Source organism: Cupressus sempervirens, chromosome 7 (assembly GCF_028749045.1).
Source record: "Cupressus sempervirens isolate cs-2001-9-10 chromosome 7, ASM2874904v1, whole genome shotgun sequence".
Lineage (NCBI taxonomy): Eukaryota > Viridiplantae > Streptophyta > Pinopsida > Cupressales > Cupressaceae > Cupressus > Cupressus sempervirens.
This window is the reverse complement of record NC_143124.1, coordinates 775,445,529-775,517,617: the sequence shown is the minus strand read 5'-3', so window position 1 is coordinate 775,517,617 and position 72,089 is coordinate 775,445,529. Positions and strand designations below refer to the sequence as shown.

At 32.4% G+C, this 72,089-nt stretch overlaps 1 protein-coding gene and 1 long non-coding RNA gene across 4 annotated transcripts; both read left to right on the top strand.

Annotated features, from left to right (window-relative positions):
* Nucleotides 1–3,169: 3,169 nt before the first annotated feature.
* On the top strand, nt 3,170–4,308 carry LOC149549618 (uncharacterized). 2 transcript variants are annotated; one of them, XM_089794937.1, is made up of 3 exons: nt 3,170–3,445; nt 3,577–3,723; nt 4,035–4,308. In XM_089794937.1, exons 1-3 carry the CDS (start codon nt 3,350–3,352, stop codon nt 4,122–4,124), a joined length of 333 nt encoding a protein of 110 aa, XP_089651063.1. In that variant the 5' UTR covers nt 3,170–3,349; the 3' UTR covers nt 4,125–4,308. The 2 variants fall into 2 exon arrangements, with proteins under 2 accessions (XP_089651063.1, XP_089651064.1); XM_089794938.1 differs by having other exon boundaries at nt 3,188–3,445; nt 3,580–3,723.
* Nucleotides 4,309–19,629: 15,321 nt separating this feature from the next.
* On the top strand, nt 19,630–58,456 carry LOC149549617 (uncharacterized). Of its 2 annotated transcripts, none has more exons than XR_016354477.1 (4): nt 19,630–19,788; nt 30,367–30,480; nt 57,847–57,891; nt 58,053–58,456. It is a non-coding gene; the product is annotated as an uncharacterized LOC149549617 (long non-coding RNA). The 2 variants fall into 2 exon arrangements; XR_016354478.1 differs by having other exon boundaries at nt 19,636–19,788; nt 30,353–30,480.
* Nucleotides 58,457–72,089: the final 13,633 nt, after the last annotated feature.

Genomic DNA, 72,089 nt, shown 5'->3' with positions numbered 1-72,089 from the left:
CACATTATACTATCTTGACCAAGTCTTAAATGCCTTCTAGTATGAATTCCAAAATAGTCCTAATTTTCTTTTATATCCTTGTTTAAAGAGGCACTGCCTATGGTGTTCTTGCATCCAATACTAGGTGGAGATGAGTTTAATATTGAATTGATTTGATATTCTTCCAATCCTCCCACACCATCTCATAATGGTGAGAGAAGCTTTATTATGGACTTTCCTCCATCTTGTTTGTAAGATGTAGCTCCACTACATTTAGGTCACAAATAAACTTGCCCAAAAATCACAAATTTGTACTCCTTATATGTCTTTGATTGTTCCTCATGAATATTGGAGTTGATGCCATGTCTGATAGTAACATGATTGTGTATATTCTTAATCTTTCACAAGAACACAAAATTTATTTTCCTTTATCATATATATGACCTACTTTTCAAAGTATTATATTGTCACATTAGCTTCTATATGTGTGATGATTACTGATGGAATTGATATTTGTCCAAGACTGAAATTGAATATTATTAATTTTTCAAATTGATTATTATTTTTAAAAAAAAAATTGAGTTGGTCATAATTGTTGAATCATCCTTAATTTAAATATTCTTTAATACGGATTGGAAGAATGTTTGAAGATTTGACACCAATGCCTATGTCTCTTCATTGTTTGCCCCTTGTCTAATTTTATTTTATATAATAATGATTCATTTTAATTTTAATTTTCTAATTATGGTTCCAAGTCTAAGGAGATCTAAGTTTCCTCTAGATGTCTTGTTGAAGAAACCTAAAGTCTAAAAGAGTATGGGACAAAAGAAATGACACATGTTATTCAAGTGTAATATCAATATCTAATCTATTTGTTTAACAATCCTATGTATCACACTATATCAAAATATATTCTCTCAACAATATGGATGGTGTATTTACTAAGCCTCTAAGAAAGATAAACTTGTACAATGTAGGAATATGTAAAGAGGATCAAGAACATTCAATTATGCATTACATGGGTGTTAGAATTAACTGATTATTATCAACATGTTATATATATGCCAATCAAATGTTGTAGAGGTATGATCATTAATGAATTTTTGTTAAAATAATTCTAATTATCTTTTGATTTAGTAGGTTCATAGGAAGTTGGTGAGATTTAACCATGAATTACAAGTAAGTCTGATCTTTGATGTCTTCTTGACACATGAGTCAATCAATAGTCCCAACCTTTGATCTTCAATGTCGCCTTAAGAAAGAAATATTTCCTTTTTTTTGAAAGGGGACATAACACAAAATCCTGCCTGACAATTTCATATAGCTCCCAGTCCTACTTGACAATTTCAAATAGCTCCCACCTTTAATAGAAACTTTTTTGGCAAGTCTCCTACTTATAGCTAAAGTCTCACTTCAACATCATCAAATACGATGCCACAATAGTATGCTTTTTACATTCCATAAAATGTTATGCTAAGAAGTGTGCATTTACTCATGTTTCATGAGTGAGCTAATATAACCCACTACATTATTTGTTTGCTTCCAAGATTTAAGAAATGCATTTTATTGAATCATGCTACTCATGATCAACACTAACAACTTAGAAGTCACATCTAGAAGTTCTATATTATTAAACATGTTAAATTTTAAATCAAGAAATGCTATAACAACTACTATAGCATACTTAATGGATAAACTAATTATATTTGTATTGTTTGTGTATTGTATTCTTTGTGTAGTTCTTGTAACCAATTGATTGATCTATTAGATTTTGTATGTTCTACTCTAATAAATTTTGTACACTCTTGTGTTATTATAATATAATGTTTCTATTTTAGTCTTCAATAAGAAACAACCTAAGTTGGCCTAGTGGTGGAGAACTCAAGTACTCTTGAAAGAGAAGTCACAAGTTTGAATTCCACAAGAGGGTAGGGTATCTACACCTTGTGTGTAGCACAATCACGTGCCCCTTGCAAGGAGTACACGGTAGTCCCATGTCACTATCACCATCTGTAGACCCATAAATAAATGACTAATATTGTGGACTATAAAACAACCTTTCCTAACAACACCTTTTCAAATTCAGTTCTTTGTGATCTTTGAGGCTATCTTCTTTCTTCTTTGTTGTTGTAGGGTTTTATGTATCAAATCTACACAATCATAAATAACTATTTGGTAAGGAGCCCAAGCCTCAAGCTGAAATTTATATCCATTTTACTAAATTTGACCAAGACACAATCTTTCATAATCTTTGATATTGTCTTCTTTCTCATTTGTTGTAGTAGGGTTCTGTTGAAGTTAATGAAAGATCAACCCCACAGCTCCCAAGAATCTCCTGCATGCAAACACTTGACATAGAAAGAGAGAAGCAAAAGCTATGGAAGTTAGAATTCCTAGATCCGTAGATGAGACATTCTTGATGAGCAAAAATAGAGATTGTTATTATCAAAAGTGAATGAATAAATTGCAAAGAGATCAATTCTTATAAAAGGAGATCAAAACCCTAACAGGTAACCAACTTAGATTGCACAATAATAATTAATTATTATATGCCCAAAGTTTATTAAAATAAGAAAATACTTTATTACTCTAACATGTTCTAGATCAAATCTGCATACTCATTTAGTCGTCTAATAGGGGATGTAAGCATTAAGCTGAAATCCATATCCATTTTGCCAAAGTCACTCAAGACATAATATTTCACAATCTTTGAGATTGCCTTGTAAGTTGTCGTAGGGTTTTATATCAAATTTATACAATTATTTAGCCATTTGATAGGGAGTACAAGCCTTCAGATAAATCTATACCCATTGTACTAAAGCCACCCAAGACATATCTCTTTGTCCCTACATTGTTTGTTTGTACATCGGTTTTCCAATCTTTTCCCTTCGTGATGTAAGATCCTTCCACTTAACAAAAATTGCCCATCCAAGAACTTCATATAGAACCATTCAACTTTACCATAGACCAACCATTGACATCACTTACATTTTTACAAATAATCTTCTCATTCCTGAAAACAACAACAATAATAATAATCTTCTTATTCCTGAAAACAACAACAATAATAATAATAAGAAGAAGACAGACAAACATTTGAAGAATAATCACCGCCTTACAAGCCGGCATGATTCCCAATCCACTTTATTATGAGGCAATCATCAACCGTGTGGGGGGCCGTCCTTCCACTCCTCTCGCCATTATTGCAAGAGTCGGCGTGTCCGTTTGAACACCACGTCACCCAGTAACCCCATTTGCGTCGTTTGTCCGCACGAGTTTTCCATTATACAAAACAATATAAAACAGTTCATCAGGTCATTGTTTTTTCTCCCATCCTCCTCTCTGCAAAGTCCTCATATAATATTTTTGTATGGAGGCAAATCTGGCAGACTACAGGAAAATCGTGGTGACAGGAAGGACTGCATTGGAACAAGCCGGTCACTTCACAATCCGTGTCTTTGCTCAGGTAAGTGTTATCACCTTTCTCAGCTTATATATAACCTTGGAATGTCAAGGGTTGCTATGAAGGGTAGTGGCTATTCAGTCACAAAAACCATTTTGTTCATATAATATTTTGTAAATTTGTGTTTGTTTTAGCAGATTCAGGGTGTGGGTGGGGATAGCATGGCAAGCCAAGGAGATGCGGGCTGCTGTTATGTTAATGTGGAGGATGCCTGTGAAACAGGGTGTGTTGCAGCTTGTGAAAGAGCTAGTTTCAATGCTTACTCTGCCTCTGCCAAACAGGTATTGGGTGTCTCAAATTCTCATGTTTTATGATTCATTTCAATCTTATTGAATCAATGTATTATATATATTGTATTGTGGAAAATTCAAACTTAATGCTATTGTAGAAGAATTCCATTCAATGTACTTTGCCATTAAACAATTGATCTTTACTATGTCTGGTATATTTTTCAATGGCAATTGAAGATCAGTTTCAGTCAACAAAACACATGATATAATTTGATGAGATACCAGATTACTATTGAACATTTATGGGTTTAAAAAGTGATGGAAAGGCTTCTTTAGTAAGAGAAAATTTATGGGTTTTGCAGGATTGCACCAACGCATGCATCCGGGCCTGTGTGAGACCAGATATTCCTCCGGGCAGGTTCACCACAACTGTTCCAACTGTTAAAAAATAGATGTGCATATCCTCCTTGGCCTTGTAAATTGGTGTATTATTTCCAAACTTTGGTTGGTTTTTTTCACCTTAGCCAACACACATCATCATTTACTTAGGATTGGAGGCTTACAAATGAAGAAGAGATGGAAATATTCAGCTGAAAATATTTAGTAACATTAGTAAAGAAAATTGTCCATTTCAAAGTGGTTCTTTCTTATGCAACTCCATGGATGTAGATAAGAAATGCATCCTTAAAGAACATTTTTTTAAAAGCATTCATATGGGAAGGTTCCTTTTTAAAATTAAAAGAAAAAAAAGGAATTCCAAAAAGTTAAGAGATTATTTATTAGGTTTATAGTTTGTGAGATTCCAAATTGGGAGTGCTAAGTGATACACCATTGCACTTGTTTTTATGCCAAGAGGTCCCCACTAGGGGATGCTATAATATTGAATGAATTATAGTTGTATGAAGTTTATTAAGGCATCTCTTAATCCACTTTTGATTGATTGGGAAAATAAAATCTCTTTAATATTCAAGATAAATCAATCAAATAATTATTTAAAAACTAATTAGTTTATTTAAAATATATTATTAAAATAAATGTAGTTATTAAACAAAGTAAACAATAGTATTTATTAAATGTTTGGTGTAGATATATTATTATAGATGGTTAGAATTAATTTGTCAATGTGTGAATTTTAGTGATATTTGGATATCAAGCCTTTGTACAAGACATTTATTTTCAGACTTTAGAGACCCTTCTCACTAATATAATTGATCTTGGTGCCATAATATTGTCTTCTTCATAAGATGTTTCATCTTCAAAGCATTGACACCTTTCAATGCTAAGAAAAACCCATTGCATGTGGAAGAAACAAACCTCTTCATAGCTCAATCTAATGGCGAGGATGATGAATGTGGACCCCTCTTCCTCAACTCCAAAAAAGTACTATTGTATTGTATAATGTGCACATTTAGCTCATACAAGGTGTCAATTTGAACACATTAAGAAAGAACCATAGCCCCTTTGTTCTTCTTGCATCCACCTTGCCCACATCATTTCATTTCCTTATAGTTGTTAGGTTTCACACCAAATCTAGGACATGCAAGAGACCATGAATCCCCTTCACTTTTCCATCATGGAATCTAACCTTAATTCTTCCATGACGAATAATATTTAGATGAGTCATTAATGAGATGCACCTAGGACCACCATCATATTCTTCATATATTATAAATCAATATCAATTCGAGTCTGTATAGAAAGATGCATATGAATATGTCATCCATGCATCTTTTGATACATGCATTGTCAAGGCCATAATAAAGGCTTTACCATCATGATTACAAGAGGATTTGTTTAAATATAAAGTAGAGGGGTTTCTTTCTTCATTTATCCTTTCTACAATTCCAACACATTGTCCTCTTCAATGAGCCTTAGATCTCCCACAAGATTTGGACTTACCTCTTTCATATTTCTTGTCCTTCTTTTTGGCTCTATCTTTTGATCTTTGATGAGCTACAAGAGACTCCTTACACAAAATTGAAGTCTTTCTCCATATTTCTTCAAAAATGATTGATGCTACCAACTCATCCATTTTGAAATTGGTGGTTTTACTTCGAATAGGCATAACAAGATGGTCCCATGATTCCACTAAAGAGAAAAATCATACATTTATCCTCCTCAATCTTGTCACTATTAGAAACTAATTAAGAGATTTCCACATATTGAATCCTCTAAGATGATTGACAACCGATGCTTGTCTTTAGAGAATAATTTTTCTTTCCCAAGGAACTCTTGCTTACTAGGGGACTTAGCCTTATAAACATCCTCAAGATTCTTCCAAATCTCTTTTTCACCCTTCTCTTCATGGATATTTAATAGGTTAAGAGTCTTCCAAAAAAAATCCTCAAGATGCCCATAACTTTTTGATTAACTACACCCAAAACATCTTGGGCCATGGTGAAGTTTTCTTTTAGATACAATGAACCCTAGATCAATATCTATAAGAATATCATCCATTTTAAACTTTCACCATTATAATTTAGTATCATTAAAATTTTAAATATGGACTTTTCAGATGTTCTAATCACATTCTTTGCACAATAAGATTTTTCAAAATACTCTACAAAATTTCTTGCTCAAACTAAGATTAGTATATAAAATTTGCTACCCAACAACGAAACCAAAACTAGCTAGCCTCTATATCAAACTAAAAGAAGAGAAGGCATAAAAAATCTTCCTAAAGCTAATCTAGTGGACGAGGTAACACAAATTTTATTTATGAATCTTAACTAATAAATAGTAAGAAACACATTCAAATGAAGATGATAAAAAATGCAAATGGCATACCGCAATAAACACATGATATATGTGGGGGAACTCTTTCAAGAAAAAATCTTACCCTAAAAGCATTGTACTTCGTGTTTCTAGTGAATTTATCAATTACAATTCAACATCAACGTTTAGCTTCCTCAACATAAGTATTCAATCAAAAACCTACAATATGAATTAACTCTAGCAATTCATGTAATAAAATAACATACATAATGCTTTGAAAAATAATCTTATATAGATAAATATAACAAGAGAGGAAGGTTCTAGACCAAGCTAAAAGGGACGAGCATCCAAAGCCATTCATATTTTTTAACCATCTATAAGCATGCAAATGAAACATGTACATCATTACTTGACTACTAATTTAAACATCCAAATTTGGATATTCAAAATTTCTATATTTAAGTATGAAAATTTCACTTCCACATCTCAAAGTTGTCATAAAAAGAGTATTGACATGTATATTACTAGTCATAGCACCTCACTAGTGAAAAGAAGGCAAGTGTAGAGTAAACACATATAAATGCTAAATATAACATAAGAGATGATTTGTAGAATATTCTTAGAAAGAATCAACTACTAAAAATTAGATAAAGATGTATAATATAAAATTTAAGCAAATAAAATAACAACACTAGATATACATGGGAAAACCCTTTTGAGAGAAAATCCAAATCTATGAAGTCTAGACTCAGTTTTATTATAAAAAAAAATTAAAAGTTAAAATACAATGACTAGAACCAATGCTCTCCATGATTAAATAAAATATTAAAGAATTCTCAAAAAAATCTAGCGCATAAAATATTTTTAGAAGATATCTAACTTATCATCATTCAAATTACAACAAGAAGCCACATATTTAAAGAGTTCAACACAAGTAGAAAGTGTCATAGTTTCCAAAACTAATTCCAATTTTGAAGAGGTATGTGATGACATAAACAACAACTTGCTAATATCATGATACATTTTCACATAGAAAATTTCCAAAGTAACAACTCATTTAACTCACTTATAATGGCCTCACCATTTGCAACACTTCTGTTGGTATCTCTAATTTCTGTTGTCTATTAGTGTCAATCATTTAGTCATTTACAATGCAGAGTCAGATGATCATCATTGCAACCAAGCTACTCTACATAGGTCAAGTCATGTACATAAGCTAGTATGTACTAAGTGATTGTATATAAGCCGAGTAAAGAATGGTATATGGATCAAGCTTATTCAGTGATCGAGCAAGTTATTAGCAATCGAGTATAATTCCAAGTATGTAAGTACTGAGTGATATAGTATGTGGTGAGAACAATATATGCCGAGCATCAAGAAGTTAATAAAGGTCGAGCAACAATAATGTCGAGCACTAGTAATAGTAGAGGCTGAACAATACATAGTTTATATAAAAGTTAGGAATGGAATAGAGTTTTAGGCAAAACGATTATCAGGCTGACTTGGAAGGTATAGTTAAGTTTTGAAGAGGTTATTATAGAACATTTAGTACTTATTGAGGTTGTTACAAAATATTTACATGACGTGGATCACATATCCCCATGTGTATGTTTAACAATTAGGATGAAGAGGCAAAACATGGAAACATCTAGAAGACTATGATTTACATAACTATGATGGATTGTGGAAATCTGATCGCATTAATCTAGAAGACTCTTTATAAAGAGATGATCTTAACCTAGATGGAGAGGATGTAGGAGCTAAGAAAGTGGTCATATGCATGCATGTGAAGAGCAGAGAAGGAGATTTGAAGTCATTCAAGGGTTATGTTATCATCTAACAAAACAAGTGACTTATTCATAAGCAATGAAAGTGGAAGGGAAAGACAAGAGTATTATATCAGAGGAGATGATCATTTAGTAAGGAGAAGACAACTCAAAATCAGCTTGCAGAGCAAACTAAGAGTCAGGTACTAAGTCAATTTTAACATACTTGAATCAAGGTAAATCTCTTAATAGAGTGGTCTTAACAGATCTTTGTAAATCTCTTAACAAAGTACTTACTTAGTTGTAAATATCAAATCCTCTAACCACGTGAAACCTAACAATTTATTAAGTCTTTAACAGGATAGAATCCTCACATAGTAGATCATATATTATGATCAAACATTGTAACCTTAACTGGTTAACTTTATTACTGGAGTAGTGAAGATTTGTGGGTGTCATCCCCACTCCAATTTTACCTTCACTTTGGAGGGTTTTTGGGTAACAAATATTGTGTTATGTGTTATGCATGTGATTGAATTGATTTACATGTGACAACAAGTTTACATTTATTATATTACATGCATAAGTTATTATTGGATATGGATGAATTTATGAAAAGGTATAAATTGTTATAGATCCTGATTCACTCCCCCCCCCCCGTCAATATCTAGTTTACTCCTCCATAAATCAACAACTTCATAGATGTCAAAATTGAGCTCTACCATGAATTCCAATTTCCAAATAATAACTCTCCATGTCTCTTTCACAAAACTAGTAACCATCATAGTTATAATAGAATTTTTTCATAGTCCCAACATAGTAAACTATGACATTAGTCCCCTAATTTTACAACTTAAAAATTGGGTGCAATAATTAAATAAAGATATAGTTACAAAAATATTTTGACTCTATGGTTGAGATACCTTAATTCTAACATTCTCTCAATTGTCAAAGATCTGTCAAGCTAAAAAATCTATCAAATTCTTAGGGCCCTAAGGCCTGTAGAACTGATACACCATTTGAATTTAATGCTCACGAGTTCTATTAGTACACCTGTAAAATTCATTCAACTTATTTATGTAAGAGAGTATTTTACTAAAATTAATTCACTCCACCTAATAATACCCCTTCACAACTAATTGCTCCTTGTGCTTATCAACACTACCATCTAGACATAGTCTCTTCTTGAACATGCATTTACATCTAATACATATTGATCCTTTAGGAAAAGGTTCCAAATCCCATGTCACATTCTTCTTTAATATAGCCATCTCTTCATTCATGGCTTATGTCCATGTTGGTGAACATATTTGTCTCCTTCACCAATGCTTACAAGCTTAAGCCCATAACCCTTCTTTAGAGACAAATAAGACACACCAATTGGGTGAGTGTTTGACAATCACTTCCATTTGAATTTTATAGAGGTACAACTTCCTCAAAAGATATTCAATGAATAAAATACTAGATATGTATTTAAATAGAAGACACCAAGGCATATGACCATCATCCATAGAGATGGGATAGATGAAAGAATTTACAAATGAGTATTTATGTAGACTAAAAACTCAAAGATTCCCTATTAAACACTCATAGTTAAAAGACAAAGGGAGAGAGATCAAAATAATTCATTTCAGATTGTGTGATGCATGAAACTCAAAGTTCTCCTTGCACACATAAACACAATTTAGTGGATTAGAGTCTACCAAAGATAACTGGATTGGCACAAAGATCAACAACAATTCAAATGAATATATTCAAAGAAAAAGATCTAAAATATATTGCATTTATCTTCTGATAAAATGATAATAGTCAAAAGGCTATCATTTACATTCATACATAGAATCAAATCTGAAAGTGAAAAGAAATCTTATATATTTCCCCTGTACTATCACTACAAAGATCCTATGAGAAGCCCAACTTCTTCCATGATTTTACAATAAATAGTTACATGAAATGATATTCAATTTTATAGTTTAATCTTGAAATGCAAATACTTTTAACTATTTTATAACCTCTCTTTTGATACCATAAGTTGTAACATTATAAGCATAATGTTTTCATAACATATTTCCTTTCATGTTCAAAGTTGGAAACCTCTTATAGGTCAGTTATATTGAGTTGTCATTTTAATATATATATTTTTGAATATTATCAATAATGAGATTTGATACTTGAATTTTCATAATTTTCATTATGACTATCATTAATAATTTTGATAGTGCTATACTCAGCAATTGATATATTTTGATCCATGAAGAATTGTGCAAAACCATTTGGTGAGAATATGGAGAATTAGGTTTTCCCATATATATCCAAAACTTAGCATGATCTAATGTTGGATTTAAATGTTATTCCCTCTACAACAAGACTTATTTTCTATCATCTTAAAACACATAATTACATGTTGCATTAAAAATTATGAACATTATTCATATAAACTCTTACACAGGAATCACCAATTTGAGATTATCTTCATTGTTTCGTCATGTTATTCTATAGAATCCTTTATATGTATATTTTTCATTATTTTTATCCAATATTATGATACCAAACTTAGGTGTAATATTGCCTAAGTTTACTATCAACATTTCACCAAATAACCAGTCTGAATTGTTGAACCAACTTGAACCGTTGAACTAGTTTGAACTTCTTTGAGCCATTCTAAACTAATTTGAACTAGGTTGAACAATCTTGAACCTATCATACCATTTGAACTTGTCTAAACTAGTCTACATGTATTGGCCTAAGCTAGTTTGAAATAATCTAAATCAGATTGGCCTTGATAGAATCACTCTGAATTGTATCATACTCGCACTGAACCTTTTGAACTTGTCTGAATCTGTTGAATCATATGAAATGCTATGAACCAATTGAACCATTTTGAACTTAGTTCAAAGGGGTTCAAGGCTCATGCAAAACGAAGATAAAATTTTCATCCAAGCAAGGACTGATATATGGAAGATCCAATTTTTTTTTTGAAGGGGGACCATATCTGGGTCAACATAGGCTCTACTAGGGGAATTCTTTTGATGCAAAAGTAGAGAATTCCAATATTTCTAGTAAAAAAGGTAAGTGCCTAGAACCATTGAGAAATAAAGTAATAAAAAAATGGAGTACAAGGAGCTACTTGTAGATGGGTGGAGGGGAGCAGGGCAAATAAAATGCCAAAATGAAAGCAACAAAAAGTTACGTCTACATCACAACAAAAAATCTATTTACAAAAGATAGGGAAAGAATACCATACCTCCAAGAATACACATGACCACTCATGCAAAACCATTGACTGGTTGAGAAAAATATACATTAGTGTGGAAAATTTGCTAACCTACAAGATGTACCTTTCCCAACATACAACTTGCAACTATCATGAGCAAATACTCAACCATAATGTATTTCACAAACTTTTGAAACAACTTATTGGGTCTAGAAAGCCATTTTATATCATAGACTTCCAACTCCAAAGTTCTAACATCATCTTGAATGAGCTAGTTCATATCATACACACTTGTATCCTTCATCTCAAAAGAATGAGTTATGGCTCCGATTAAGCAATTTTACAAAACTAAAGTAATTAGTGGAGCAACTATAAATGGAAATTTAGATGAATCTCAACTGAGAGATCAATCATATTGTTTTGCAAACATAATGAGGAAACAATATGATCTTATGGAGAATCCAAATGAAGTGGGAGGGGTAACAAAGCTTTAGAAAAACCTTGGTAAGAGAAATTAGTTGACAGAGTCAATACCAAAATATTTCAAGCTTATTAGTTTATGTTTGGCAATGATATTGGGTTAAATGGAGGATGAGAGGGTTTTTAGTACTTTGGGCTTCCTAAAGTCAAAGGTTAGAAATAAATTAGACAAATTTGGATAATTTTTTGAGGCTCTATAATTCTAGGTATGAGGTAGATAGTTTCCCTTATGAAAAGGCTCTCAACATTTGGAGAAACAAATTTCAAAGATGAGGGATGACCAACATTTCAATCCCAAGAGGCAGTGATAGTGGTTCATGTCCTGATATTGGAAACAATGATGATGAAGTTGAATTTTTCATGCATACTGACAATGTATCTGAAGAAAACACAATGAACAATAAAATGTTACATGAAATCAATGAGGATTTTGATGATAGTGATGTTGAACCGGTCCAGCTGGAGTGACAACTATAGTAGCTTCTCTATGACTCAAATAGTAGGCTAGTAGCTCTGGTCTTACCAATTTCAATTCAAATTAATTTATGTTCTTTATTCTTACCAATGTCTAAGATTCTATCTACTAATTAATTATATTTGTAGAAGTTAATTTATACCCTTAATTGTCCTATTATAGATGCTTAATTTTTTTAAAACATGTTACATGTTGAGATTTTCATTGCAACTAGTTTTTAGAGTCTAGACATATTGAGATTTTCATTGATTCTAGTTTTTATACATGTTGAGATTTTCATTGGTTGTATTTTTAAACAAGTTGAGATTTTCATTGACTCTAGTTTTTATACATGTTGAACTTGAGATTTTCATTCATTCTAGTTTTTAGACATTTTTAAGATTTTCATTGATTCCAGTTTCTTTAAAAAATTGTAAAATAATACATTTTACATAATAAACTTTCTTTAAAAAAATTGTATTATAATTTATAAATTTATAAATCAACATGTAACATAATATATAACATAATAAATTTAATAATTACAAACAATTATACAAATATAGAGCCTAAAAAGTAGAATATTAAAACCTTTGCAAATGAGTCAATGACCATGAATTCCCTTTTACAGATACAAGGGAGAAATAATAGTTGCAGTTTGGTTCATAATTGTATATATATTCAGATATGGTGTCAACTACATTCCACTTAATGGTTGCCATGCAAAACTTGCCATGTGTCTCCATTTTAGATAATTCCATGCGGCTCTAGGTCTTTTCAAGCAATTGGCCCTGAAATGCTTCTTCTGTCATTGATCTCTAATTAATCAATGGTCAATAAAACTAACGTATTAACAATACCAAAGTGATGGTAGACAAGTTGGTAATGGTGACACTGACATTATTAATAATAGATAGTACATTGGTCAGTACACTTGGCAACCATAAAGCCTTAAAGGTTGCTAGCCAATACACTTGGCAAATTCACTTTCAAATTAATCACTTTTTTAGTTTACCACTAAAGATTAGCCAATACCATTATTATTCATTTTCCTACAAAACAAGTAATTTGCCTTTGACACTACAAATTAATTTTTGTTAAGAAAAAAAATAGCCAACATTTATTTATGTGTTAGCAAGAATTTTTTTAATTCACCACATGTAAAATAATTTTTGTTAAGACAAGAAACAAAATCACCAACATATAATAATTTATTTCCCTACATGGAACAAAAAAATTGCCCTCAACATGAAAATTTTTCTGCCCATAAAATGTTGGATTCGTTAACATTTTAGGTATTTTTTTTGGGAAGGGTTTTTTAAAGTTATCCCAACTTATATTTTAACAACTACAAATTATTTTACTAAATGAGTTGATCGAAGCTATTCCTCTTTGATCTACTACAACAAAGGTTATTTGTGATTTCATTCTTCAAAATATCATCTCTCAATTTGTTATTCCCTCTACCATTATTTTTGATAATAGAACATCTTTTAGAAATAAGGAAGTTAGGAAATCCATGGAGAAATATCATATTCATCAGTGATTTTTTACTCCTCATTATCCTCAATCTAATGGTCAAGCTAAAGAATGTAACAAAGTCATTGAACAAATAAAATAGAAAACAATGAATAAGCATGGAAAATATTGGCATACTTAGCTTACATATGATTTATGGGCTTATAGGACTAGAGTTCCTACCACTACCAACACATCTCCCTATAACATGGTATATGGTGCAGATGTTATTAAGTCGTTGGAGATAGAAATTCCTTCTCTTTGAGTCTCTTTCCATGGACTCATTGATAAGACACATTTAAAGAACTATGTTTACAAGAATTAGAAATGTTGGATGAAAAATGAATCAATGCTTTGGAATATTTAAGAGCTTATCATAAATCTCTTCAAAAGCGTTATAATAATAAATTACTTGAACACTCCTTTTCTATGAGTGATCTTATTCGTAATGAAAATCAATAGAATATTAATACTCTACCAGATAGAAAGGGAAAATTTAGTCCTAATTGGTTAGGTCCTAATGTGGTTACTAAAGTGTATGGCTCTGGTGCATACATGGTTTTTGATATGAATGGTGTTCCTCTCAAGGAACCCATTAATATTATGCATCTTCATCATTATTATGTTTAACTTATCTTTCTTGTTATACTAATGTTTCTCCTAATAGAATGTTCATTATGTTTCATTAGTGTGTGATATTTAGAATCCCAAAATATTACTTCACAAACATTTGTATTGTCTCTATCCTTATTATTTTTATGCAATTAATTAAAACATTGATCATAAAAATAGAAAATCTCTCTCTCATATATATATATATATATATATATATATATATATATCATCAAAAGTTGGTATACATGGAATACATTATACATAAAGGCATATTTTGTATAATTTATTCCATGTTTACCAACTTTTGATGATATATATATATATATATATATATCATCAAAAGTTGGTATACATGGAATACATTATACATAAAGGCATATTTTGTATAATTTATTTCATGTATACCAACTTTTGATTATATATATATATATATATATATATATATATATATATATATATATATATATATATATATATATATATATATATATATATATCATTTCTCTATCTATCAATCTCAATGCCCCATTAGATGATGGCTCCCTGATCTCTCTCATCTACAATTTGAGGAGGATGGTCTTTGAGATGTAGTGTTGTGGGTATGGCTCCTAGATGAGCTACACTCCATCATGCACTCTTGTATCATTCATAGCTCGGTCTCTAACTCTACTAATTCAATGTTGAAGTTTCTCCTCATTCTCCTATCTCAGTCTCATCTCTAGAGTGATGGATGAAAAGATATCAACATGTCTTCTTGGATCTCTATATCCTTTGACCTCATGGTGATGGGTGGATAGTATCCTCAAAGCTATATATTTAAGGTCCTTTAGGACCTCACTCACAAAACTCTTCCACTCTCTCTCTATCCCTACAATCATACATAATCTTACTGTACTACCTTTTATTTCTCAAAATCAAAATTTGATTTTTAATTAATTTTGAAATCCTACTTGGCATCCCCTTAGAGTGCTCTAACTCTCTCTCTAATACTAAGGGTGGGGGCATGGATTGACTTATCTCTCCATGCTCTCACTGTCTAGGTAGTGGGAGTGGAGTGTTGTTATGGGACTGTAGGTACCATGATTGCACATTCGGTATAGAGTGAATAAACTAGGGTCTCCTGTGGGGTAGTCCAGTAGGAAGATGGGCCTTACTATATGTTTGATCCAGTAGTGGATGTAATCCCCTGTACATCCTCCATATAAGTTTGTTTTCACTAGAACATCCTCTCCCTCCTGTAAGTCACTAGAGATGATATCAACTACTATAGGTCATCATGTGGCTTCATCTCTCTGAATATATCTTTGCAGGTGGGAATATCATGACATTGCTCTAAATACACCTTGCTGTAAACCAAACTATCTTAATACTTAGTCGTAGTCATATGACATGATCACATGACTTTTATACCTTTAGGAATCTCCTCCTCTATGAGTATCTCATTTGGTGTGTAGTATAAGGCCACTCCACCATCTGGAGGTATGATCTTCACATTATTTCATCCGCGATCAAATATTATTCTCCAATATAGTAAGTCTCTATACTACCATAACTCAACAAGGGGATATGTATACACTTTTAAAAGGCTCTCATCTAGTGCTACATGAACTCCTATTTTCCTGGTGCATGCAAAATTCCTAAATGACCACACCTATAAGAGTGTACATTCTATCAAACTATAACTCTAGTATATGGTGAGTTTTCTCAACTCTGAATATAGAGTAGCAAAAATACTACTACCTCATGCAAACACTGATCGATCTCTCTCCATTGCTCATGCCAAATTAATGAACAGTGACAAGAATAGTTTCCCCTTAACATTTGGGGTCACAATACGACTCAATGTTCAATATATCCATCACTTTAAAAAAGGAGTACCACCTAGAATGATATCATGTAGATCCATCTTATCTTCTCTAGATCTCATTGGTGATATTCCTCCTATACAATACTCCTCATCCTTAAATATCTTCTATGCACGCCTCCTTGCACAAGGCCTCAATGGAAGCCCTCTGATCAAAAGGTGGAGTATCTGGTATACATCCTCTAGTGTCACAATGATCTCCTTGATCCAAAGATGGAATGAAAAAGTATCCTCAAACCATTGTTCTATCAATGCTAAGATCATGCTTTAGTGGGATCTCAAATATGGAATCTATCCTATCTAATATAAGCCCACATATTTTAGTAGCTGAATGTCATCCATGCTCATGTTCTGCATGCTATCTTGTGATATATTTCTTGATTATTTTTGCCTTGTAAATATTTGACTAGTTTATTTTTTGCACATGCATCCTTTAGTATATTAATAGAGGACATATATTATAGATCTTCACATCCTATCAAAAAGAATCTAGTACATGATCTTAAAGGCCAAGATTTGTACATATGATACTTTCAAAAAATCAAGAAAGAAAACTTTAGAAAATATTATAATTAATGACTTTAATTGCACATGAGTTACTTGTTCGTAATGCTAGTTGTAATCAAATTAACTTAATTTTTATACTATTTAAATATTGAATAAAAGTGAATATGAAAATAACAATCATATTGCATACATCATTCTATTGATAATAAAGCATTTTGAAGATCTATTCAATCCATTGCGTAGAGGGAAGGATGAGAAGCTAAGCCCAACAAAACACCAAATAATAACATTAAAAAAAAGGTACAATAGCTATAAAGCAAAAACCCCTGCCTACAATTAGGATGGTTTAAAAAAATGACCCAAAGCACTTTTCTTGACCACAAAGTGGGATCTTCCTCCCTAAATTTAAGCTTCTTTGAAGAACAAAGAGATTTAAAGTTAATGAAACTTCCTTCTAGTGAACCCAAAGCATTATCCATCCTTGAGCTCTCAAGTTCTTGAGCCTCAAAAAAGGTGGGAATGGGATTCTCCTCAATTGGCATTTGATCCTTAGTTTTCTGAACAATGTTTTAGCTTTTATTTTCTAAGAAGAATTTATGTGCATAATCTACTCTATTATGATTTGAAAAATAATGAAGTCTTAAAATTAAAATTGTTGCACTCATTTCATAAATTTAGAGGAGATGGTGAGAACCACAAGAGCACAAAATCTATAAAAAAATACTTCATAAATAAAGCTATCTTATCAATAGTACTATATTGCCCAATAGAATTGAGAAAGCTCCTAAATAATATTTCATTCCAAAATTGAAGGGAAATTTAGGAAAATAAACCTAAACTAGAAACTATAATATTTCTTCCCACAAGTAAAAACCATGAGATCAATTTTGAAGTAAGACCATTCAAACCCATAGTATGGGCCATCGAGAAGATTCTACGAAAACCCTTCTCATTAGAAAAATAAAAAAGATTTAAAGACCATTTAACATACAAATTTTTTTTGAACCTTTCCTTTATGTTTCCAAACTCAAAAGTACCATTTTCTAACATCATCAATATCGGGACGACTTCTATAGGATCTCCTAAAAATTGAACACCTCAACCAAGCACTATATTTGCCCAAAAGATAATCATTAAAATCTATTCAAATATATACTTCCTCAAATCCCTAACCACCCATGACAGAACTCACAACAACAAAAGGAACAAAAATAGGCATAACAAGATGCCCATCCTTCTCAATGTGCTCCAAAGAAGAACAATATCCACATCACAATCTTCCAGCTTACACACAACCTTTGAATTCCTAAGGACAACATAATTAAAATAAAAAAATCATAGACAAATGCAAAATCTTTATATCCACCTCTAAAACCATCAAAATGCTCTAGGACAAATTGGCAATTACTTTCAAAACCTTATGATCCATTATAAAAGGAGATAAATCAACATCCTTAAAACTAGTAATGCACCATAGAATTATGTTTAAATATGGAGGGAAAAAACATTTTTGTTAGACTTAGAAAAGGAATACCAACACCCTTGGCCCCATCCTCTCTAGTAAACTTGTTTTCCTTAGCCCCTATCAAGTTTTATTTCCTCAATGTCCTAAAAAATGTCTTGTGATTTAAACCACTTCCAAAAGAATGTTAAGGAGGAGTTCATCATGATGATCATCATATAGATAATCCACTAGATCCACAAATTCATTTTTATTTAAAGGGGATAAAACACTAATAGAAGGAGACAAAGGATAATCTCCTTCCATTTTTCATCAATAGTAAGAATTAGCATCAATAAGGGATTCATTAGCCTCTGTAATAGCCATAAAAATAGGAAAAAGTGTCAAAAGAATGAGATTGAGCATATCATCTCCCACTTCATTTACCCCAACTCTTGCATCTTCATCTTCTTTGGCTTCACTATCTTCTTCAACAACTAAATTTGACCCTATTGTCTTATACAAACTAGTTATATTGATATAGCAAGACGTTATATTGGGATAAAATCATACTCATTCATCTACAATTGTTGCTACCACCTTCTCTTCTTTCCCTTTATGCTTCCTCATTGTGTGTACATATCATATTGTTCTTAGGACCATATTCAGTGATATTTATGTGATACTAAAAGTGATAAGATGACTTGCATCATCTTCACTATATTTTTGTTTAGTTCAACATATAATAATTAGATAGTAGATGTCATATATGATGCTTGTGCACATCTTGATGATGAGAACTGTCTTTCTACAACTGAATTGAATCAAAATGATATTGATAGAAAAGTTGTGTTTTCTCAAATTAGTGATAAATTAAATCAAATTAGAAGTGATGAGGATTACTATCTTCTATAGAAAGTTTTATATGTATACTATGTAAGATATGCACAATTTTTTTAATTTTTGATAATTGACCATTTAACATACAAATTGATATTTATTTAAAATATATTTATTGCATCAATTGTACAATTATATTATTTGATTTTAATTTGTCAATTCAATTATAGTTATTATTTAAATTTAGAATTAATTTTTCACCTAAATTCAAAATTTGTGAAAATTAATATTTAACTTCAATTTTTTTCCCTCAGAATTCTTCTATATCTAAATTATCTTATAATTAATTTAATTATTTTTGTATTGGGTTTTAAAAAAAAAGAGTTAAACCTATTTTCCAATATTTGTTTCTCACATTTAAATTGATGAATGAACAATTTAAAAATAATCTTTTAAGTTTGTTATTATAATTTTTATATTTGATGTTGAGTAAAAACGCATCCGATAACGAAGAAACAAATATTGTACCTTTGATACCGTTGGACGCGTTCCATTTTAATCAGTTTATGAGCACTCGCTTACTATAATCGCTGTGTTTCAATGGGTTTGCTGTTTTCGGTTGAGTAATGGAGAAGTGCTCTGTTTCATGGTGAACGGAAAAGGAAGAATCAGATGCACAGGGAGTTTCGATCTTACTGGCAGGTATTTATCATAAGTATTTAGTTCTGCATCCACCATAAAATCCAAATTTACTTGATTAGGAAAATGCGTTTAAAAACATAAATTCACTACATAAACGATTTATTCTTGAAATCGATACCCTGTTTGTCTCTTGAATTTCTTTTAAGATTCTTGATATGACTGTCAATATCATCACTGGAACATATTGGATTGCCCTGGTACTAATTACGAAGGTCGGGAACCATTAGAGCTATTAGAATTAGGGTAAATGTAGATTTAGTAATTTTCTTGAGGTCGATCATGCGCTTTTAAGAGGTAGATTCCAGTTTTAAGAGGAATTTCTCTTAATCATGCATTTTTGGGTCCATGGATTTGTTCTTGAAATCAATGCCCTGTTTGTCTCTTGAATTTTCTTTAAGATTCTTCATTGGGAAAATTTTTAGTACTGGTAAATTCAAATAATTCCTTCTTATCTAACTGTCTGTAAAATTTCAGCCTAAACTTATATCCGAATCAAATTTCAGCCTAAACTTATATCCGAATCAAAAGTTATGACTGCCCGAAATTAATGAATCAACAAATCAAGTTGATATTTGATTCAGGGTTTTATTGAGCTCCAGCGCTACAGAATGCCTGAATATCCTAAGAAAGATCGAATCGTGCACACAGATTAATTAGAACACAATAACCTTTCTGTAAAGATAGATCTATTCAAGAAACTGCTACCGTCACCAATTCCGAAAGAATATGTTGAACACTTCCCAACAAATTTACCTCTCAAGAGCGAAATAAAAATTTGCCAGCACATTCACAGGCCTTGAAATTGAAAATTACTCATTTTCAAGATGTTTTAAAATATCTTACTACTATACTCTGTACTTGGAAAGCAAGCATGCATCTGTTGGTTCCAATGTAGTTACAAAATTATTTCTCTTTTATGTATAGCAATATGATATGCTTGGCACTAGAGATCATCATTACCTATTGGAAACAGGGGTTTGTTTCTATTGTCTCTCTTAAATTTAACATCAGTTTGAAAATGACTTTGAAATATCATAAAAATTTGGTTTCCAAAGTCTCATAATGATGAGTTGTGAATCAAGCTCATCTCTGATATTTTATCCTAAAAGGATTGTAGATCCATATTTTCTTAAAACTCCAATTTTTATGACTATCAATAATTCAATACTACCCCCTCTTCATTGTGTAAATATGCATTTCACAAATGAAATTAAATCCAAAGGATAAGGGACCATTTTCACTACCTGGATGGAAGTTGAGACAATCATTTTTAATTATCTTATACTCTTGAGAGAACTTGTGTATTTTTATGTAGCCTTATCTGATGCACTCAACAGTTTGCCTTGTACTCATTATGGCTGCATGTGGCTCTCCTAGAGATCCTACCATGATAGTTGTTGCATGTTTGATCTCATCTAGTATTTTATGCAAGTCTATTCCCTCGACAATAGTGGTGAAGTTTTTTTCAATGTGTTTCTAGCTTGTTAAACAACCAAATTTTATTGGCTTTTAACAATTCAAAATATTGAAGCTTCAAATATTTTTGTGCAAGATCTTCTTCTAAGAAGCTTCACTCTCTTAATAGACATTTCATCACAACTCCCTAATGTTATATCTGAAAATTGTTGTCTTCTCCCTGATTTTATCCTGAAAATGCCATTCCAATTGCAACTCGAGAATAGTTTTTCCTTGCCTCACCTTAAAGAGTCCAACCATTTTTCAACAATTGAGAGTTAGAACATGTCTCTAACAACCTCAAGAGCTTATTGTTTTACCTTTTTTTTGGCAATGTATCTTGAGATTAGTCTTGAGGTTTACTATCTAAAGTGCCCAAATTAATTGATGAATTCCTATCAGTGAACAAAAAACAATGACTTTGAACTATTTCAATGAAATATGTTGGAGAAAAAAAGCCTTCTGAACCTCTTCCAACTCCATTTGCTTTCTATGATCTTTGGATGTGGTATTACTTTTTTTTTTTGGAGCTCGAGGATCTATTTGAAAGAAAAAAATTATTTTCTTTTGTTCACCTTGTCAATAAATTTATATATCTGACTCTTTATTAGACTAAGAAGGCATAACCATAGACATGATACAAATTGGAAATCATCTATAGTAATAGAAATTGGTCATTGAAATAATAGTAGTCATATTAGTCTCAAATTTCATACAAAATACATAGGAACAACCCTACAAATGAAATTATATAAAATAATACTTTTATGATCTTTAATATTAGTGGCGTGTCATGTCATCTCTAATTTATTGAATGGAGAAAATAAAGCATGATTCTATACATTTGAGAATGAGTATTAAATTTGGATTGCCTTTCTTCACTGGTTTTTGTAAAACTACATTAAAACTCTATGTTTATATCTGGAAAATTGAATTTATTTACATTTATGGGTAATTTGATTGAATTACAATTTCATCTTGGTATTATGACATCGAAGATATATTCTATAGTCATGATACATGTTGATAATAGTGTACTTCTACGTAGGCATGTTTATATAATGGCGAGATTATGATAAAGTCATAGGTGAACGTACACGATATCTATATTCTTGTTGTGGGATTGCACTAAACTATCAAATAGTTTCAAGAAGTATTTGTGGGGTGCATATGGTAGAACCAACACTATAGATGTATTTTCTCTTTCTATTATGGAGTTATGCAAATGAACATTAGGCACAACTTGTATATAAAAGGGATTTTATTTTATGGGTTGTTTTACCTTTTATCTATAGGAGATGTAGGTTTAGGATCAACAGGAACCATAAGAGAATGAAAGAAAAATGGGGAGAAGATCAATGCAACAAGGGGTTTCCTTTATCTTTAACATGTATAGGTATTATTGAATGAAATTCACTCCTAAAAGTTGTATTGAATTATTTGGAATGAGAGGATGACCCAAAGATGAGTACCTTTTTTTATCTAGCATAAGCATGGGGATAGGATGGGGATAGGATAAGGTTTTGGCATAGGGGTGACTAAAGAGAGAGAAACCACAAGGAGGGACAAAATATTGAATAAGAAGACCCTAAATGACACCTTGAAATTTGTCATGGGTTGACTAATAGATTATATTGTTAATGTAGGGTTTCTAAGTTGAATTGAGTTTTTCATTTTTTTTTCAATAGTTGATATTAAGTGACACTACAATAAACATATAATAGTTGCAATATCTTTTAGGCCATTTTTTTGACAAGAAAAACTTAGAACATGAAAATGAGTAGAAAGTGTCTATCTGTACTTGCTTTGTTCCTTGGACTATTCTGATACATTTCCTTAGTTGAGTTGTTGTTGAAAAATTAGAAGGAATATGTGAATAGAACAATTGACTTGTTGAACATTTTATAACTTGGTGTAGTGTTGTAAATTGTGTCTTTATATAGTTCCATGCCCACCTAGGCTTCACATTAGTATTATGTTTCCCTACCCTTAGATCTAATAGATGTCTCTCAGTTTCTCAAGGTGTGATTTTTCAAGCATAGTACTTTCCTAGCTCCCTAGCCTCTTTTTAACCCCTTAGGACTATATCAGTGTGATCTTATAACTTTTGTCAAGTAGTGTTGTAATTTATATCCCCATATAATTCCATGCTCACTTAGGCTTCACTTTAGTGTTTTTTTCTCATGCCCTCATATCTAACGAGTATTTCTGAACTCAAGGTATGATTTTACAAACATAGTACCTTTCTAGATTTAGGAATAAATTAGGCATAATTTAATAACTTGGTGTAGATTCATAAACTTTGTCTTTATATAATTTCATGCTCACTAGGCATTCACAATCTATAAAAAAATACTTCATAAAAAAACTATCTCATCAACAACAATTTATTGCCGAATAGAATTGGAAAAACTCCTAAAAATCATTTCATTCCAAAATTGAAGGGAAATTTAGGAAAATGAACCTCAACATAAAACTAGAATATTTCCTTCCACAATAAAAAATGATGACATCAATTTTAAAGTAAGGCCATTTAAACCCATATTAGGATTGTAAAAAAACCCTTCTCAATAAACAAAGAAAAATAGATTTAAAAACCATTCAATAGCACTAAAATTGCCCAAGAGACAATCATTAAAATCTACAATCCCTCAAATCCCTAACCACTCATGTTAGAACTCAAAAAAAAAGAGGAACTCAAATAGGCATAACAAGATGCTCATCTTTCTCAATGTTCTCCAAAGAAGAAGCAATATCCACACCACAATCCTCCAATTTACACATATCCTTTGAATGCCTAAGGACAATATTATTATATAAGAAGAATCAACTGTCTCTAAAATCCTCCCAATCCCCTAGAAGAATTGTCAACTACCTTCAAAACCTTATGGTCCACTATACAAGAGATAAATAAACATCCTTAATACTAGGAATGAACCATAGAATTATGTTTCAATATGGAGGAAAAAAAAACCCTATTTGTTAGACCTAGAAAAGGAATTCCAACACCCTTGGCCTCATCCTCCACAGTAAACCTATTCACCTTAGCCCCTATCATGTTTTACTTCCTCAATATCTTCAATAAACATCTTAGGCTTTAAACTACTTATAATCACCTTCTATTTTCTACCAATTTTAAGAATCAACATCAATAAGGGATTCACTAGCCTTTGTAGTAGCCATAACACTAAGAAAAAGTTCCAAAAAAATTGTCTTGAGCATTCCATCTCCCACTTCATTTACCCCAACTTTTGCATCTTCATCCTCTTCTACTTTGTGTCATCTTCTTCCATAACTAAGTTTGACCCTATTATGTTAGGCATGCTAGTTATATTGATAGAGCAAGTAGCGGGGTAAAATCATAGTCACATTTACACTTGTTGCTATTACCTTCTATGCTTTCTCTTTTGGCTTCCTTATTGTGCATATTGTTATTATCATATTGTTTCTTAGGACCATATTACATGATTTTATGTGATACCATAAGTGAAAGGATAGCCTCCATCATCTTGACTAGATTAATTGTTTTTAGTTCAACATACAATAATCAAATAGTAGATGTCATATATGATGTTTGTGTACATCTTGAATACTCATGAAGATATACATTTGATTTGTAGAATTAAATCAAATCATAAGTGATGTGGAATACTATTTTGATAATTGTCATTTAACCTACAAATTGATATTAACTTAAAATATTTCTATTGTATTAATTGTGCACAATTAAAATATTTAATTTTAATTTGACAACTCAATTATAACTTTATAGTTATATAGACTTGATTTTTCACCAAACTTCAGAATTTGTGAATATTTTAAATTTAACAATTAGAAACCAAGAAAATATTTATTGAAACTTTTAGCCTCACAACCTTTATTTACAATTTTTTTAATACTTTTATTTCTAAATTAGCTTATAATTAATTAATTTAAAAATTTTGTATTAAAAAATTATTAAATTAATTTCCATTTTCAAATAATTATTTTTAACATTTGATTACATGAATGTATAATATAAAACTAGTATAGATATCTTAAATAAATCTATCTAAAGAAATGTCGATAGATATCCACTACAAAATAATTATAATTTAATTTACTATATCTAAAATTATTTAGATTTCCTTTATTTCCATTTTTTTAGTTTTTTACTAACTTTTTATTTTAATTTCTAAAAGATGGATGATTTATATCTTCAAATATTATAATTTAAATGAATATTTTATGTGGTATTTATTTTCTATTTATTAGAAGTATTGGAATTGGATAAACCTAATGTATCTAAATGTTGACTAGATGATGGCTACCTTGAATGCTGATGCATTTAGTTCTATTCCTACCCTTTTCTTTCCTCACAGACATTGATGGCTTTTTTGCCATTTTTTCCTTTTGTATATGGCTTTACTTTACTTAATATTATATATAGGCTTCTTGCCTTTTGTTAAGAAAAACAAAAAGATTTAAACTTTTGACATGTAGATGGTTGTCAAATTTAACCTAGAAGAATAAAAGTTAACATTAACACATTCAATCCCACTCCACCCATTCTACCATTGTAGAATGCCTATCAGCATTAATTAAAAAAATTGAAGGAAGTTATTATTATTATTTTATATATAATGTTCAAAAAAGCATTCCATATTAGTGGAGAAAAAAAGCATTCAATTGTTTGAACTAGGGGTCAATGAGTTTGACTCAAAAATTTGCATAGCTAAATCTTGATAGCAATATCACAATTTGACTTGCTTTGGAAATTATCTCCTACTTATCAATTTTAAATGTTTGCACACATGACACATTAATAATTTTATTTTTAACCATGATATGAGTTTTTTCCTCATCTGCCCATCACAATTAACTGACTAAGGAAATGATTTTTAATAATAAAAAAATCTAATATTTGAGGATTTTTTAGTTTATGTGATTAAAAATATAGTGATGTATATTTTTAAGTTTAAATATATTTATATTATATTTATACTTAGACTTTAAATGTGCTATATATAGAGAAAATATAGTTATATTATTATATTTGATCATATAAGAAAATATTGAATTAATAATTGATAAATAAATAAATAAATAAATAAATAAATAAATATATATATATAAGACTTATAATTTAAATTTTATGTATTATATGTATCTTTAAATAAAATTTATTTAATTTAGATAATTAAATAAACATACTATATTATAACTTACAATAATATGTCAATTAGTAATATATTAAATACCCATTATTATTATTATTAGTTTTCAGATTTCTTAAGTAATATATTATATAAATTGTAATATATTAATAGTAATATATTATAAGGCAAGAGCCTACAACACAACAGTAAATTGTGAGCCTCTTATCTAGGAGGTTATAATTAGTTATATGTGTTGCCAATACAACAACCAAACTTTTGATTTTGTAAGATAGTTCCTCCTAATCATCTATTTATCCTAGATGATCCTCCCATTATACTCTAAATTTTTTTGGCATGATGCTTGATGGAAGGATATTCAATATGCTAATAAATAGAGCCTTTTTAATCTAGTGAGCCACATGACTATCCAATATCTAATATCCAAGGGGAGTGGACTCTACCGATTTAGTTTCTTTATAAAATATTTCTTGTAAAACTTCATATACGATAAAGTCAATATCAAGTGGTTTTCATCTCAGGGCCCTAAAATGTCAATTCTTCTCATCTTATCCATTTTTAAGATATCTCTCTACTCAACCATCCAATCAAATACCCCCACTTTAGGGAGACAATATTTACCCTAATAAGGGTAAGTTTACCAATTTTGATTTGTCAAGGAAGCCTCTTTGATTGTATGTCTTACTTTGACTTTATAATCTTTAGCTAATATTTGAGCTACGCTATTTAACAATGTCCCCATTAAACGACAAAGTGGTGATTCTATTATATAAACTTGATGAAATGCTTCTCTTTTTTGGAGCATTGACATTTTGAAATGTTATTTCCATTAAATCTCTAACCATTTTTTCTTCTGACTCCTCATATTCACACACTTTGGTACCCCAAACTTTAATGGTTCCATTCTTGATTTCTTCTGCATTTTGGTTATAGATGAGCATGTCAAAATCTTCCCAAGAGTCTATTAAAAAGGAAGCATTTATTCCATCACTAATCTCCCATTTAATGTGTTTTGTGATGATATATCTACATTGTGTGTACCATGAAATTATATATCTTCAACCCTTAAGGTGGACCCTTAATAGTCAATACCCTCGTAGGAAGGTCAATTTCCAACTATTTCCTTCTAATGATTTTGACCCATTTATATATCCTATTAGCTTCACAATGACTAGTTGTCTTGTACTAGTACTCTTTGGCTCCTTTGGAAAATAGATATTATCCTAGGACATTAAACTAAAATTTATGTTGCTTTGCCACACCGTTCCAAAATATCTTCTTATGATTTAGATGAGAATACCTTCAATTGACTAAACAAGATATTTGTACATGACATTAAAATATACTAGAAAAAAATGGTAAAATTATTTTTAACATAAATATTCTCCCAAACAATGTGATCCATTTTCCTTCCAAGTTTTTATCATATTCTTACAAAATTTTGTCAGAGATTCCCAATTACACTTTTATTTACTCTAGATCAAATAAAGGAAACCCTAGAAATCTTGCTAGTCTAAGAATCCTTGCAATGTATCTTTGCAAATTAGGTTGTGCATTAAGGAAGAATACTTTAAATTTACTTGAATCAATATTCTATTTGAATTCTTTAGAATAACTAAGAGGGAGGGTGAATTAGTTATCCAAGGTCTAGATGTCCAAATAATTTTTTTCACATCTTAGTGAACTGATATCCATAAAACATATTCATGCATGTGTCCATACAATATTCAAACTTGTAGATTATTGTCAAATCAACTTTGCAGAAATGTAAGCATGAAACATAATAGATTTAATAACACATTTGACACAATGATTTTATGTGGAAACCCAATTTGGGAAAAACCACTAGTAGCATGCTACTAATTCTCACTCTTATGAAGTGATGCCCTATGAAAGGCCAACCCTATTAAAGGTTACAATATACACTGTTAAACGTGACTTGGTTAGAGGATTTCAATCACCATGTTAGGAGTAAGCCTTGTTAGAGAACTTTAGATCATTCACTTGGAATGTCACTCGGTTAAAGTATTTACAAATGACTGTTAGGTCAACCTTAATCCAAAGGATTTACCCTAGACTGATACAATGATTAGAAGTAATAGTAAGGCTTGATTTGATAACAAATTACAACTCACTTGTAGATTATATATCTCTATTTTAGTCCTCCATTCTTCTTGGTTTTCACACACTTCAACTCTGATAACTTGTTCACCCTTCAAACATTCATAGTCTTAAGTATTGATCTTGCTTTGCTTGCCAATAACAATCTCTTTTGTTCGGCCACTAAATGAAGGAATACCATAGACCTATTATCTAACTTAGGTTCTTGAACATGACCCTCCTTGCTTTTGACTAGCCATCTCTATAAATAGAGAATTTAGATATTTTTTCTGTTCAACCTCTATCGTCCATTTTAGGGTTAGGTAAGATTAGGTAGGATTCAATGAATCTACCCATTTTTTCATTTGAGTCCCTCTAGAAACTTCTTCTTCAATCCTCTTTGAATTCATCTTCAAAATGGTTTTCCATGAATTCCGTGCCACCAACTCATCATAGTTGTCTTCCACATGCTTCATAAAATTCAAGAAAATAAAATAGTTGGCTTAGATTTATCAAATCTTCAATTTAACAAGAATACTAGCACTCGACATCAATATGTTGTCACTCAACTTCCATACTATTCTTCTACTCATCATCCACTGGATAACTCAACAAACACTAAAGTTTACCGGTGCTCGACATCAACTAAACTTTACTCGGCTTACATTGTATCACTCGACATACACTAAACTTTCACTTTACTCAGCTCCAACTAATTTTTTGTTTGACTTACACTAACTTTTCTCAGCACCTACTATCCACTTAGTCAAGCTTCGTAGACTAAATTCTTCTTACTTGTTCTTCTAGACTTAATTAGCGTATCCATCCTATGTAGCCTTAAGGAGATAATCAATGCACTATAACATCACTATCTTAACTAATCTTTGTATTCCTTTTTCTTGCCATAACTTGACCTTTCCTCTAGGTTCTCTTGTTATCACATTTGATCAAACCCTCTTCATCAATCAAACAAATGACAACACTCAAATCAACTAGGTAGTTGTCTTACCAACAAGTAGTAGGTTTGACATTAGTGATAAAACAATGATTGAAACACATTCTCATACTTAAATCAATCTATTTTCAACAATCTCCCTCTTTGGCATTGATGTCAACCCATACCAACAACAATAGCAAAAAGAAAATAATTTTTTGTATTGAGATATCTCCCTCTATCAGTATCTTTCATCTTTTATATAGGCTACAAAGTTTTGTTTTGATCAATAGACAATCAACATATCCTTATGACTCCCTCTTGATCACTACCTCTTTCTAGTATGCAAGTATTAATTAAAAAAATTGAAGTTTATTATTATTATTTTATATATAATGTTCAAAAAAGCATTAACAAGGCACTTACATTATAGTTTCTAGGTGTTTAAAAAATGGGTAGATTCATTGAATCTACATAGTTAAATTACTACTCATGAACTATGGGTCAATGAGTTTGACTCAAAAATTTAGTCCCTCTTGATCACTCCCTCTTTCTAGTATTTAGGCATTAATTAAAAAAATTGAAGTTTGTTATTATTATTATTTTATGTATAATGTTCGAAAAGCATTCCAGATTAGTGGAGAAAAAAAGCATTCGATTGTTTTTATAAAAGAAATCATGTTACAGATTGAAAAAAAAAAGTAAATTGGAGATGCTCCATTTTTCAATAAGGTTTTATATGGGCATTGTTGACAACTTTTTCCATGCCTGTTTTAGAGATTTTGCAGAGTGATAAATTTGTGGTTTGTGTTTTGCATGTTATGTGGTTAATAAATTTGATGTTGATCATTAATTGTCAATGCCAATGGATGTTGGAAATTTCATGGTTGTACTAATTCTTCAAGGACTTAAACTATAGTTGCCAATTTCCAGAGGAGTGATGCCTTGTTGGACTACGAAAAAAGAAGAATGGGAAATTGATTTTGCAAGGAGATTCGAAGAGTATTGCAAGAAAGAAAAGGACTGGAGCTTCAATCATATTGGTAGGTATGTATCAAATACTTTTTCTACAATTTCTTTTATGATGATTTAGTTTTGCATCCACTATTAAATCCAAATGTATTTGATTAGGAAGATGGGTATAAAGAAATAAATTCATCACATTAACGATTTATTCTTGGAATTGATACATAGTTTGTTTCCTAAATTTCCTTTAAGATTCTTGATATGACTATCAGTATCATCATTGGAACATATTGGAAACCCTTACACCATAGAGTATGGATCAACCATATGCTAATTAAGAACACATGTCTAGACCAATCCAAAGGTGCTAATTAGGAGTAAGAGCCATAAGGGTTTAGTTGTTCACTTGAATTGGAAACTACTAAGATATTAGAGCTCTTAGAATTGGGGAAAAGGTGGATTTCGTATTTTTTTGATTTTAAGAGAGCCATGTAATGAATCAAACCTATTTCGGTTTGAAGAGGTAGATTCCAATTTTAAGAGACATGCATTTTTGGGTTTATAGAAATGTAGTTTTATTATCCAAATATTTTTTTATCATTATAATAAAATGAAATCTAAAATACAAATCATAACAACTGTGTACATGCATTTAGATTAGGAAAAATGATAGATATAAGAACCCTATTCCACAAATTCAAACGATCTAGATAGAAATTGTAAATACATTCTTCACACCATTATCTAGTTCCACCCCTTTGAAATTTGTTATGGGGCAGTTAGATGGATTGATTTTGTTATTGCACTTTGTATGTAACTAAACCAATGAAAACTCCCTTTTTTTGTTGGTGATGTTGGAAAAACTTTTATATTTGGATTCTAATCTTCACCCAAAAAATCTTGATTAATATTGATTAAGTGTGTAGAAAAGAACAGTGGGACATGAGCAATCTCAATTGTGAGGGACCAAGTCACGAAGGTGCTTCCCTTATTTAGGACAGAAGAATTGATTTTTAATTTTTTCCCCTTCTACAAACATATAAATTATTCATAGACAAATCTAAAATCTATAAAAATTAAATAAATAAAAATTTAAAAGAACTGAGCCATTGCCCTATTTTGTACAATGCTTTTCATGGTTGTTGGTTGGAAGACAATCTACACTACTTTTTCATTCCTACATATGTCAAAGGGAACTCTATGCAGAGTTGCCTAATGCTTGAATATTCTCTCCACAACATACGTGGCCTAAGAAAGATGAATCTAAAGCCTGAATCTTGCACAAGTATCAATAACACAATAACCTTGTTGTAAAATTGAGTTCATCCATTCAATTTGAAGAAGGTAAAGATTGACATATATCCTGTGCTAGTTGAGGACACTTTGCCATTGGATTATAAAGTTGCTATGCTTCTTTTAATTATCTTATACTCTTGAGAAAACTTGTGTATTTTCCATGTAGATCATCTGATACACCATAATTAATAATTTCACTTTCAACATACCATCCATTAGATGCACTAGTTTCCCTTTATTTATTATGGTTGCTCGTAGCTCTCCTAGAGATCCTATCTTAATAGATGTTACATGTTTGATCTCATCTAGTATTTTATGCAAGTCTATTGAATGATTAATATAACATTAGGCTTTATGATCTTCTACACTAGGCAACCAAATCAATATTTTCTTTTGTTTCTTGTAGTTAAATATATAATTTGGCTTGTCTTTTAATGCAAACCATCTTCACTCCATGGAAGTACAAATCTCCTTCATACTAATCGTTATCTCTTCCCGATCCATGTATCTTATATTTTTCAACTCAAGTTTTCATTTTCTATTACCACCTCTAACTTTTCATTGAACATCAATAAATCATGTCTTTCATTTTTTTTTATTCATTATGAACTATTACTTTCATGACAGTATAAACACCACACACTAAAGCTTGATTCCTAGTTTAAAGTGTTAAATAGTCAGTTGACTTAATTTTTCCAACTTATTCTATAATGTGCCAAGCTTTAAGGGTGTCTATTATTTTCTCTTGTTCATTTGATATTTTCAAATATATTGAGTTGCAATTTCTTTGCAAGTGAATTCTTTTGACTAATGTATGATGCTTTAATTCCCTTAGCTTTGTCATTAATCAAACATAGAATGCGCTTGGAAAGTTATGTATGCTTTGTAATTATAGTGAAATATGTTTTTACTACATTTTGAAGTTATAAATGATATATGCAATATTTATAAACAATTTCATCTTGTTCAACTTATTTAACATTTTTTTATTAATATATTTTTTGAATAATTTTAAAACTACTTTACTTTAATTGGTCTAAAATGTCTTTGAACTTCCACATGTTTTAGATATTTTATTTTTCATAGTGATTGAAGTAATTTTTCTACATATTTGTTTCAAATTAGAAATGAATTCACTTTTTTTTATAGTTGTAGTGAAACAAGATTTCATTCATTTTGAAATTACAAATTGTATATTTCATAAATTAAGTGTGAAGCAAATTAAATATATTTGAACTATTCTTTTAAAACATTTTTGAAATATGTGTGTAAATTTAAATTTTTATGTAATATATTATTTTAAAACTCACCTATCTTATGTTTGAATATCAATTTTTAAAAAAAAAATAATTTCAAATGGTTTAAATATTTTGCTTTATATAATGAGTTAAGCAATCTGTTACAAAATTGTTTTAAATTAGATAGGCATTCACTTATTTTCTCATATTTATTTACTTGCTTATGTTAAAAATGATTGCACTTTGACATAAACATATATTTGAACATTCACATCCACTTTGTGTGAAGAGTGTAATAACTTTGACAATAACTTATGTTGTATGTATGAACTTTAGTGTGAAGCTAGTTCGAACTATGAGATTTACATTGTGTATGTTTAAAAAATTTATTTGAATACATGAAGTGTGCAACAAATTAATTATATGTGAAATGAGCTTTAATAAATAATTTGTGAGATGTATATAAATTTGATTTTACATTTTTAACTATTTAATTTTTTGATTTTTATGGTACCATATCTTATTTGACATTTTCTATTAATATATTTTTAAACAATTTTCAAAGTGTATTTGAATAAATTAAGCATGAAGCAAATTAACTATATGTGAAATGCATTTTATAAGATTTTTGAGATGTGTGTGTATATTTGAATTATTATGCAATATATTATTTTAAAACTCACATGTCTTTTGTTAGAATTTTGGCATTAAAATTTTTTCAATATATTTTGAAATTGTTTAAATATTTTAGTTTTATATTTGGACTCATAGGTGGCTTTCTACTATTGGTAGGGTGACTCTCTTGCAATCTGTGATTTAGGCCCTTCCCATATATAGAAGCATGATTCAGGCTGTCGATGTATTTTCTTAAGGAATTTGATGCTGTTTCTCACCAATTTCTTTGGAGTGGCAATTTTCAAAATACTAAATGGAGCCTCATCAATTTGGATACCGTTTGCAGAGCAAAAAAGGAAGGAGGCCTTGGCCTTCATTCTTCTATCTTGTGTAGTCAAGCTCTTGCTACCAACCTCTATTGGCACTGGTGTTCCAATCAATCTCAACTTTGGGCCCATATCCAGTCACATAAGTATTTACCTGGTGTTGAACCTTTAGATGTTTCCAGGTTTCCTCTTGAGGGAAGAGGCTCTATGGTGTGGAATACCCTCAAGATTGGTGCTCACCTAGTGAAGAGAAGTCTATTTTGGATTTGTAACAGAGGCATTGAGGCTCTGTTTTGGAGTGATTCCTAGAATGGGCATCCTCCTCTCTTGTCCTCTCCTTCACACTTACAACCTCTTTGTGATTTTTTCCTTTCTACTGGATGGAATAAGTTGGTTCATTATAAGGAGGCTCATAATTACTTGGGCCTTATTGTTGGTTATAGATGAAAGAATTCTTTTGATTGGATGCCAAGTGGCTCTCTCGGAGATTGGTTGGAGCTTTCTCAGATCTTGGCTTTTAGAGAGTGTAGCTCTTTGTGAGAACCTAATGTTTTGGCTTGGGGAGATGCTTCTTCTAGCAAGTATTATGTTTCTTCAGGGTACCTTGTGTTGACTAAGCAATTGTTTAGTGAGGTGGAGGTCTCTTGGTGGAAGAAAGCTTGGAATAGCTTTTCTTGGCCTAAGCGTAACTTTTTCCTTTGGATTCTAGTTTACAATCATTGTCTTACTTGAGACAATCTTTGCAAGAGAGGCTTCCAGGGGCCCTCCATCTATGGCTTATGCTACAATAGTGAAGGGATTGTTTCCCATCTTTTTTTCTAGTGCCCCTTTCTTAAGTAGATTTGGCACTTTTGGTGGAGTGTGTAGGGATGCATGTGCTATCATGTTTCCTTCTTGATTGAGTTTTGGGAATGTCTGGGACATCCCCCTTCCAAGACCTCTTTTCTTCAGGTTTCTTGGACTATTGGCCCTTCCCTTATTTTATGGCATGTTTGGCTTGAGAGAAATAGGAGGATCTTTCATGATGTGTAGCTAGGGATCAGGCACCTATGGGGTAAGATTGCTAATTCTCTTCATGAAACACTCCTAGCTAACTATGACTTTGGTGGAGGTTTGGACCCTAGAGATGTTGGTACTTACTCATGCCTTTCCTTTCCTCTTCAGGGTGACACTCCCTCTCCCCCCCACAGACACTCTAGGAATAGAGTTAGGCAGTGCTCTCAACGTGTTAATCATGAGGGGCATTGGACTCCTCCCAAGGCTGGAGTTCTTAAAATCAACATTGATGGCTCTTCTTGGGGAAATCCTGGACCAAATGGCATTGGGGGAGTTGAGCGCGATAGCTTTAGTGATGTTCAATTTTTGTTTTCTATCTACAAGAGTTACCATACAAATAACCTCATGGAAGCCCTTGCTATCTTGGTTGCAGTGGAAGAGTACTATCAGCGTGGCTAGAGAAGAATTACCTATGAGACTAACTTACAGGTGGTTATGAATTTATTGAATAGACAGAACCTTGTGGATGTGGATTGGCATTTGGCTTTGGTTATTCAACAGATCACCCAATTATACAATTCTCTAGATTCTATGCCTTTTATGCATATCCCTCATGAGTGGAATGGTGTGGTTGATTGCTTGGTTAAATGGGCCTCTGAGCATGTGCTGGATTGGAACATTTTTTATCATAAGATGCTTCCCCCTAATTTATCTCATAAGCTAGCTCAACTTGTGGACCAGGATAAAGCTCTTTAGTGCTCTTTGTTTTTTTTGTTGTTTTGTTCTCTTTGGTATTCAATAAAATTTTTAGCCTTTCTTTAGTTATAATAATGGTTCACATGATTTTTTACACAATTGTTTCAAATTAGATAGACATTCACTTATTTTGTCATATTCATTTACTTGGTTTATGTGGAAAATGATTATATTTGTGAAGAGTATAATAACTTTAACAACAACTTTGCTCCATCTTTAGTGTGAAGACAATTTAAACTTTGAGATTCACTTTGTGTGTTTATTATAGTTTGACTTTATCGAACTAACTTTTTAGTAAGATTGTGTAGAACTATTTTTTTTTATAAGACATGTTTATGTTTGGTTTATTTGAATAAATTTGCATGACATACATTCATGTTTTTATATTTTTTCACCATTGTTCATCACTTACAATTTTCTTAGTTTTTCCATTAATCAAATATGAAATTGTATGCTTCTTGATGCTTCCAAAACTAGAAATCATTTGTAGTTGTAGTGAAATAATTATTGATATTTTTAAAAACTAGAATCAAGTATGCAATATTATTTGGAGTGTGACTTATTTGTTGAGTTCTATCAATCTTATTTGAGATAGATGACATTTTTTTATTAGTATGTTTATAATAATTTTAAAACTAATTTGATTGGTGATATATCTTTGTATATTTTTTATTTTAGTATTTAAATTTTAACATTTATTTTTATATATATTTGAAAAGTCTATTTGAGAAAATTAAGTATGAAACAAAGTGATCATTTGGGAAACACTTTCAACTTTGATATGTTTTAACTTTGATAATAACCACTTAAATTATTTTTTGGTAAATCAAATGTGAAGTCTGTGTAAATTTAAAATTTTATCTTTGTTATAGATATGTATTTGTTTTAAAATTTATTTTTAATATGCATCAAATTTTTTTTTTAAATTTAGAATGTATTTGAATTTTGATAGTCACATTTTTTAATATACTAGATATGTATTTTATTATGAATATGTGCAAAATTATTTTAAATTAGATGTTGGACTTTTAACTTTGACAATCATTTTAATGTATTTTGCTAAGAACATGTGCAAAATTGTTTAAACAAGACATTTATTTTTTAACTTTGACAATCAATTTTGTGTGTTTAGCTATGAACATGCGTAAAATTGTTTAAAATTAGATGTACATTTTTCAGCTTTGAAACTCATTTTACTAAGTTTTGTTATGAATATCTACAAAGTTGTTTAAAATTAGACATGTATTTTTAGTTTCAACAATTATTTTAACATGTTTTGCTATGAATGTGGGCAAAATTGTTTAAAATTAGACGTCTAATTTTTAGCTTTGATAATTATTATGTGTTTTTCATTGTATTGTTCTTTGCTATGAGTATGAGCCAACTTGTTTGAAATTAGAAATGCATTTTTAGCATTGACAATCATTTTAGTGTTTTTTTTTTAATTTATTGGTAAATGGCCGAAGCCTAGATTAATTATTGTTATTTGTTGTAATTAATTATTTTTATGTGTTAAGGGAATTCGAACCCAAGACCTCCCACATAAGAGGCTCACAAGTTACCATTGTGTTGTAGGCTCTTGCCTCATTTTAGTGTATTTTGTTATTAACATGTGCAAAATTATTTAAAATTAGATGAGCATTTTTTAGCTTTAACAATCATTTTAGTGTGTGTTGCTATGAAAATGTGCAAAATTATTTTGCTATGAACATGTACAGTTTAAAAAAAATAAAATTAGACGTGCATTTTTTAGCTTTGACAACTATTCTAGTGTGTTTTGCTATGAACATGTCCAAAATTATTTAAAATTGGGAAAATAATTTTATTGTCTTTTGCTATGAATATGTGAAAAAATATTTAAAATTAGGCATGCATTTTTTAGCTACCATAATCATTTTACTATAATTTGCTATGAAAATGTGTAAAATTGTTTAAAATAAGTGTACATTTTTTAGCTATGACAATAATTTTAATTTATTTTACTATGAACATGTGCAAAATTGTTCAAAATTAGATGTTCATTATTTATCTACAACAATAATTTTATTATATTTTACTAATAACATGTACACAATTATTTAAAATTAGGCGTACATTTTTTTTATATCTTTGACAAATATTTAGTGTATTTTGTATGGTTAGAATGAATAAACATAAAATAAAATATATTTTGTCTTTGACAATCATTTTAGTTTATTTTTCTATTAACATGTGCAAAATTATTTAAAATTAGATGTACATTTTTAATCTTTGAATATCATTTTACTTTATTTTGTTATGAATATGTGCAAAATTATTTAAAATTAGACATGTACTTTTTAGTTTTGACAATCATTATAGTGTATTTGTTTATGAAAATGTGCAAAGTTCTTTAAATTAGATGTGTTTTTTAAGTTTTGACAATCATTTTAGTGTATTTTATATGACCTAAGAACGAACAAATATTACATAGAATATTTTTTTTTCTTTGACAAACATTTTAGTGTATTTTGCTATGAACATGTGCAAAATTGTTTAAAATTACGTGTACATATTTTTTTAAGTTTTGACAATCATGTTAATATATTTCTTATGAAATTGTGCAAAATTATTTAAAATTAAATTTGTATTTATTAAGCTTTGATAGTCAATTTAGTGTATTTTGTTTTTGATTAAGTAAAATAGGTTTTTTATAGGGTTTCCTGAAACCCACCAGTTAACAAAATACTACTTAAAATTCAAGTCTAGCATCAAAGCAACAAAAATAATAATAGGCCATACCCAACCATCAGAAGTAGACAAAATACAAACAGCCAAAAGCAAGGGTACATACAAAAAACTAGGAGCACTGATTAGGGCACCATTTCTTTGACCAATTCCCCATTCTTGAGCTCCAGCTCTCCCATGGCCTCAGCTTCGTCAGTCTTCAATTGACTATCATCTGGAGATACCTCCTCTTCTCTCTTTCTCTTTTCTAATGTCCTTTTTCTTAGGCTTCCAACTTGCGAAGAATCATCTTAATCAACAGCCCTAGTTTCCTCTTTGTCCTTTTCCTCCCCCTTTTTACTTTCCTTCATCATCGAGTGCAGCTAAATGATATTATCATTAAGACCTTTTATAATGTTGAGGCTCTAGTTAGCTGAGCTATGGAGAGAAATCTCCATCCTTTCCACCCTTTTTTCAATCTTAGAATCCCTCACATCTAGCTTGCTAAGTCTAGCATTCCTGTTCCCCCATTCCATCCTTTCTTGCCCCTGCATCCTGAACTTAATCTCTTCAATTTCATGAAAAATCCATTTAATGGACTGAAAATTTTCTACCAAACTATTGTGAGCATTGTTTAGGAGGTTCATCCCCATTTCCCTCATGTTATCACTTAAAATCACCAAAGTTAGGTCTATGAGCTCCTCCAAAACCTCTAGGTGGATATGCTCTCTAACTAGACCCATTTTCATAGTGCTAGAATGAAAGTTCCTCCATGCAGTTTTCTTTCCCTTAGCATGAAGAGTAATAGTGGTTTTAGCTGAACCATCTTCCTCTTTTCTCTCTTCTTGAGCTTTGATATTGATATCCTTACCCTTACCAAGTGCCTTCTCTGTTTCCTTCTCCCCACCCCTTCCCCTTTTAACCATGTTGCCATCCTTCCTGCTTACTCGAGGCTTACTGGTGCCCACCTCTTCCACATTGCCCTCCTTATCTGTGTCCATCCCCTCTTCCTCATTGTAATCATCCTCTAAGTTTTCCTCTTTCTTTATCCTTCTCTCCATTCCTTTCCCAAATTTCTTTTTCTTCTTCCTACCCATGTCCTTCATGATTTTAGCCACCTCCTCTTTGTCGTCTGAATGTAGACTTGCACTATCCTCCATATCTGAAGGGAGGTAAGAGCTCTCCATTTCCTCTAAGGATTCTACCTTCTAGGCAACAACCCTATCATGGGTTTGAGCTTTAAAATGCTCACATATGAGTAATAACAAGCCCTCATGGAAGATAAGATTAGCATACACTTTATTCTTAAAACCCATGATACTCTTTTTTTGTAGAGAAAAATAGTTAGAAGGGGATGGAGATTTTTGTTCCATACTTGAAGTGGTTTAGGATAATGAAATGGTGGGTTTGAATCTTGTTGAACCTTGTGTCGAGTGAAATGTAGGACATAAATGCCCTTAAGACAAACCTTCACAGTTTCTTAATTGATGTAGGTTCATAGTAGGCACCAGTCTTCACTAATTCTTTCATCTCCTTAGCATCCTATTTAAAGTCTTCCACTACATTTAGGGATATTTTCTTATCCCTATAGAATTTTATCCCTTGATTAGGAGAGTCAATGATCTTAGCTATGACCCCTTCATTGACCTAGAAGTTGATACCATCAATCTTCACCTTCCCATCTTTCCATGACTTAACCATAAGGTCAATTATCTTCAGATCCCAACCATGAAGTTTTTCAATGAAGGTTGAGATGTCACCTTTACCCAAATTCTCCCACACCTTCGATCTCCTCTTCCACTTCTCCTTTTCTCCCTCTGGCTCTCTATGATGCCTCTTCCCTACCATTTTGTTGTAGAAAGAAGAATAAAAACTTTGTGTTCCCCAAGCACTGTGAGTTGAACACTGGTTTTTCTCACAAAAATTGTACTTGCATCCTTCCTTAGTAAAATGATAGTAATAGAAATTACCAATCACCCAAAAAATTGCACATAAAACATGCCACAAAGCCCCCTAATTATGACACCTTTGACTTGGCCCGTGCCAAGCTTTCATCACTTTAAAATTTTGATTGACAATATTAACTTCCATAATTACACTTTATGTTTCCCATCATCCCCTAGATTTTCATAATCGTTATTAAGTTTTTAGTGGCTATTGGAAACCCCTCACCACTTGGCCATCTGTGTGATGTGTCCTTCCTTATTACCTTATTAGCCATCTTGTTAGCAACCACATTACCCTCATGGTAAACATGAGACACAGATACTTTCGAAGAAAAGTAAGATATTTTTTGTTTCCTCCATCATATTCTTAATACTCCATGATGAAGGGTGTTCTCCCCTTAGGTATTTAATAATATTATTTGAGTCCCCCTCCAGCCATAGCCTTTTGACCCCTACCTCTTTTGCCAACTTATTTGTTTGGAGGGAAACAAAAGCCTCTACATAATGATTTGTTTGGTGTCCTAGGGGGAAGTAACCACCATAATTCCATTTCCATGACTATTTTTGATCACCCCTCCAAATCTTGCTACTCCTTGGTTATCTTTGGTCATTCTATAAAAGTTGGCTTTGTGCCAATCCTCTAGGGGTAAAGACCAGTAATACTCCTTTCTTCTTGTCTGAGTATCATTAGTGCTACCAGTTTCACCTACAAAAGGGTTATATCCTTTAATAAACATGTAATTTTCCAAAAGGGCATTTTGAATTTTACCAGACATAATTTTAGCAAGAAGGCTAGTATCCCTAAATATATGATTATTATGTTGCTTCCAAATACCCCATCCAAAATGAGGCAGAGCCCATTTACTTATAACTTGAAGCCCTGATCCCTGCCAAGAGTTATCCCACTACCTAGAGAATTCAATAGGCGAGATAGGAGCTCACCAACTCAACCCAAAAGCTTGACTGAAAATAAACCAAACCTCTCTAGTGAAGGAGAAATGTATAAATAGGTGATCCACAAACTCAGCCTGGTATTTGCAAAGGAAACTTAGCCTAGTATTTACAAAGGACACATCTATTAGGAATAGGAAGACCCCTTTTACTTAGATTGTTTATTGTCAGGATCCTATTCTAGAGTAAAAGATAGAGGAAAATATTGATTTTAGGGATAAGACCAAGGAACTAGGCCTTAGCCCAATCCGGTCTTGAATCTTGCCTCATAATAGCTTGGTATCTCAAAGCCACCAAATAGATACCATCTGAAGTGTTCTCCTAAAAAGATGGTCCTAATCATCATTCATAACCATAGAGTGGAGAATACTCATTAGAGGTTTTAGGTCCCTTGATATTGAAGTGAGATCCCTCCAACCCTAGCCTTGTCTATAATTACTAACAAATAGCCTTGTCTATAATCACTAACAAATCTTCCATACCTTTGGATGCACGTACAAGCCCATCTTTCATAATTAGGAATGTAGATAAGAGGCCCTTGGATCAGCCAGTTGTCCTCTCAGAAAAGGGTGTCCTTTCCATTCCCAACACTCAATTTTTCCCTACTCTTAGCCATCTCTCTGGAACTTAGAATATCATTCCATATATTTGATTCATTGGGAATTGACCCTCCAAAGACCAAGTTTCTAATTGAACGTCTTCAAAGGTATTTATCTTCTAAGATGTCCCTCGAGTCCCCCTTGCTAGAAAAGATTCTCCAAATATGTTTAGCTTGGAGAGCTTTATTGAAAGGTCTTAGTTTCCTTATCCCCAATCCTCCATTCCATTTTGGGAAGCACACATTATCCTATGCCACTAGGGGAAACCTCTTATTGTCTTCCGATCCTGATCAAAGAAAGTTCCATTGGATCTTCTTCAAGAGATCCACATACTTGCTAGGAATCCCATAGAGACTCAACAAATAAGTTGGGAGATTTTGAAGAGTAGATTTGACCAACAGAATCTTGCCAGCTTGTCTAGAGTGACTCCTTTCTAGCCAACCAATTTTTTATTAAACTTGTCTATTAGGTTATTCCAAAAAGAATCTTGGGGTCTCATTCCCATGGGAGACCCAAATATATTGAAGGGAGGCTTCCCGGATCACAACCCAAAATAGTAGCAATCTTCCTCTATCTCTCAATCGAAGTATTAATGAAGAAAAAAAATCTCTTGTTCCAGTTAATAAGCTACCTCGAGGCCCTAGAGTAAGAGCTCAAGATCTTTTTCACCACCTGGGCTTCACCAACGGTGGCTTTCCCTCCCATTATAGTGTCAATACTTCTAATTTTATGAAATAATTTCCTTTTTGTACTAAATAAATCATCCTTTGGAAAAAATATGATTTACTCCAATAAAATTCTCTTTTCATTAGTATAATCAATAACATCATTCATCTTCTGAAAAAAAAGCTCCTCTTGTGAATATCCTTTATATACCAATCTTGCTTTGTTTCTCACAATCTCTCCCTACATTCATCTTATTTTTGAAAACCTACTTAGCCTCCATGATTTTAATATTGTCTATATGGTATAATAAATTTGAGAAAAGTTTTTAAACAATGTCACACGCTGAGGAAGCGGGCATTGGAGTAGGAATTGAAGAGATAGGAAATTTGAATTCTGCATCGGATAGTTTTGTCCAGGATGGAGTAGAGAAGGGTTCTATGTCCTACTAGGAGGGGGAAGATCAGGGGAATATTATTCCCTTAGAGAATGAGGTCCCACAGGAATCAAGGTAGGCCCCAACAAAGGAGGATTTAAAATCTGGTCGAAGAATGCTGGGCTTGCAAAATGCTCAGAAGGTCCCTGACTCGGGTTTGCAAGGTAAATGGTCTTCTCTCTTTGGGATAAAACCTATAGGCAAGTCTTCCTTCCTGAAGATAAAAAAAATCTCAGATAAAGAAAAGGGTATGTTCACTATTGAAATCCCTGATGAACTAGTAGACCATAACATTGCTTCTATGGTGTACTCTCTAGTTGGGTAGTTCATTGGCCCTAGGACAAATATAGACATTGCGAGGACCCATGTGAGAAGCAAATAGGACCTAAAAGGGCATGTAGAGATAGCAACTATGGTAAAGGGCTTCCTCTCCTTTGAGTTGTCATGTATGGAGGATCTCACAAGGATTCTATTTGCTATATCCTAGTTCCTTGGATGTTCAATGCTAGCCTTGCAAAAATGGACTTCAAAGCTAGATCTTAACGAATCTTTCTTTGTTCAGGTTTCCTGTATGGGTTTGTTTGCCTAAACTTCCTATCGAATTTTGGTATGAGGATTCTTTTGATGAAATAGCTAAATCTTTTGGGAGCTCTTATCCATAGATCCTATTACAGTGTCAAGGATTCGGTTAACTTATGCTAGAATATTCATTGGAGTCAATAAGGGAAGAGATATGCTAAAGGTGGTGCACCTCCACTCTAAACTGGGTACCCATATTCAAAAGCTAGATTTTGAAAGTGTCCCTTTTGCTTGTTTTCATTGCAAGAAGGCAGGCCATGTGGCTAAGCTTTACTCTAGGGTCTTAGAGGAGAAAGCTAGGAAGCATAATTAGAATAAAAGTAAGGCCAAGGGAACAATAAAGAACAAAATTGATAGCTCTAAAAAGGGAGAGAAAGTGTGGAAATTGAAGGAAAAAATTAGCAAGGAATCAGTTCCAGAGCAGCAACAAGAGAAAATGGAGGTGACTCCTCCTTTGGTAGAGGAGGGATTCTTAGGGGCAAAACCTGTAGGTATCGAAACTTTTTTTGAGGAATCATAAAGGCTCATGTTTGAGGAGCAGAGGATGGTGTCTAAGCCAGATGATCTAGAAAACTTGAAATAGTCATGCTCTGCGGGGGAATTAATCCAAGAGGATCTTCCTGGGAAAGTGAGACTTGACCTAGAAATTGGCAGTGATATATATAATGTCTCCATGAACCAAGCTAGGGTTGAGAGGGAGGAGACAACTCTCTTAGGTAGTTTAATCCTCAAGGGAGGTGGAAATCTTAGAATGGGGATTGCCTCTCCCAGGAAGATCTCAAGAGTGGTGGATATGGTTAGATCCTCTTCGTTAGGGCAACTTACTCATATGGAGGCTTTGTTTGCGACCTGTATTGATGAATGCCTTCAGAAATGGACATTTTTGACAAAGAAAAAGAAGAGTTATGACCCTTCCCCAGTTCCCTAGCTACAATAAGAAGTAGACCAAAGGTTGATGTTGGAGCAAAACCTAAAACTCCTAGAAGAAATAGTAATAGTCAGAACAAGAAAGAGGAGACTAGAATGAATCTACTAGATGGGAGCCAAAGGACCGTCCAAGAGACCTACCTATCAAAGAATAAATGAAGGCCATATCTTGGAACATTCGTGGGCTAAATGGAACCCACAAACAAAAGGTAATAAGAAATATAATTAGGGATCATAGGCTGGATTTCATCCTTATACAAGAAACCAAAATGAGATAGGAGGTGGTGGAAAGAATCTCTTTAGTAGTAGTTTGGAGGGCTTTGCAATGGAGTTGGAAGGGGCTTTGAGAAGTTTTCTTACTCTTTGTAGCTCATATGTTTTCAACTCTCAAGTTTTATATGGTGAAGGTAATATTCTCCTCATTCAAGTTGATAATATTAAAAATAAAGAATGTTGGTTTCTTTTGAATGTGTATGCTCTCAATACTAAGAATGGTAGGAGGAACTATTGGGTTAAAATTAAGAATGTTCTATCTAGATTTCAAATGGGAATGTGTGTTATCATGGGGGACTTCAAAAACTCTTTAAGGGATGATGAAAAACAAGGAGGTCTGCCTCCTAATCTGGATAGTAGGCTGGACCTTTCCAACTTTATCAATGATTTGGCTTTTCTGGATGTTGACCTTTAGGGAGGTCTCTTCACTTGGTCAAATAGAAGAGTGGGTAGAGATTGCATTTAGGTTTGTTTGGATAGGGATTTCATCTCTTTAGATTGAATGTCTTCATACATTTGCAATATGTCTTTAATGGTCAAGACTGGATCAAATAGCTCGCCCATTTCTCTCACTTTAGGCCCCATTGATATCAAGTGTAACTTCCCCTTTAGATTTGAGAAAATGTGAACCTCTCACTCGAATATTTCTCTTTGTATCTTGGATTGGTGGAATATTCACATAAAGGGTTTTGCTATTTTTAAGGTGGCTAAGAAACTAAGAAATGTTAAGTTGAACATTAGAAAGTGGAACAAGTTTGATTTTGGTAATATCTTTCACTCCAAAGCTCAGATCTTGGAGGATCTTGGCATCATTTAGGATGTTATTTAGAAGGAGGGGTATAATGAAGAGAGGCTAGAGGTGAAAAAATGTATCCTTTCTAAGCTTCATAATGTAATTTGTCAAGAGAAGGCCTATTGGAAATAAAGTTCGAGGGATGTCTGGTTAAAAGAAGGGGACCAAAATACTAGGTTCTTCTACACCTCTACTTTGAAACACAGAGTTCATAACAAAATTAGCAACATCAAGAAGGGGGAAGTTGTTATGGAAGAAGAAAATGAAATAGTTGCTGAGGCTATTTCCTTCTTCACTAATCTATTTTTGAAAGATCCAAATCTAGTGGATCAAGATCAGCTGGAAATCTTATCGAATATTCTTGATCTAATCCAACCTGAGGAGAATGTAATGAATGGGGCTATTCCCTCCCCTTTGGAAGTTGAGTAGGTTGTCTTTTCTCTTGTAGCTAACAAGTCCCTGGGCTTAGATGGATTCCCATCTTTTTTCTTTCAGATGTTTAGGAATGTAGTTCAACAGGATGTCACTAAAGTGGTGGAAGAATTCTACTTAAGGAGGTTAATGCCACTTTCCTAGTGCTTATCTTGAAGGTGTTCGGGGTGAATTCTATGGAACAATTTAGACCTATGAGCATGTGTAACTCTTTTTTTAAGATTATCTCTAAAGTGTTGGGTTCAAGGATCGTCAAGGTTCTCCCTTCCATTATAGTGCCTCAACAATTTGGATTTGTCCCAAGGCAAAAAATCTTGGATTCTATTATGACTGTCCATGAAGTTATCCACTCTTTGTAAGAAGGTAAGAGAGAAGGTTTCCTCCTCAAGCTTGACATGTCAAAGGCTTATGATTGAGTGGACTGGGCCTTTCTCTTCAAAGTTCTTAGGGCCTTTAGGTTTAATTCTAAGGTCATCAAACTTATTGGCTATTTGGTGACAACTACCTCCTTGGCCATGCTCGTCAATGGCTCCCCCTCAACTTTTTTCAAACCTTCTAGAGGTCTTAGGCAAGGTGATTCAATCCCTCCCATTCTTTTCATTATTTTGGTTGAGTGTGTTGGAAGGATGGTTTCTACCAAAATTTTTTTGGGTACTTCGTCTGGAATCAAACCTTCTTCTGGTCCCCTGGTTTTCTCCCACCAACAATTTGTTGATGATACTATTATGGGGGGGAAAAGCCGCCATTGGTGAGGCCAGGGTGGTGAAAAATATATTGAGCTCTTACTCTAGGGGTTCGAGGTAGCTTACCAATTAGAACAAGAGCTCTATTTTCTTCATGAATACTCCAATTGAGCATCACAGGAAGATTACTACTATTCTGGGCTATGAAATGGAAAGCCTTCCTTCTAAATATTTGGGTCTCCCAATGGGTTTGAGACCTCTTGAATCTTTTTGGAATAACCTTGTAGACAAGTTTAATTAAAAACTAGCTGCTTGGAAAGGAGTCACTCTTAGCCAAGCTGGCAATATTCAGTTGGTCAAATCTACCCTTCAGAATCTTCCAAACATTGCAGTTAGTTGCTTTGGGATTTCAAGAAAGTATGCAAATCTGAAGGAGAAGATCCAACAAAACTTTATTTGGTTGGGATCGAAAGATAACAAGCAGTTTCCCTTGGTGGTGTGGGATAATGTGTGCCTCCCCAAATAGAATGGTGGATTGGGGATAATGAAACTATGACCTTCCAGCAAAGCTCTCCAAGCTAAATATGTTTGGATAATCTTTTCCAACAAGGGGGACTAGAGGGACATCTTGGAAGACAAATACCTTTGAAGACCTTCAATTAGAAACTTTCTCTTTAGTGAGTCAATTCCTAAAGGATCTAATATTTGGAATCATTTTCTTAGCACTAGAGAAGTTGCTAACAGTAGGGTGAAATGGAGTGTTGGGAATGGAGAGGATACCCTTTTCTAGTAGGACAATTGGCTGATTTAGGGGCCTCTTATCTTCATTCCTGATTTGTTACTGATTATAGACAAGGCCAGGGTTGGAAGGATCTTGCTTTAATATCAGAGGACCTAAAACCTCTAATGACCATTCTCCACTCAATGGTTGTGAATGAGGATTAGGACTAGCTTTTTTGGGAGAATACTTTGAATGGTACCTATTTGGTGGCCTTGGGATACCAAGCTATTATGAGGTAGGATTCAAGATTAGATTGGGCTAAAGCCTAGTTCCCCGTTCTTATCCCTAAAATCAATATTTTCTTATAGCTTTTAATCTGGAAGAAGATATTGAATATAAACAACTTAAGTAAAAGGGGTCTTCCTATTCCTAATAGATGTCTCCTTTGCACAAAGCATGCTGAGGCTATGGATCACTTTTTTATACGTTGCTCCTTTGCTAGAGAGGTTTACTCTTTTTTTAGTCAAGCTTTTGGGTTGAGCTGGTGTGCTCCTAATTCAACTACTGAATTCTTCAGGTAGTGGGATAATTCTTGGTAGGGATCTGGGCTACAAACTATAAGTAAATGGGCCTTGCCTAATTTTGGATGGGGTATTTGGAAAGAGCACAATAACCGTATCTTTAGGGATGCTAGTCTTCCTACTAAAATCATGTTTGGTAAAATTCATAATGCCCTCATGGAAAACTATATGTTTATTAAAGGATCTAACCCTTTTGTAGGTGAAATTGGTAGCAGTATTGATACTCAGACAAGAAGAAATGAGTGTCACTAGTCTTTAACCCTAAAAGGTTGGCACAAAGCCAACTTTGATGGTGTGGCCAAAGGAAACTCAGGAGTGGCAGGATGCAGAGAAGTAATTAGAAATAGTCATGGGTATGGTATTGTGATGATTATTTCACCTTGGGACCCCAAAAAAATCATTATGCAGAAGCTTGTGCAACCCGTCAAACAACTAAATTGGCTAAAGAGGTAGAGGTCAAATGCCTATGGTTGGAGAGGGATTCAAATAATAATATTAAATTCCTAAGGGGAGAACACCCTTTGTCATGGAGTATAAAGAATATGATGGAGAAAATGAAAAATTTCTTTCTTTCCTTCAAAAGGGTCTTTGTGTCACATGTTTATCGTGAGGGAAACATGACTACTAATTGGATGGCTAATGAAGCAATAGGGAGGGACATGCCACATAGATGGCCTAGTGGACAGGGATTTTTGGCAGCCACTAAAAGTATAATTGAGATGGAGAGAATCCAAGGGAGGATGGGCAACATAAAGTGTAATTATGGTAGTTAATGTTGTCAATCAAACTTGTAAAGTGTTAAGAGCTTGGCACGAGCTGATTTAGAGGCATCATAATTGGGGGGCTCTTTGGCATATTTTATGGGAAACTAGTAATTACTATTTGTATTTCTTTACCAAGGTTGGAGGAAAGTATAGGTTTTGTGAGATAAACTAGGTTTTGGCTCACGGTGCCAGGAGAATTCAATGTTGTTATTTTTATTTCTACAACATAATGGTTAAGGAGAGGCATTGTAGAGAGCTAGAGTGAGAAGTTGAGAAGTGGAAGAGTCATTCAAAGGTGTGGGAGAAGCTGAGGGAAGGCACCATCTCGTCCTTCATTGAAAAAGTTCATGGCTGGGATCCAAAGATAACTGACCTTATGGTGAAGTCATGGAGAGATGGGAAGGTGAAGATTGATGGGATTGATTTCTAGGTCAATGAAGGGGTTATCACTGAGGTCATTAACTCCACCAATGAAGGCATAAAATTCTATAGGGCTAAGAAAATATCCCTGAATATGGTGAAATACTTTGCAAAGGATGCGAAGGAGATGAAGGATCTAGTGGAGACTGGTGCCTACTATGAGCCTGCATCTAATAAGAAACTATGGAGGTTTTTCCTAAGTTCAATTATATCCTACATTATGCTCAACACAAGGTTTGACAGGATTCAAACCCACCATTTCATTATCCTAAACCATTTCAGGTATGGAAGGGGGGGATTGGAATGTCAAAATTAAAAAATTGGATGCAAGGGTTTCTGAGATTGACAAAAGAGTGGAAAGGAAAGAGAGCTCTCTCCATAGCTTGGCTAATTAGAACCTTAACATAATAAAATCTCTTAATGATAACATTATTTAACTACATGTGATGATGGAGGAAAGCAAAAAGGGGAAGGAGGAAAAAGACAAAGAGGAAACCAGGGTGACTGTTGAGGATGTTTGTTTGAAGGGAGAGAGCCCAAGGGAAAGGACAGTGGATAAGAGGAAGAGGGAAGAGGAGGTCTCCTTGGATGATATCCATTCAAAAGACTAATGATGCTAAAGCCATGGAAGAGCTAGAGCTCAAGAAAGTGGAGCTGGCTAGGGAATTAGTGCCCTGATCATTGCTCCTGGTTTTTTGTCCGTTCCTTGGCTTTTGACCATGTGTTTTTTGCTTACGGTCGATGGCCAGTTTTGGCTTGTGTTTTTTGTTGCTTGGTTGCTAGACCTAATCTTTTAGTAGTATTTTATTGTTAATTGGTGGGTTTCAGGAACCCCTATACAAAACCTTGTTATACTTAATCAAAAACTTTGAGAAAAATCACATTCTTCTTTCATAAATAACCTTTTTGTGGAAAATATTCACAAGAGACTTCATATATTATATCTATCTTTTGTAAAAATACCCTCATAAAAATTAGGTCATATTTATCTATTGTATCCTATAACTTGTCTCACAACATTTACCCTTGAGGTGAAAGTATCTCCACTTGATTAGTTTAAATAAATTTACTCTTTTATTATGTCCATGATGGTCATACACTTTAGAGTCTTTCAAAAATATACTTATTACGCTTATTGAGATCCCATTTTAAAGAGATTTATGAATTTTAATTCTCCCTTAGTAAATTTACCTCCTTTACGAATCCAATTTTAGGTGAAAATACTTTCTTCTTTTAATTAGGATATCTTCCTCTTTAAGATTTCTTTTACAGAGAAAATAAAATTTATTCCATAAATGAACTTTATTATTTTCCTCATTGAATTTCATTTTGAGGACATATATTTCTTCCAATATTTTTAAATAGTAAAATATTTTTTTGTAAAATATAAATCAACGTCTTAATAGTATTTCTCACATCACATAAAATACTTTTCCTCAACACTTGACATTTCTTATTGACTTGCTCCCTTTATTTATTATTTATGAAAATTATCTTCAACTACCACAAATAATATTTAAGCTCAAATATTAATTTATTTTGAAAGATTTAAACCTCTCATTTTTCAAATTTTACATTCATGTGAAAATGCTATTATCCCAAATGAACTATTATATAAATGTTGTATCTACAATTGTTTGAAAGTGTAATTTATTTCCATTGGAGATTGAGGAAGTGTAAAAAAGCCTTTTCATGATAGTGTATGTTATGTTGATGAAGTTAAGTCATCGATATAATATTTCCTTTTGGGTTTGTGTTATTTAATGTTGACGGTCTTGTCATTTCTGTCATATTTTCTTTGCTATGTACGCAATTTCTAAATTTTCAAAGAGGTACTTTCGTTTTGAAAATTCTTTCCTATCTTATGGATTAATATTTGTTGAATTCATATGAAGGCATGGGAATTAGTCATCTAATTCCTACAGAAGAAATATTATTTGAACATATGTTTGTTGCCTAATAAGGAAAATGGCACTATATGCTAACAACCATGTGACTTGTTTCAGAGAGCCCATATATATAATTTGAACATTTCCACACAAAATGGTAATTTATATGTGTTCAATTCAAGAGTTTTCCTATTTTGGAAGGCTTGGTTTCTAATCTTAAAATGCCACAATTTTCTTTAAGATGTGATTCTCAAGAATCTCAATTTATTTTTAATACATTATTTTGCATTTCTTGAGATCTCTGCAATAGTTAGTTGAATTTATATAATCATCCTCTCAAGATTAGTGTAGGAAGAAATTGAATGCACCTTTGCTTCCTTACAAGTGGTATCAGAGCCTGGCCAGTTTTGGTTCTTTTTTATGGGGATAGGGGTTTCTGAGCTAATCAAGGTTTGAGTGGGAGCTTGTGCAGAGGTTTTCATTTCTGTGTTGCATGATTGCAAAGATGGCAAGCATATCAAGGAGGATTTATGTAGAGAAGTTTTCTAGCACAAAATTTGAGATGTGGAAGCTAAAGATGAAAGATCTATTGATTGATTAGGATCTATGGGATTTTATTGATGAGAATAAGAAGAGGCCTATAGACCTGACTTTAGTCATATAGTATGGTGTGATAGACAGAAAATCTAAAGGTCTCATCAAATTGTGTCTTGTAGAATTTATTTTGATTAATATCCATGAAGGGCCTACCACGAAGAAGCTTTGAAAGAAGCTAAGTGAGATCTATAAAGTGAAATCACTTGTGAACAATATTTTCTTGAGGAAGAAGTTGTATTCCTTGAGAATCAAAGAAGGTGGATGGATTTCTGAGCATCTTGAAAGTTTTAATATAATGGTGACTCAGTTGACCTCAGATTGGGGTGTCGATGGATAAAGAATAAGGGTGTCAAATCTTGCTATGTTCATTGCTAGACTCATGGGACAACCTTGTCATGGCTATAGGGAGCACCTTAGTTATCTTGAAGATTGAGGGCATTGTTGGTTCTCTACTTTTTGAGGATATAAGAAGGAAGGTCTGTCTGAATGCCAAAGAGACTTTGAGTGTTTGAGGAAGACCAAAAGAAAGAGGCAAGAATGAAAAGCAACATGGCCGTTCTATGCCCAAGAATAAGGAGAGATCAAAATCTCCTGGTAAATCCAAGACGATTTGCTAGAATTGTTGCAAACCTAGACACTTTCGAAAGGACTACAAAGAGGAGAAGAAGAAAAAGAAGAAGTAAGATTCTAATTTTGAGTCTGAGAAGGAAGATGGAGATGTTTTCATCACAGCATTGATGACTCATGCAGGTGACAATACATGGTTGATAGACTCAAGTGCATCTTTTCACATGACTCCTAATATAAATTGGTGTAGTAAGTATGAAAATTTTGATGGTTGTAAGGTGTATTTGGGTGATAATTCAGTTCTTGATATTGTTAGTCGTGGAAGTATTTGTGTGAAATTTTTTGATGGAAGAATTAGAAGATTTGATGGTATCTTTCATATCTCAGGTCTATCAAGGAATTTTTTATTTGTTAGCAAACTAATAGATGTGGGTATGCATGTACAATTTTTTGAAGCAGGTGTGAAAATGGTGAGATTTGCTATGGTAATAGCAAGAGGAAGTAGATTGGGTACATTATACCAGCTTGATGCATGCACAGTTGAGTGCAATAATACTTCTAATAAGATTGTGAAGAGGACTACTTTGTTGGAGAAGGAAAGGGTTTCTCTTTCAAGGGATGTTTGTGGTTTTTGGGTACCTAAGGGTGCTCTATCTACTGAACCAGAGTTTCCTACAGAGAAGACTATGTTATGACATCGGAGACTCGGCCACATAAGTGAGAAGGGTCTATGATCCTTAAAATATAAAAACCTTGTTGATGGGTTGAATGACTACAATATTGAGTTTAATTTTTGTGAGCATTGTATCTATGGTAAACAAAACTACGTTTAGTTTTACTCAAGTTCTCATAAGTCCTCATGTATTTTGGATCTAATCCATTGGGATGTATTTGGTCTAGTTGATGTTCCTTCTATTGGTAGATTAGTTTATTATGTTTCTTTCATTGATGATTTTAGTAGAAGAACATGGGTTTATTTCCTTAGGAGTAAAGTTGAATTTTTTAGTCATTCAAAGAATTTAAAGCAATGGTTGAGTTGCAGAATGGAAAGAAGATAAAGTGTTTGAGAACTAATAATGGTAGTGAATATTGCTCTAATGACTTTGACACATTTTGTAAAGATTGTGGTATTAAAAGAGAGAAGAAAACTCTATATTCTCCATATTAGAATGAAGTTGCAGAAAGAATGAACATGACCTTGATGGAGAAGGCTAGGAGTATGTTGAGTGGAGCTAGACTAGAACAAAAGTTCTACGCTGAAGCTGTAGCCACTATCTACTACTTGATAAACATGTCTCCTACATTAGGTCTTGTTGATAATACAACAATGGAAGCATGGCCAGGCCACAAGCCTTCACTTAGACATCTGAGAGTTTTTGGTCGTGAGGCATATGCTCATGTGCCAAAGGAGAAGCAGACAAAATTGGACAACAAAGCTATCAAATGTATCTTCATCAGATATAGTTATGGTGTGAAAGGATACAAGATTTGGGATCTTGTTGCAAAAATTGTATTTTATTCTAAAAGTGTTATATTTAGAGAAACTAAGCCTTCTTTTGTTACAATCTAGCTATAACAGATGGAAGAAAAGAAAGATGTGATTCAACTTCTCGCTACACCTAAGAAAGTTGAATCAAGGCTCTTAGAAAGATGAGATTTTGAAGAGAGCTCTACAAGTTTTGAATCATTAGAGGAAGAGGGAGAACTTGATCATGAATCTGAACATGAACCTAAACCAGATCTTGTTTGAAGCTCTAGTAGGCAGAGGAAAGCACCAAAAAGGTATGGATATTCTTCTGATGATTGGAGGTGTATATTTTATTTGAATACTAATATTAATGAACAAAAATTTGTAGAAGAGGCTCTTGGCATGAATGATTTAGAGTCCTAGAAAACAACTATGGAAGAAGAGATCACAACTTTTAAGAGGAATGACACATGGGACCTTGTATCATTACCTGAAGGACAAAATCTTATTGGTTGTAAATGTGTGTTCAAAAGGAAGATGGGTTTAGATGGAAGCACTAAGAAGTATAAAGCATGATTGGTTGTAAACGGTTACTCCCATGTTGTAGGAATTGATTATGTTGAATTTTTTCTCTTGTAGCAAAAATGACATCCATTCAATTTTTACTTTCTATTGCAACAACTTATGATCTAGAAGTTGAGCAGATGGATATGAAGACAACTTTCCTTCATGGAGATTTGGAGGAAGAAATTTATATAACACAGTCAGAGCACTTTGTGGTTAAAGATAAAAGTCATTTGGTTTGTTAATTGAAGAAATCCTTGTATGGTTTTAAAAAAATTCCTAAGATGTGGTACCAGAAGTTTGATACACATGTATGGAATTTGTGTGATCCAAATATGATCACTGTATATACTACAAGTCCAATGGTGATTATTTCCTAGTTATTGCCTTATATGTTGATGACATGTTGTTTGTTGGCAAAGGAAATGTTTGATTGCAAAATTAAAATCTCAACTCTCAAAAAAGTTTGAAATGAAAGATCTTGGTGCAGTAAGGTACATTCTGGGAATGAAGATTATAAGAGATAGGAAAAAAAAAAAGCTTTGGCTAGGCCAAAGTAAGTATGTTGGTAATATTCTAAGAAGATTCAATATGTAGGATTCCAGACCATTGAGTGTTCCTATTGCTGGGGAATAGAGTTTTCTAGCTCATAGTGTCCTACATACCCATTGGAAATGGAAGAGATGAGTCAAGTACCATATCAGAGTGTTGTTGGAAGTTTGATGTATGCTATGATCTATACAAGACTAGACATTGCTCAAGCAGGGGGAGTACTTTCCTGTTACATGCCTAATCTAAGAATAACACATTGGGATGTAGTAAAAAGAGTTTTTAGGTACTTGTGGGGTACCTTAAAGTACTCTATATGTTTCCATAGAATAGGAAATAATAATTCCTTGGACATTCAAGGCTATGTGGATTCAGACTGGGCTGGCAATGTTGATAGAAGAAGATCCACCAGTGCATATGTGTTTACATTATTGAGTGGTGCAATCAGTTGGATGAGCAAGCGACAAGATGTGGTTGCTTTGTCCACTATAAAAAAAGAGTATATTGTAGTTACTTATGCATGCAAGGAAGTTATCTAGCTTAAGAGATGGTGTTTAGATATAGAGTTCAAACAGGTTGCAGTTACAATTTATAGTGATAGTTAGAGTGCAATTTACCTAGTGAAGAACTCAACATTTCATGCCAAGACCAAGCAGATTGTGTACAACATCATTTTGTGAAAGATATGGTTGAGGATGGCAAGTTGAAGTTGGAGAAGGTAGAAACATTGGCGAATGTTGTTGATGCATTAACTAAGCTTGTGAGCACAGAGAAATTCAAGTGTTGTTTAGAGTCTATGGGTCTCTTAGCCCCTAGCAATTAAGTTCATGACACTTTGGATTCCTTGACTCTTGCAAGGTGTTCGACAAGTGGGAGAATGTTGAGAATTGTGTCTCAACCTTGCAAGCTTTTTTCTAAAAATTTTAGAATTTTTTTGTGGTAGTTTTCCACATGTTTAGGAGTTGGAAAAAAGTGTATGAGTTGTTAAAAATGTGTCTTGTCCCTAATACAATATAGGAGGGCATTTTTTAGAGTATAAACAACTTGTTATATGACTTTTATGGGTGTCTAAATTAGAAGACAAAATTATGGACGAAAATGCTATTCTTGGAGTTACAATGATAAGTGGGTAACATGTGGCATGGTTGTTTTGCCTGTGGTTTTTGTCCATGGTTTTTTAAGACCACAAATGGTTTCCAAGTTGTAAAACACTATAAAAGGAGGGCTTGGGGAGGTGTTTGGATCATCAAATTCTATTTGCAAGACTGGGTGTTAGAAGGAGTCTCTCTGAGTTCAAGTCTAAGTTTGAGTTGTGGTGATGTGCTCCTGTAAGAACTTGCATTGCAAGTGTATTGTGATCTTCTTGATTTGAGAATACATTGTGCGGGTTTTGGAGGGTGGGGTTTTTCTCCCAGAAGGGTTTCCCCATAGTAATCATTGTGTTATGCATTCATTATTATTTTGATTATGTTATTATGCATTTCTTGAGATCTCTACAGTAGTTAGTTGAATTTGCATAATCATCCTCTCAAGATTAGTGTAGGAAGTGACTTCATGCACCTTTGCTTCCTTATAATTCTTAAGAATCTTAATAAATGAAAAATGCTCGCAAGTAGGTTGTAAGTAGAAAAATAAATTTAATTTCAAATATTTGTGCTTGGCTATGAATGAGTTGTATATAAGGCTATCAATGAGATTTATCTATTTATTGTTTTTTTTAAAGTTTTTGTTGAAACAAATTTAATTTATGATTATTTCATCTGTATGTGCATAATTTTAAGTTATTGAACAATGAAGTTACTAAATCATATTAATACATATTTTGAACCTTAAATTACACAAGGTTCTAGAATTGGTCAAGATCAATTACAGATTTGGGCAATATTAGAAAGGGTGACAAATAGTGATCAATTGGAGGCATCACTCATCATAGACACCATGAGTTTTGGGTGATGCCTTTTGGAGTCTTAAAAACTCAAAATTTTCATAGACAAAATACATGGTTTTGTTGTATATCACTTTGCCAATAGTCAACACTATGAAGGTGCATGGTAATTCTCAACCACACGTCATCGTGGTTGTGAACCATTCAAAAGTTTTGAATATTGTACAAGTATTGCTCAATGTTAACATATAAGAAATATCAGTCTTCATTATTATTGCAGGATGCTATTAGGAATTTATTTCAAATCTTCAAGCTTGATTTTAAAAGTGTATATTTTCTTCATGATTTTATTTAATAGAATTATTTAATTATATAATTTAATAAAATAGTTTGTAAATGTATATTTGTACTTAACTTTTTTTTTTCGATTTATTATAACAATAAGTCTCTTTAGGAGAAATAATGCTAAAATAAACAATCCTACTATAATAAAAGAATTTACTTGAGAAATAGTTTCAAGAAGAGAGAATTTTACTTTGAGTAACCATTTTGTTCCCCCAGAAAATTCCCAAATATCTTGGTTGTGGTCTTCAATGTTCCACCTCCAATCAACTAAGATTAAATTGGCCAAACTAAGAAAAGCCTTGTTGTTCATAATTAAAATACAAATGTTTGAACAAATTCAAATATTGTTAGGAAATAAATTGAAATAAAATATAACACAAATTTGAAATAAAAAATAGAAATGTCATAAATTGAAAGAAAATGCAACCCAATTTTATGAAAGGAAAATATTGTTCATTGATTTAATTTAATTTTTTTCCATCTTCATTAAAATATTACTATTATGCTTTTGGCCCTGATTGGATAAAAATATTTACACATCAACGTTTTAGATCACGAGTCCATGGGAGATTAGGTTTTGACCCTTTCAAATTGAAGAAAATATTAAGGATTAAAACAATCTATGTTACACTAGTTATAGGTGAGATTGATTTAAATGTTCAATTTAGTAATAAGGAATTTATAGAGCTTGAGTTATTAATTTGTTTGGTTTGGCTTAGTTCTTGGAATATCAAGAGTACAATTTATTTTCATTAATATTGTTTTTAACTAGGAAGCACATTTGTGCAATCTTATTGCAAAATTTGTTGAGCTACAATTTGACAAAATTGAAGAATACCAAGAGCTTCTATTAGAACATACCTACTAAAAAGGTCTCATTTTGATTGAATTTCATGTCCACAGAGAAACTATTATTGCTTTTATCTTCTTTTTGTTGCACCCTCAAAGGTATGCACCATTATGCTTTGGTAATTATGACTATATTTAACCTTTGAAATAGTTTGATTATCTACTTTCTATTTTGTACTTTGAACCTATGCATAATTTAACATAATTGATTTGAGATTACAAAATGCTAAGATTGGAATTTTCTTCATTTCTTATTTTAGGAAATTGAAAGATTGAAGCAAGGACATTCGTTACTTTTTTTTTAACTAGTCCAGCTATTATCAACTTGATGGAGTTAATGAAGTGGAAGAGTACCTTGGAATATGAAGAGCAACGAAAGTTGTTTGAATTGCTACTGAAGAACAAGTATGACATTCTATAGAATGAAAAATCAAAATGGTTAACATCTTTTTAACAGATTATTTTTATATTCATTTTTTTTTTGAATTACGTAATAGTTGAAAGATGCAATATTTCAAGTTGTGGTAGCTATTCTCCATTTAGCTAATGATGATTTTACTAAGGACAAGGGAAATAATAATGATTCTTCCATGCCAAAAGATGAGAAATCTATAGTTTAACTTAAGATGGAAACAAAGTTATTCATGTATGATTCTTTTCTATAACAATGTCCTTGATGTTTTATTAGTTCTTAATAGTTTACTACAATGTATTTTCAACTTTGTTTATGTACTATTTTTTTGTAGTGAACCACATTATATATTATCTTAGGTGTGATGTAAAAGGACTGGAACACTCTCTTTCTAAATGTGTCATTGCTACTCAAGATGAAAGCATTGCAAAATCTCTTGACCAACCGCGATGCATTGGAAAATAATAATATACTCATGATTATTTGACTTGTATGATGTACCATTTGTGAGTATTGTGTTACCTAGAGGAAAATCTCAAAGAAGAATATATTTGGAGAGTGAAGCTTATTTCTCAATTTTTGTAGGATATAGTTTTGTGACCAATTAGGAGAAATGAGAATTAAAATGGACTTAAGTTCAGTCACATGATACAATTAATTAATGATGAATCTTATAGGAGTCTTCTTAGAGTAATACACAAAGTGGTATTCTAGGCACTATGTAGGATGTAGAGAAGTTAAAAGTTGGAAATAATGAGCTTGAATTTGTTGTCATATTAAACCCATGGTAGGAAGACTTTTTGTTTGTTTGTTTGAATTTACATATTGTAAATATCTTGAAAATAGTTTAATATCATGTATTTCTTCTTTGTATTATTGTTCTCTATAGGTTTTAATAACTACCACTAAAATATCATGAATTTGGCCCAAATAAGGAATTTACACTCTTTGCCAAAAGTGGGTTCTCTTTATGTGGTTTTATTAATTTTAATTTCATGGATTCATGTTCATATTTTTTGAATTTATAGCTGTGACTTCAAAAATTTCAGAGTTTAACTCCATTTATTAAAAAAACTAATTGTAAGTAGAGTTTAAATTATATAAGTAGAATTTTTCTTGGGAGGAAGATTGGTTCTTGGCTAAGCAAGACACAAGACTGTATTTTAGAAAGCATGGTAGAAGCAAAGTATGTAGTAGCATCAAACAATTGTAATTAGATCATATGGATGAAGCAAATTATGAAAGGTTTCTGGATTGAGTTTGCAAAGCCTATTATCATACATTGTGATAACACAAGTATTTTGAATATGTCAAAAAATCTAGTATGACATTCAAAGACAAAACATATATCAATTAAGTATCACTTTTTGAGAGAGAAAGTTCCAGCGCAAGAGATCAGATTGGAGTATGTTAGCACAAACGAGCAGATATAAGATATATTTATAGAACCTTTGGTGAAGGATACATTTTAGTACTTGAGAGGTATGCTTGGGGTTAGACCCCAACTTACTTTTGAGTAGTAGATACAGAGATTGCATTTTTCTAGTGGTAACATAGCACTACTTCTTTTATCTAGTATGGATACTTGTGCTTCCTTTATGGGGAAGTATCTATGCTTGAGCTAAGTTATTAAGGACTCTTTGTAACTAGTATTTAATAGTTTCTTTGGATGCTTGAGCTTATTGCAAGTCTTATGAAGAAAATTGACATAATGATACCTTTTTTATTGATGTTAATGGGGGAGAGAGAAATGCATGGAAAACATCCTTGCATATTGGTTAATATCAATGGGGGAGATTTATACATGAAAATTATTTTGATATGAATGTTTTGATGTCAATGAGGGAGTAATATTCCTAAAGGATTTAAAGATTTGATTGATGAAGAGGATTTGAAAAGAAATATTAATGAAGAGGATTTGAAAAGAAAGATTGATCAAGAGGATTTGAATATTTGATTGATCAAGAGGATTTGAAAAGATGTTGATGTATGGGAGAGATTAACACCTTCCTTATGCATGATGATTATAGTATAGATGAAATTCATGGACAACATAAATGGAAAAGTATTTTCAATATTTGGTATTCATGGAAGTTAGATATTTTTCATCTATGTTGCCATCAATGTCAAAGGGGGAGATTGTTAGCATGAATGATGATGGTATTCCTATGGTGGAGTATCCTCGTATTGATAGAGACATGATTTAGAGATTGTTTGTTTCATTCATGATAGAGTTTTTCATTGATGTCAACATATTGATTATTTAGTGAAGATTGGTAGAGTAGTAGACAAAGATTGGCTTTGCGAGGTTTGAAAAATGTAGATGAGCTTATGCAGATTTGGGATAACATTCTATAGAGTTTTTTGATGCTAGAGTTAAGAGCATGTATGAAAATATGAAGATTGGATAGAGTTATGAAGATTTTAGTGAAAATAACATTCAAATAGAGTTTTTGGGAAGCATTTTGATTGTATATTCTAATAGAGATAGAATCTAGTTAAGCAAACTTGGATAGAAGTAGAAGACATGATGAAAATGCTGTTGTAAAATGTGCACATCATGATGATCATTGAGTGAAGAGTTATAAATACTATGAGTCAACAATTTCTTTGTAATTATGAAAATATTTAATAAAATAATGTAACATTTAATTGTAATATCTTAAGTTGGGTCATATACTATTATTGTAATTGACAAAGCCTGAAGGCCAAATCAATAATTTGTTCTAGGACTTTCTATAAAGGAAGGATGATTTCCTTAGTTGTAATCATCTAGTACAAATATTGTATAATTAGTGAGATATTATATTGTGCAAACTTACATGCAAATATCTTTTGGATTAGAGAAGTGTTTGGTGTAGTTGTGGCACAATGAGATGAAAAAGAACTATATTTGACAAAGAAGTTATTATTGGATAGTGGTTATTACGCACTTGTATTATTCAGTGAGGATAGTACAAAGGATATGTGGACAATGGGTTTGGTGGTCCTCCTAATCAACTCCTAATAGGGTTGACACAACTCTTAACATGGTTGGAATAACTACTAACATGGTTCGAATCTCCTAACAGGGACTAATATGTACTTAATACATTTCATTGACTCCTAATAGGGTCCATCCTTTCACAAGGAATTTTTTTAGTAGTACATCACTTTGTGGGTACCATCCCCACTGGGGTTTTCCCTCTAATCAAGGGTTTCCCTAGTCAACCGATGTGGTGTTATTGCGTATGGTTATCTTTCTGCAGTTGTTGCACCTACTATTTACATGTTTTATAATGAATAAGGATATTTAGAGTTATTTCAATTACGTAACTGATTCATTCCCTCCCCCCTCTCAATTATCTTAGTGAACTTTACTTTCTAACACTTCCATCATCTTAGCATCTTGAAATAAACATATCCAATTCTATGATCTAACCTTTTGAGCATGTTTATCACCTTCAAATGTACTTTTCAAAGCTTTCCAAACTTCATGAGCATATCTTAAAGATATTACCTAACCAAATTTAGTTTTAGGAAGATTTGATAATAGTGCTTCTCTAGCGAGCATATTGATCACAAATGTGCCCTTTTGAGTTTCATCACAACCTTCAAGCCTTTCTTCTTCTACATGTTTTTTTCTTGCAGTAATCAACCAGTAACCCAAACCCATGCATAGAAGATGTGTCATCATCTTTTCCTTCTAACTACCATAATTAACTCCATAAAAATTAGGACTTTCTTTCTGAAAGTGTGCCATAGATCTCCTTAAGCTATTAAGCTTTACCTTCAAGGACCTAAAACTTTGATACCAATTGTTAGAAAATAAAGTACACCAAGATAATTGAGAAGGGGTAGGGGGTGAGGTGAGGTGAATTATTTATGCAATTAAAATAACTCTCAATATGTTTTTATTTTGAAACATGTAAACAATAGATGCAACAACCATAGGAAGATAACCATACACAATAACACCAAATATGTGAACTAGGGAAAACCCTAGTGGAGATGGTACCCACATGATAACATACTAATATAAATGTTCCTTGTAGAAGGATAGACCCTATTAGGATACAATGAAATACATTTAGTACATATGAGTCCCCATTAGGAAACTTTGAATCCATGTTAAGAGATTCCAACCTTGTTAGGAGTTGAAAGGAAGATAAATGGACCCACTATCCAAATAGATTCAATACTATCCTCACTAAATAATACAAATATACAATCAATAACTTTCGCACAAAAACTTCTCTTTCCAAATATAGTTCCTTGTAAGCTCACAATGCCTCAACTACACCAAACTCTTCTCTGATCCAAAAGATGTTCGCATGTAAACTCACACAATACATAACATAGATATGACCACATATCACACTTTGCATCCAAAGAAATGACCTTTACTTTATATCAAGTCCTAGAATAAATTAATGAGTCATCCTTGAGGATTTCCCAATTTACAATAATAATATTGGGCCAACTTAAGATATTACATTACAACATTACATCCTTTTTACAATTACAAGTAATCTATTGGCTCTCGGTCTTCATAAATTCACACTCATTGATCATCTAAATATATATGATTAACCAAAGCATCTTTATCATTTCTTCAACCTCTATCTAAGTTAGCTCAACCATATTCCATCTTTGTTAGAAAACAAAATCTGAAAAATTGGCACCCGCTTTCCAGAAACATTGTTCAAAAGATGCCTTCACCAAATCCTCCATTTCTCTATCCATTCTTCATATTTATGTACACAATCTTAACTTTAGAATCTAGAAATACTCTATAACTTAATCCCATGTGTGCATAAGATGATCATCAAACCTTGAATGCATGCGAAGCCAATCTCTGTTGTACTGACATTCTTTACTAAATAACCAATATGCTAACATCAATGAAAAACTCTGTCATGAATGTAATAGACAACCATTGAATCATGTCTCCAAAACTTGTAGGATAATTCCCCATAGGAATACCATTATATTTAATTCTAACACTATCTCATTCCATTATATCCAAATATCAGGAGTTTTACATTTGATTTTTACTAATATGGTTGGCCATAAGAATGTAGGCATTATTGCTACAAAGTTAACCACATTGAAAGAAATACTTAATGTGGTCAGCTATAGGAAATAAAGAGGTCCCAAACACATTATAAAATTTATTTTCCACATAATGTAATCTACTCACACACATTGCAACTAAATCCAAACCAATTCCCAAAAGTAATTCGTAGAAATGAATTAAGAAAATAAGTTATCGACTATCCCAAAATACTTTACATTGCATGTATAATAATCCTAAAAATTCCATAAAATAAATAATATATATTAGTTTCTTAGCACTTTTCTTCACCTATATGTATACTTAAACTACTTAAATTATTTCATCAGAATTAGTTGAGTCAGTCAAGACCTAACGCTTGAATAAAAAAGTCATACATGTGACAAAAAATCTAGACTTTTAGAGAAAACCATCAAGGGATATCTGAACCAAAACATCACCTAAACCATATTACCAAGCACAAAATAAGTCATACTCTAAAATCCTAGTGTGGGGAAATATAATCTATTTTTTGAACCTATCCAACCATCTTGATAACTAGCTCTACTTGTTGGATACAATTGATTAATTGTGTATCATCTTTGATGTTACACAAATATCATATCCTTATCAATCAATGCATGCCAAGTTCACTCAAGCAGTGAAGACAATTTTCTATGTTTACCAAGCATTCTTGTTTAGAAGACAATGTCTATCGAGTTCACTCGGGCGTCGAAGGAAAGTCTGCAGAAGATGAGTGTTAACCGAGCTCACTCAGTTAATGAAGAAAAGTTGGATGGAACTAGTGCTAACCAAGCTCACTCGGCTGCCAAAGGATATGTGTGATTTTGCAGTGTTAACCAAGCTTCTATTGGTTAACACAAGAAATTGCTTCTAAGTTAGTTTATATCGAGTTGTGTTAGCTAACGAAGGATTTTCTTATTTTGGCACATTAAGCTCTATTGATTTATCTATTGGTTCTAGCTGATTGAGGTGATGAATATTAATTGTTTTAAGTTGTATTTGAGCCGACTTGACAATATGAAAGATATAAATATAAGGTCAAGTTGTGGTTTCAAAGTAAGAAAATGAAGATGTTATTGAAGATTTAATGAAGAGAGGAAGCGAATTTGAAGGATAAGCATAATATCCTTGTGGAGAAGAAAAGCTATATTCAATCAGGAAGGATCAAGTACAAGCCATAATGGAGATCTATAATTAGCAATTCAGTTGCATTCAAATCAGTTCATCTCATTGTTACTCTCAAACCATTGTAGTAGTGATCTAAAACTCTTGACAGAGTTGGCTTAATAGCTATTTGTAAATCTTTTAACAAGGTGGTAGTTCTATTGAATTGTCTCAAGACCTCTAACAAGGCCACTCCTAATAGGGTGATTAAATCCTCTAATAGGGTCACACCTAATAGTGTGTTTTGTAACCTTTAATAGGGTTGGCTCCTAACAGGGCTCACTTCAGACAAGTGAAAACATAAATTAGTTGCAATTGGTGCTTTTCCCAAATTGGGTTTCCATGTTAAATCCCGGTGTAAAATGTGTTCATGCTATTTTCTTTTTGTATTTGCAACTAAGTTATAGTAATGATAATCATAGCTAACATCTAAAAGATTTGCATGTTAATATTTACTGATCACATTCAGTAATTACCAAGTTACAATAGTTTATGCATGTTTACCACGCATTAGCAGTATTTAGTTTTCAATTTGTAGTTTGTATTGACATCTAAGGGATCTAAGATTTATTTTAGTGGTAACTAATTCACCCCTCCCCTCTTAGTTACTCCTCTTATATTTCCAACAATTGGTATCAAAGCTTTTGGTGCTTGCAGAAAAGGTTTCAAGGACCTAAGCTAAAGACCAGGATGTCTTATAGAAGAGAAATTCCCAAGCTGAATAGAGACAATTTTGCAGCATGGCAAGGACTTATGAAGTTACACTTAGCTATCATCAGTGACTCAAGATGCAAATATCTTGATATGCAATAGAAGACTTCCACTAGAACATTATTAGTTGAAGATATTGCTGAAAAGAAGAATCATAACATCATGATGATTGATATTGCATTTGCTCTTAGTTATGCTAAATTTGATGAGGTTAAAGATTGCAAAATAGCTCATGACATGTGGACCAAACTAAAATATATCTATGGAGGAGATGACACTGTAAGAAGAGCTAAGGCTGAAATTCTTAGAGGTCATTTTGATTAGATGAAAATGAGAGAAGATGAGAACATTGCAAAATATGTGGAAAGGATCAAAGCAAGTGTAAGTGCAATCAAAGCATCTAGAGGAGACATTGAAGAGAAAACAGTTGTAAGAAAGGTATTTAGAAATCTTATTCCTATTTATGCAATTAGAGTATTTTCAATTCAAGAGATGAGATGTGATCCAAACTATAAAATATCTTTGGATGCTCTAGTTGGAAGATTGATTGCTTTTGAGCTAGATAACTTTGATAAATATGTTCCTAGCTCAAAAGTTATATGTCATTTGAAGCTAAACTTTCACTCAAGAAAAAGGGTAAGAAATCAAAGTCCAGTCAATTAGGAAGTGAAGAAGAAGAAGCAAAAGAAAGTTTAGACAATGATCTTGAAGTTGTTGAAGCCCCACTTGCAAGAAAGTATTCCAAAGGTAGAGGAAAGTACAAAGGGAAAGTTCCTCTGATCTGCTTTTCTTGTGAAGAAGTTGGTCACATTGCTGCAAGGTGTCCAAAAAAAGAAGTCAAAGATGAAAAGAAAATAAATAAGCACAAAGTCAAGAAGGAATCCAAGAACTACAAGAACTATAAGGACAAAGGTAAGAAATCTTGTTTTATAGCTAAAGATTCTGATAACAGTGAAGATGAAATGGTATATATTACTGTAAATGATGAATTTGATGATGAAGGAGATAAGATGGCACTTATCTCTCATGTTAGAAAAAATGATATATGGATTATTGACAATTGATGTTCACATCATATGACTAGAGATAAAATAAAATTTGAGCACATGGAATATTATGATGGAGGTAGTGTGAGATTTGGGAACAATTAACCTTGTAACATAAAAGGGAAAGGATGTATTTCATTGACTAAAGAACTTGTATGTGACAATGCTTATTGGGTTGAAGGACTAGGGTATAATATACTAAGTGTGGAACAGTTGAGTAACATTGGGTTCAAGGTAGAATTCATGAATGAATAGGCCAAACTACTAGATGGAAAAGGAAATCTGGTTGGATCTGGCAAGGAAACAAAAGGTGATCTATTTTATCTTGATCTCAGTGATTATTCATGTTTTATTGCTCAAGTAGAAGAAAGCTAGTTATGGCACAAAAGGCTATGTCAAGTAAACTTTGATAATCTGATTAAGGTCATCAAACATAAGAGAGTAAGAGGTATTCCTAGTTTGAAGAAACCTGATATGGGTCTATGCAAGAATTGCCAAATTGGTAAGATGGGAAAGACTAGTTTCAAAAGAAAAAACTATTAGTCTGAAGAAGTCCTAGAAATTGCGCATATTGACTTATGTGAACCTATTGGAATAGAGAGCTATAGTGGAGAAAAGTTCTTCATTCTTTTTGTTGATGATTATTCTAGAATGATGACTGTAATGTACTTGAAAATAAAAATCTGAAGCTTTTCAAAAATTCAAGTGGTATTTAGCAAGAATAGAAAAAGAAACTAGAAGAAGATTGAAATGTTTAAGATTAGATAGATGTGGTGAATTCATCTCCAATGAATACAATAATTTCTGCATTGAAAGAGGAATTAAACGAAAAGCATCAGCCCCTGGTACACCACAATAGAATGGAATAGCTAAAAGAACAAGCAGATCCATCATGGATTGTGCAAGGACATTGATGATAGAAAAGAATGTTGCTATCAAATATTGGAAGGAAGCTATCATCACTATAGTTCATACCTTGAACATAGTACAATTGAAGAAAGATTCAAACAAAACTCCTTATCCACTATGGTATGGCTACAAACATAATGTAAGTTACTTGAAAGTATTTGGTAGAAAATGTTATATCTAGAAAGAATCTAGAAAAGGAAAATTTGATGTAAAAGGTGATGAAGGCATATTTCTAGGATACTCCTATAGAAGTAAAACATACAAATGTTTGAATATGTCTACTCATAATTTCATAGAAAGTGCACAAGTTAGAATTGATGAGTTTGTAGAAAGGAGTGAAGAAGAAAGCAATAAAGAGCTAGAGGATTACAAAAGATTTATTTACTATGAACCTGATACTCTACCAAATCTATTTGAAAGAAAGGAGGCTTCACCTCCTGAGTCCCCAAAATCACCAAGAGTTACTAAGTTGTAGATAGTCCAAGTTGAGTCATAGTCAAAAGGACCTGAGTTGTAGTCAGAGGCTACTGAGCTAGCTCAAATCGAGTTTGATGGACCTGAGTCATAGATAGAAAGATCCAAGCTTGATATTGAAGTTCATAATGAAGATAGTTGAACTCATTCAAAGCCCAAAGAGCTTGTGTTAGCAAGATATGTCAAAAGGCATCATGCATTTTATCAAATCATTGGAGACAAATTTAATGAACCAACGACAAGGAAAAAATTAAAAGGTACATGTTTACTTAATGAATTTGAACCTAGAAATGTTAAGGATGCATTAGATAATGAAAGTTGGGTTAAAGCAATGAATAAAGAAACAGAATAGATTGAGAAGAACAAAACTTGGAATCTTGTTCCTAGACCCAAGGGTAAAAATATAATTGGCACGAAGTGGGTGTTTAGAAATAAGTTGAATGAAGATGGAGAAGTTTCAAGAAACAAGGAGAGACTAGTATGTAAAGGCTATTCTCAAGAAGGTATTGATTATGGTGAGAGTTTTGCTCTTGTAGCAAGATTAGAAGGTGTTATAACTTTGATAGCATATGCAGTACACAAAGGATTTAAAGTATATCAAATGGATGTTAAATCTACATTCTTGAATGAAATTCTCGATGAGGAAGTCTACATTGAACAACTAGAAGGTTTTGTAGATCCTCACAAAAGAGACATGGTTTGCAAATTACACAAAGTATTAGATGGTCTCAAGCAAGGTCTCAAAGCTTGGTATGAAAGACAACATAATTACTTTCTATAGATTGACTTTCAAAGAACAAATGATAACAATAGTCAGTATATCAAGAAAGGACCAGACAAGGAGATTGTGTTGGCATACATATTTGTTGATGATACTTTAATCATAGGAAATGATGACTTATGCAAAGCATTTTCAAAAAAATGAGTAAAGAATTTGAGATGTCCATGTTTGGAGAGATAAAATTCTTTGTTGGGTTGCATATACAATAGAAAAAAAATGGTATCTACATTACTTAATCTAAGTATATCAGGGAGATAGTAAAGAAGTTTCGAAAGGAAGATTCAAGACTAGTTGGAACCCCTATGTCTACAAGGCATAAGCTTTCCAAAAATGATGATTCCAAAGAGGTAGATCAGACCACATACATATCAATGATTGGAAAATTGTAGTATGTAGTACATACAAGGTCTAATATTGCTCTAGTAGTTGGAATGGTGGCAAGATTCTGAACAAAATCTAGAGAAAATCACATGATGGAAATCAAGAGAATCATGAGATATCTGAAAGGTACTAAAGACTATGACTTATGGTACAAACTTGGAGGTAGTTTAGACTTGAAGTTGTTTACTGATGCTGATTGGGTAGGAAGTATTGATGATAGGAAAAACACTAGTGGTGGAGCATTCTTTCTTGGTAAAAGACTAGTGTGGACAAGCAAGAAGCAAAATTGTACATCTTAATCCATAGCCGAGGAAAAATATGTGGCTGCAGTAGTTAATTGTTCAAACATTGTTTGGTTCAAGTAATTGTTGTTAGGTATGAAGATAGAAATCAAAGATCCAGTAGTCATTTACTATGATAACACCAGTGCAATCAACATATCAAAAAACCTAGTGATGCATTCCAAAACAAAGCACATTGCTATAAAATATCACTTTTTAAGAGAATTTGTATAGGACAAAGAAGTCAGATTGGAATATGTTAATACAAAAGAAAAAATTGTAGACATATTCATCGAGCCACTACCTAAGGATGCATTTTTGTATCTAAGAGGTAAGATAGGGGTCATTCCCCTATTTGAGCTCACTAAATAAATTTTCATGATGCATCAACTAGAGTATGATTAATCAGTTGGTGCAAAATTGGCAAGGGCACATCGCAAATGAATCAGTACTTAAGGTACATTGAGATTAACAGAATTGTTGTCTTTGGCATGTGTTGTCAAAGAGGGAGAATTTATACTACCATATCTCATAAGAAATTTCTCTAAGAGGGAGAAGTTTGAGAAGTTTTCTATCATTAAAAAAAATTATGACGAGATGTCAAAAAGGAAGATTGAACTTGGCAAGAAGTTGTTGTAGACAGAAGTTTTCTGACAGAGGGAGAAAATTGAAGGCAAAAGTAGCTCACACTGATAGAGGGAGTTCTTATGGATGAGAATCAGAATGAAACTAAGGATATGTTCCTTACTTTATTCTTGATCTAAAATTTCATTGTGTTATGACATGTTGTGTTGCCATCAATGCTAAAGAGGGAGATTGTTGGATACAATTGATTAATTATGTATTGTCTTTAATGTTACACAAATGTTGTATCCTTATCAGTCAATACATGCTAAGCTCACTCAAGTAGTGAAGATAGTTTTTGGTGTCTATCGAACATTCTTTTTCAGAAGACAATGTTTACCGAGTTCACTCAAGCATCAAAGGAAAGTCTGTAGAAGATGAGTGTTAACCGTGCTCACTCGATTAATGAAGGAAAGTTGGAAGGAACCTGTGCTAACTGAGATCACTCAGTTGCCAAAGGATCTATGCAAGTTTGCAATGTTAATCAAGATTCTATTGATTAACATAGGAAATTTCTTTTGAGTTAATTTCTACCAAGTTGGGTTGGCTAACAAAGGATTCTCTTATTTTGGTACATTAAGTTCTATTGATTTATCTATTGGTTATAGCCAACTAAGGTGATGAATATCAATTGTTTTAAGTTGTATTTGAGCCAACTTGACAATATGAAACATATAAGTATAAGGTCAAGTTGTGGTTTCAAAGTGAGAAAATGAAGATGTTATTGAAGATTTAATGAAGAGAGGAAGTGAATTTGATGGATAAGCAGAATATCCTTATGGAGAAGAAAAGCTATATTCAATTACGAAGGATCAAGTACAAGCCAGAATAGAGATTTGTAATCAACAATTTAGTTGCATTCAAATTAGGTCATCTCATTGTTAATTTCTAACGATTGTAGTAGTGATCCAAATCTCTTGACAGAGTTTGCTTAAAGCTATTTGTAAATCCTCTAACAAGGTGGTAGTTCTATTGAATTGTCTCAAGACCTCTAACAAGGACACTTGTAATAGGGTGATTAAATCATCTAACAAGGTCACACCTAACAATGTGTTTTGTAACCTTTAATAGAGTTGGCTCCTAACAGGGCTCACTTTAGAAGAGTGAAAGCAATAACTAGTTGCAATTGGTGGTTTTCCCAAATTGGGTTTCCACGTTAAATCCTAGTGTCAAATGTGTTCATGTTATTTTATTTATGTGTTTGAACCTAAGTTAAAGTAATGATAATCATAGATAACATCTAAAATATTTGCATGTATATTTATCAAGCACATTCATTAATTATTGAGTTACAACAGTTTATGTATGTTTACCGAGCATCAACAGTATTGAGTTTTTAGTTTGTAGTTTGTAGACATCTAAGGGATCTGGGATTTATTTTAGTGGTAATTGATTCACCCCTCCCCTCTCAGTTACTCCTATTATATTTCCAACACTACTGTCACCCAAAAATACATCATATCTTTGCTAAATAGTCAAATTTAGAGCCTTTATATATGATACTACGTTATTAATAGTAGAGATAGTCATTATGTCTATAGATTTATGTAGTTACCATCTCAAAACATTATTCATTGATATTTTCAAATACTCTTTCTAGTTTACTACTACGTTAAAAATATGCTACTAACTGCAAATAAACTTTCCTACACAATCTTGTCTTCTCAATGAGTTACAAAACTCCTCAAACATTTTTCATCGAGCAATATCATAGTCTTGGTAACTAAGTCATTTTTGTAGCCTCAAAACTTTCTTATTCATCCATCAAAGGAATAACCTAAAAAAATTGACATTAAAACCTTTAACCACTATTCAAGTATTTATAATCATTTAAAGTTATGGCCTCGAAAAATATCCATCCTTAACAAATGGAATTTAATACCACAACAAAGGTTGACATAAATGGAAATAAATATCCTAATGATAACATTTTATTATTTAATGATAAAATTTTTAATCATGTGATATCCATTACTATTAGCCTACACCCTATTTATATAATTTATTTAGCTAAGTCATTCACTCCCCTATCTATATTTTACCTTAAATAATGATTTAAATACCCCATCCTTATGTAGAAAATGAAACAAAGATTCTATTTATCCAATCTCCCTCTTTTACTCTACATTATATCAACCAAGGTACCTCAATTATACTCTTTTTTTCATTTCTACATGCTAAATACAAGTAAATTTCCATCTAGTTCTCCACAACCTCCAAGTTTTACAAAGGCATGTGTACTTTATATACAAGTGCATTGGTATTTTACATGTTCAATACACTTATGTATGAGTCACAAGGGTTAATGCACTTGCAAATTCCTTGATGGTGCCCCAAGTTTCCCATCCATATTGATCACCACCCTTTTCCAAAAGGATTCTACTTTAATCTTGGCCCTTTATCCACTAAAAAATCATTCAAGGAGACTTTTTACTCTCTCATATTTGCATAGATC

Bases quoted from the DNA above. Each gene is read 5' to 3' on its own strand.
- LOC149549618 (XM_089794937.1), top strand. From the start codon at position 3,350: ATGGAGGCAAATCTGGCAGACTACAGGAAAATCGTGGTGACAGGAAGG. The intron at 3,446-3,576 runs GTAAGTGTTATC...TGTTTGTTTTAG, and splicing joins CAATCCGTGTCTTTGCTCAG to CAGATTCAGGGTGTGGGTGG. The intron at 3,724-4,034 runs GTATTGGGTGTC...TGGGTTTTGCAG, and splicing joins ACTCTGCCTCTGCCAAACAG to GATTGCACCAACGCATGCAT.